Source organism: Dermacentor silvarum, chromosome 2 (genome assembly GCF_013339745.2).
Source record: "Dermacentor silvarum isolate Dsil-2018 chromosome 2, BIME_Dsil_1.4, whole genome shotgun sequence".
In the NCBI taxonomy this organism is placed as follows: domain Eukaryota; kingdom Metazoa; phylum Arthropoda; class Arachnida; order Ixodida; family Ixodidae; genus Dermacentor; species Dermacentor silvarum.
Window position 1 is genome coordinate 91,286,219 of NC_051155.1, and position 72,089 is coordinate 91,358,307.

Below are 72,089 nucleotides of genomic sequence, written 5' to 3' on the forward strand. Positions count from 1 at the left end.
ACACTTTTCTATTGTTTTTCAGTGTATCCAATATCACTTTTTACACGAACATGATCATCGGGCTGGCAGGAACTGTTTATACAGCTTGGTAAGTGTGACATTCGACACTTGCAATGATGGTTAGGTAATCAACGAAAAAAAAATAGCGAAGCGCTATAATAATCACTTATGAAAGTCCTTCCTTCCGAGCTACTCAGAATAATTGACTGATGCAGAATGACTCCATTTGGTGTTATGAAAGAAAGGTGGCTTTTATGACATTACAGTATGAGTTGTTTGTCTCATTTATAACCCCATGCTTCGTTTTCTAAGGAACGCTATTGGAAACTTGAATTGGTTGCTTCGCACCTTAAGTTTCGGACAGAAACACGATAATTTCACTGTAGTATTCTGACAACCTTGTGAAGTCACTTAAGGACGCTGAAAAACGGAGCCGGATTATAACCTCGCGGCTCACAGCGAATAGAGTTGTTTGGTGCACCAATTTTCCGCAAACGCGAAAAGTTAAGCCGAACGAACACATGACAACAGCGTGCACACGCGTACGCTGGATAAGCGCTGGCGTATTGTGCGTGCACTGTGCTCGGCGATTCAAACGCTATATTGGGATCGAACTGCGGCGGGCGCTCTTTGCGCCACTGGAGGGCACTGGGGTGCTATAACGTAAATATATTCCAAAGTTCTCTATTCTATTTCTGCAATCAGCGCACCCCGATTGTTGAAAAATGTTGTTTGGGACACCCCCACTTCGCTTGTCTGTGGCAGAACGTCAGGAAAACCACGAGAGCTCCTCATCTGATATGACGTGTACACACACATTATGCACGATTATATCGAACAAAAAGAAATTATTATTTACGATTCTATGCCTTTTTATCGCCATCCTTCCGCAATTGGTCAAACGTTTTGGGGCTGCGCTCATTTCTCCTGTCTCTCACGCGACGTCACCAAACCGCGAAAACTCACCGCATCAAAGTGACCTGTACGCATTACAGATGTGTTAATATGCCGAACAGAAGTGTTTTTTAGATGCGAGAGCATCTTATTCTCGGGGCAGTGTCCATTCTGCGGAGTCCGCACCCATACTGCGCATGTGCAACTCTCCCTCATTCTCCTCTCCTACGCAGGTGTGCGCTCTCCTCCTCCCCTCTCCCCCTCTCCGCCACAGGTGCGGCGCAGCAAATGATTACATATAACTCTCTCTCTCACTCTCTCCCTCTCTCTCTAAGGGTACGCCGGTAGGCGGCGCAAGTGTCGCGGCGCAGTACTGGCGGAAAAAAAGCAGGGAAAAGATGGATACGACCTGATACCTTAAAATCATAGGCAGCGGTAGAAGATAAATTTTTGAAAAAGAAAGATAATGAGAGGTATACAAAAATGCTAGATAAAGAACATGTGTAGTATACCTGATTAAATCAAGCAGGCTAGGTGACTATTTGTCGCCACCCCGTTTCAAAGGGGATGCCAATAAATCATCATCATCATCAGTATAAAGCGCGCGTTCGCTGTGCTTCCGTCACCAATTCCTAGCGCACCGTCGCTAGGAATCACGCACGATCTCTAAAAAAAGACTCAACAACCTCGTACAAACATCTCCTCTCTTCTCAATACATTCTCTCACTCTAACTTCCATTGCGTTGTGTTGCCAAGTGAAACGAAACGGAAACTCGATGCGCACTCCCCGCGATTCTTTCGCATCCACCATGGTTGCCCGTAGGGTGAGATGATGTGATTTTTTTCGAATAGCCGACGCCTGCCACGTTCCGAATTGGATAGAAGATGGCTGTCCGCCGATCGCTATGGAACTCACTACCCGGAGCTGCTGAAAAGAACTGATTTATTTGCGTATTTGCGTCTCGCATCTCTATGACGTCGTCGAGCCCTTCCCGCACGTACACGAAATCCCTCTGCAAAATTTTTCTGCGCTGGGGATCCGATTTAGCTGCGTTGTTACGCTTCCGTTGATCGTCGCCGTGATTTTCTACCAGGCACCGAAAGCGGAGCAAGAAGAAGCCGGCCAATCGCAGACGCCGGCGCCACCCTCAATTCACCAGGTTATCTACTTTCACAGCACTAGCCCGGCCCAACTTAACCATCTCCGCTTCTGCGTGCTCCTCGCCTCTGGTTACTGAATTGGATAGGAAAAATTGGCTGTGGTTTAGCTCTGGTTAAACCTAGTCGCGTAGCGATAGCTAGAGACCCCCGGCTGCACTTTGGCTTCGCTTGTAGTTAGAGATGTTCTTATTAAACTTAGTGGTTTCCCACTAGACTAAGAAAGCAGGGACGTTGTGGTCAACCAGTGGGTAAAACTGCGGCCTCAACTATGCCTGCGGCGACGCGAGCTCCCCCATTCTATACTCCGGTTATCACAGCTGCGGAGCGCGGGTTGTGACCCGAGGGTTGTGACTCCAGCGCTCAACGGCTGGAGCGGTGGCCGTGCGGCGACCTCGACGAGGGCAGTAGCCGGAGAATCGAGTCCCGTGGGGTGATGTCACAGAGGGCGTGGCGAGCGCGCCAGCTGGGGCGGTTGCCAGGCAATGGCGGACGCGCGCCTGTAGGAGCGGTGGCCGCGCGGCCATCGCGACGAGCCAAGTTGCTGGAGAATCCAGGCCCGTGGTGTGACGTCACAAGAGGGCGCGGTGAGCGCCCAATAACTGGGCGCCTCGATGCCAGCGCCGCCGTTCAGGTTAGAGACAACCCCGCTGGCGCCGCCATATTGAATCACACGAGCTGAGACTCAGCTACGCTTACGTTCATAAATAGTGTTACTCGCGGCGCACTTCCAAGTGCTTTGCCTTGATGAGGATGTTTTTTCGGTATCGCATCTGTACATCTTTATAACCAATAGCCGTTAACTTGTCGAAGGTCGAAGACGTAAATGTATGGCGCCGGGAACATGCCCCAAGTTGCCTAATTCAATCACATTTAATATGCCGTGTGTATGTTTGAATATGCGCTATTTTTTTGCGCTTCGATGCTTGGTATATAAGGTTTGCGACCGCCCATGTGTGGAAGTTTTTCTTTTTCGCTGTTGTATTTTGGTTTACACGTCACGCCTTCTTTACCGTAGCCAGCCACTCGCACACGGCGGTTAGCTTCCCTTGCGTTGCGCGTGCTCTTCGCGTTCGTTGCATTTATTTGACGATATCTACGCGCAATTTTGCTTTTTTTTTGCCCACAAAACTGTGTGCTGACAGGATTAAGCTGGTGTAAAAATAACTGCGATGTGAAAATAAGGTCTAGTTAGTGCTGTAGAGAAAAATGTAACGTAACTTGTCTGTTTCAATCTTGCGTAGTACACACAAGAAACCAAACGATGCACAAAATAAATTTACTTAGTAATGTCTACTACAGTCAGTCATGAAAGAGATATGTACATGAAAAATTATATGTACTGTGTGGCTCTTGAAGGTTATGTTGAAAGACGAGATAAAAAAATTAGCAAGGTAGGCTCGACACACAAAGTTCGGGATAGGAAGAGTTTTTTAATTTATTCATTACATGGGGGGGGGGTTTCAAGTGAGTACATCAACCTTATTTTACATAATATAAATCGAAAACAAGAATACAAACAAGAAAACGCAACCGCGGGTAATATTAATCAAGATATCCAGCCAGAATACATCAGCTACCATCGAATATGTCGCATCAGCCACATACATCGATGGCGAGTACAGAACATTTTATAAATAACCAATATAACACTGATAACTACATTGAAAAATAAACAACACTGCATACATATCGCGTACAAAAACCGTAATGAAACTAAGACAGTCAAATACAGATTAGCAATGTTTTTCACTTCGAAAATATAGTCCATGATGATGTAGGGCTGTTGACTTTAACAGACGGCGCCCATCCTGTCGATTTCCTCGTACTGGTCCTCTTCAAAGTGTTCTAAGTACAAGTAAAACAACAAAGTGGTTATTGATATGAAAAGTTGCCTTGTAAATACAGAACCCATTACAGTGCTTAAAAATAAATTTTCGCAGAAGTAATGCTGTATTTCCTCGCTTCACACGTTTCGAAGAAATGCACAGGCTACAACAGACACCATGCCAGAAAGCGCCGAAACAATTTGGTCCCATGATGCCCCTTAACTCTACTACACCTGGGCATACCGTGCACAGGCATTTAAATGCCGTCACAGTACTCACTACGATCGGGAATGAGCACGAATGACCGTCGGCTTACGAGCACCACGCTAAATATATATTCGGCTAAAAAATCGGCTATAACGTAACAACCTGAGATCCGCAGATATCTGCTGAGAAATCAGAGAAAATCACAATGCTTCGCTTGCCACGTACACAACAGCCGCTCTCCCCAGAAGAAGCACTGCGTTCTCAAATAACCAGTAGCGAAAAGAGAAACTGAGGGGAACAAAAGAAACAAGAGACCCACGATGTGTGCTTCCCGTAAAAAAGTAAAATAGGTGGTTTACATGACGATTTGTAGCTAATGTAAGACTATTTCGCGGCGAGGCATTTTCGTCAGTCCTTAAAGTAAGCGTACTAAAACGTCAAAAGCCTATGCGACGCGCGCTCGCAAACCATAGGCTACTCAGAAAGCATCGGTGCAGTGCTTAGTTCGTGAGCGAACGTAGGTACGTGAGCGAGGATCAGATAATACTTTCTTATATAGATGAAAAACACGGTGCTATAGTCTAAACTTTCTTGACACTTACCCCACAAATGTAGGAGCTATCCGTTGCCTTCCAGTGATACCGCTTTACTTGGGCTTCCCATCTCTTCCTTCGCTCTGGGTCCCGGGGGAAGCGTAAAAACGAAGCCCTTTAGGCGTCGATCCGGTGCACTTGGGAACACAACAGCCCGTCATGTCGACTCGATGCACTTGACAAGCTTGTCATTCATGCGGCTGAACACTGTCCAGCAAGTAGAAGCGTCAGCGAAGCATCCGCGCGCACTCTGTCACGAACTATAGGCACCGGCACCAAGCAATCGCAACCGCTCGCTGTGATTCAAGATGGCGTCGCAGCGAGAAAGCGGCGGCGCGGGGGCGGTCAAGTATGGCACCACCCTGAACGGCGGCGCTGGCATCGAGGCATCCTACGAATGGCAGAAGCGGTGGCCGCGCGGTGACCGCGACGAGCCGAATTGCTGGAGAATCGAGGCCGTGGTGTGATATTACAGTGCAGCCACGGCTCAAAGTGCGGCGACGGTGAAGAGGCGAAAACCTGGCGTAATATAGTTCTCGCTACAAAAATCTGTCTAGTAAGGCAATGCTATTCGCTTTGAAAGCAAACAAAAGTGACCACCTCAGAATGAGGAGAGCGTTTTATTGGCCTGCTCAAAGAACGCTGTGACTCACCGCCCCACGCTTGCGTTGGCGGTTACGTAAATTTGACGACAGGAGATTAGAATAGTTTTACCTTATAGGGCCCCTCGTTGCTCGTGCGTGCTACAGTTCGCCAAGGTACGCCATCCCGGGCTCCAAAGTTATGCTGGAAAGCCACTCCCCGTACGCGTAGCAGCCGCGCTTGTGAAACAGTGCCAGCAGCGGTTTTAAAGCGAAGCTCTCTTTGCGAACCCAGCTGCGCCTCTCTTGCTGACTGTGCCTGCCGCTGTACTTATCGCACGTTGTCGCTGATTGTTCGGCTGCTAAAGCCCCTCAATATTCCAAAAGTAGCGCTATTCTTAGATGTTGCCGCCACCGCGCTCGCCCCTGCGTTTCCTTCTCGCCGCCTCCTGTCACCCCAGCCTCCTCCGCTCCTCCATTGGCCATTCCGTGTCACGTCGAAGAACGCGTTGCGCTTTTGTATATTTTTTTCCAGAGTGCTCCTATCGCCATGTACGACCCACTGAAATCAAAGTGCTCTACGCGCGATCGCTGGTTTCCGCGGATTCCTCTGGTAGCGTGTTAGTGGTCGTCTGCTACGGAGGGTCGACATAGGCGGCGCCATTGTCGAGGTCGCGCCATAGAGTAACATACGGATTACTTGTATGTTACTCTATGGTCGCGCTAACCGCGCCAAGCGCTACCGTGAAACGGAGGAGGAGGGAAGTGGTTGGCGCTACTCTTAGATGTTGAGGAGGTTTTATCGACTGCGGGAGTGCGGCATCATCTAGGAGCAATGGCTCACACTACTTCGCCCGAAGCTATGGAAAGTTGGAGGGGAAGCCGGTCAGTGCATGCAGGTCGCTGACCGCTGGGGGAGAGGACGCGGAGATCATGGGAGAGCCGCAATGATACGGGAAGCGTATTTACAATTGCTAGTAGGTACAGCGTTTGACCGCTGGCGCCACGCTGCGCCGCTCGCGCGTACCATGTTTGTAGCCGCCGCCGTCGGAACGGAGGAGGCGTTGACGGAGAAAACGCTGGGCTGGTGGTGACTAGCCTGCTGTTGGGATCGGTGGTATTATAAACGCATCACTGTATTGATGATCCAAATATAATCTCACTATCAGGGAGGGAGCAGTCTACCTGACTTGAGCAGTATTTTTTTATTTGGGGTGTTGCTACGCTGCGCTCCGCAACACCCCAACGACCGCCGCTTCGCGTCGGCGCCCGGCACCACGGCTGCCGCCGTGGCGCCGGGGTTCAAGCGACCGCGCTGGCAAACAGTGAGAGAAAAAAAAGGGAAAAGCATGATATTTTAAAAAATGTAGCCAGAGCGGGTTTCGAACCCGCGTACGCAAGATTCGAAGCGAGCGCCGTAACCACTCAGCCATACAGGCACGCTTCCATTGGTTGCATTCGTGGCAAACCATATCATTGCGTTCGAGCGCCCTCGGTGAACGGAACCACCTAGAAACACGGTACGTGCGAGCGGCGCAGCGTGGCGCCAGCGGTCAAAACGCTGTACCTACTAGCAAATGTAGTGTTGCATACGGGGAAAGAGGGCCCCGGAGGATTTCATCTCACGTTGATCATGAGTTGCGCCCGTCTGCAGCCGCTGTGAACAGTTGTTTTTTCATTCATTTTCATTTCCGTTAATTTATCATTTCTTTAATTCAATTAGTAAGTACAAGTAATTCCCCCTTGTCGTCCTTGGTATCAGTGTTTGTTGGCTTCTTATGACATTTATGTATATATATATATATATATATATATATATATAATATTACTAAGTGAGTTTAGTTTATTCAGGTGTTGTTTAGCTTCTTTCGTCTATATTAGTAATTCGAGCGTGTGACAAGATGCTCTGAGACATGTGCTTGTTTTTTAGACGAGGCCTTGTTACCCTGCCAATGCATTCAGTTCCGAGCATGCGTATTCGTAGCCCTCTTTCGCCATTTGTGCTTTGTTTTCACGCATTAGCAGTTAGATAAAAAAATAATTTTCTATCTCGGTTGTAATTGTTATTTTGAGGCGTTCGTACAATTCTGATTAATGTGCGAACTTTCTTACTGGATGGAAAATTTTTCACCCTACCTTTCTCCTATCTTCTGCAAGGGTGGATTTCGTGCTGTCGTTTGGGCGGACGTCATTCAAGCGTCGGTGATGTTCTTTTCGCCCCTGCTCATCATCGGGAAGGTTGCCTACGACTCCCGGCGCGTGCATCCACCACTGAGGCCTCTGAGCGATTTTAAACGTTACAGAATACGCGTTTCGGTGAGAATTATTTACGTATTTAATAATACTGTCAGCCTTTTCACAGACATTTACAAGCGCTCGATGCAGTTACGGTGGATCGATCGTAACATGAACTTGAGTACAAGCAGACAAGGTACCGAGAGATCGCATGTAGCGATAAAGTTATCGGAGATAAGCCCACGGTATTTTGGTATTAACACTACGGCAACAAAATTGCTCAGGAAAGCAATGATATACACAATACTGCATAATAACATCAGAGCTCTTGCTGTGATAAAACAAAGAAGAGTTTACCTTCACGCGATCAAATTTTGTGCGACCTCTTATGAGAAAGAGAAAAAGAACTCCCCAGTCGTTCCTCCACATTATTTCATGTAATTTTGGACTATAGCACAGTATGAACTAACTATTCCACTATATGGCTATATATGGAACTAACTATATATGGCAAATTAAAGTTAGCAAAGAGTCCATAAATATGTCATGCCGCTTTATAAACAGGTGAGAATAAAGCAGGTGATATAAAATGGTCTCCATTCGCGCCGTGCACGTGGTGGGACAGCAAGGCTCTAACGACAACTAGAACGATTGCCCATTGTGACGTAGCTTGAAATTATTCGCGTAGCGAGATTCGCATTCACTTTACCTAATTATTAACCTAAGAGGTTTCGACGGTTTGCGCCGCTACTTGGTGCACCTTCGAAGAGTGGACCAGAGAGAAGAGAAATTCGCCGCGCCTCGAATGAAGCTGCTCTTCAGGAGTCGTCATTATACCTCGCCTTCCCATATCCCTGTCACAACACAAATCAATTGCTAGACGGGTCTTATTTTACGTACGAAATTGCAGCTACGTCACTCCCTGTTTCGAATGCTACAGTGAGGCTGCGTTGCCGCGGCAGCTTGCGCAACAGTAACCTTTACTGGGAAACGCATTAGCGAAGCGGTACTTGCTTCGCATTGCATGAAGGCGCAGGAGCGCCTTCGCAACAATTATGTGGTTCAGATGCTGGTTTTGAGCTTGTTCTTTATTGAAACATATGCTGTTCTGTATGTTGCATGCGTGATTCCAAATGATGCGTGCACTGTTCACCTGGCCGAGTGCTTATAGTCTCTGCCTTACGGGGATTGTAGTCTTTGCATTGGGGGGTATGAGCCATTGATGGCGATTGTTTACTGTCGACGTTACGCCACGATGAAATCCCGGGATCCTAGCCACAGACAGCTTCGCTGTAAGATAACTAAATTTTATATGCCTAGTTTTTCATATCCCCTTCTCTAACGTGAGTTCACAAGTGAACACTGGTACTTTCACTGCCGTGTTAGAAGTATCTTCGAAGACTTTATTAAACAAGGAGCGTTGGTTGGCAAGGAGGTGAAATGCTTGCCAGCAATAAAGTGAGCGGGCGTTATGCCACCTGGAATATTCGTGCAAGTGTGGAAGTCCACACTTCCACGAATTTTCGGAGCACGAGTCTTATAGAGCCTTGCACATGCTCCCACAATTTATTTTGTCATTAAAACTATGCGTTCCCGAATGCAGCTTTCCTTCCTCGAAGAAGGCAAAGCAAATATCAGGCCTGGAGGTTTGTCGTTGTAGGAGTAGATGTCAGTTGATTGTAAGGATATTCAACAACTGGGATTCATTGTCACCACAAGCTTCTTGAACGTCAGAATACACGATTCCGAGTACAGTTTGAATCGTCGTCAAGGTTTATGGTTCTTTTGGACACGGCCAGTAATCATCAGAGCATACGCGTTCCTGCTGTCTTTTAAAAATAATGTTCCAGCCAATTCTATGCATTTATGCATGCAATGTGCTCTAATTTCGAAGACGTTCTGCAATACCTGGAGTGGTTACGGCTGCCCCAGGCTTAGCCCAATTCTCTGGCATACAGTGCAGTTCTGCACACGGCCCTTCACCTGCTCTAGGACGTTTCAGACCCGGACGCTTTCCGGGAGGTAAACTAACACACTCTTCCATAGATGTGCGAAAATTTGCGCTGAATGAAAGTTATAAAGAGGTTGAAAAGTTCGTGTTTTTTTTCATACTTACTTTGACACTTATTCACATGGTCATGGATGTGTACTACACTTGTGGCTGAAGAAGTTCGTAATTCGGATATATCTTTTTATACTCGATGGTACGTACTTATGTAGTGGTGCACAATGCATTGGCGTGGTCTCTACTTTTCTATACTTTCCCACTTGTTGTCACGCAGTATACATTTGCCTTGCATTCACCTTTGTGAACTTGGCTTGCCAACCTGAAGTTTAAACATTACGACTTATCAGCTTGGCTCAGGTATCCTGCTCTAGTGTTTTTTTTCTGTCGTTATGTAGTTCTTTTTCTCGGAGTGTTTGTCTTTTTATTCCATGTCGAAGCAGAGGAGTAGAGAGTGTCTGCACGAGGCACCAGCATCTCCTTTCATATATCCTCCTAAGACCGCTAGTACAATACATTAGAGATTTCCTTCAACATTTTTCTGAAATTCACTCGGAAGTGATCACGCAAAATATTCATTCTACGTATGAAGTACGGTGCGTGTGTGATTCCAGAGAAGTGGTTTGCTCATATTCTTGTCATCGGCTTTCGAGAAAATTCACGCTAAATTGATCTAGACCTCTGTGTCGCCCTAGACGACCGAAAGCAACATTGAGGTGTGTTTCGAAATCACTGAGATATCGTTAAAATACCGCACGTGGCAGCAACATGGCAATTTACTTACACGTAGTTCCATCTTCATCTCTGCGTCTGAGCAATGAAATGAAATTTTTACTATAGTAAACATGAGGAGATGATGGAGATTATTTTTTCCGGGTACATGGAGACGCAGCTTTCGGCATTTCACCATGGTATTTCAATTATAGAAATCCTTTTTCAAGTTCATAACGTAACAGTAGACAATAAATACCACCTTCAAGAGCAATTATATCCCATAGGTGTGCTCGGGTCTCAAGAGGATATTTAGTAAAAAATAAGCCTCGTTCATTCCTCAGTGGCAACATAAGAACAATCCTGGCACCTTGAGCACCAGAAAAGTTTTGATAAACAGCTATCGACTTACAGGTGTCGACCAGCGTCAATAAATGGCTAAAGTTTTGCAGGTCGTACAACAAATCACTAAAGGGCGTTACTCGTTCCAACCTAACCTAACAACACACCGTTCAGGTCTTCTTTGTAGAAGTGTTGCGAAAAGTCTTGGATATTGGAGAAAGCTTGGGATATCAAACCTTAGAATTCAAGCTACAGCTGTGAGCAGCTATGACGAGCCGTCAGCGTCTCGACGACGACGACGATGTTGCGCCTCGGCTGCTCCGCACGTTCGAGCTGAGCGCGAGAGTAGAACGGCCACAAGACGGCAAGAACGGCGGCAAGAGCAACAGCGTCTGTGATAGTGCATAAATAAATGTGGGCAACCAAACACCATCCCGTCTTCCCACAAGTGGTGACCCTGGACTTCCGACGGCAACGCGCCACCTGCTCGTTCCTTCGCCAACGCACCGAGTGTCCACGGTAAACACCTTCAGCCTCGTTCATTCCGGCTGATAATGGACACCACACCCAACAGCTACGTCACACCGAATCCCACGGTACCCGAACCTGTCCTCGCTACTCTCAAGCTACCGGAATTTTGGCAGTCGGACTCAGAACTCTCTTTTCTGAGCGACGAGCCTCTCTTCCGACGACATCGAGTAGCATCGCAAACAGCAAGGTACGACTACGTCATGGGCGCTTTACCACCTGCTGTCATCGCCATCGTAAGGGACATTCTGCGCTCTCCGCCTCCTGACACACCCTACGACACTCTTAAAAAGAACTTATACGCCGGACAAACGAGTCGGAACAGCGTAGGCTGCAGCAGCTACTCACGGCGGAGGAGCTCCGTGACCGAAAGCCCACGGAGCTTCTGCGTCGCAGGCGGCATCTGATTGGGGACCAGTCTGCTGCATTGGACGCATCCATTTTACGGGAACTCTTCCTACAGCGACTGCCACAGCAGGTGCAGATGATCTTGAGCGTGTCCTCCACAGAAACCCTCGACTCACTGGCACAAATGGCCGACAAGATTATGGATGTCGGCACCGCGGCCATATCTGGAATTGAGAGACAACGTGACGCTTCCCTCTTTGCGCCGGTCCGTGACGACCGCTTGGACCGTCTCCTTCAAGCTAACGAGGAGCTCAACCGCAAAGTGGACCAGCTGGTCGCTGAACTCAGCTCGCTCAAAGCAGACCACCGAGGCAGTGCGTCACGACAGCGACACCGAAGTAGCGACTGGTCACCAAGTCTGCCTCGCACCGTCTGCTGGTACCACCACGCGCTCGTCAGTGCAATCAGCCATGCCAGTTTGGGGGAAACGCACGGGCCACGCACTGACGGCGGCCAGTGTTTCAGGCCCGCCATACAGCCGCCTATTCCACGTCACTGATCGCGTCACGAAAGTCCGGTACCTCATCGACACAGGTGCTGAAGTGTGTGTCGTTCCTCCTACGCTGGAGGACCGCCGACGACGTCAGACCACGCCGCCTGTCACTGCTGTCAATGGTTCAACCATAAGGACCTTCGGACACAGGTCCATTACGCATGAAATTGGCTTGAAACGCACGTTTCGATGGAGTTTCTTAGTCGCTGACGTGTGTGTACCAATCATCGGTGCAGATTCTCTTTGGCATTTTAAGCTTGTGGAAGACCTACGACATAGCAGTCTCCTGGATTCTGAGACCGACCTAACAGTTCAAGGGGTGACATCAAGTTTACCACCTTTGCGTCTCGTGCAAGCCCATGCCAAAGTCTCTCCGCCATGGCCTACACTTCTGGAAGACTTGACCGATCTCTTCCGTGCTCCATCTCTTGAAGACCCGGTACGCCACCATGTCACTCACCACATTGTGACACTAGGAGCGCCGGTGTTTGCACGTGCTCGTCGTCTCGCTCCTGACCGTTACAAGATCGCAAGGCAGGAATTCGAGCATATGCTTGAGCTCGGATACGTCCGCCCCTCTTCTGGTGCCTGGTCATCACCGCTACACATGGTCCCCAAGTCACCAGGTGGCTGGAGACCATGAGGTGACTATCGCGCCTTCAACAAAGTGACGGTACCGGACCGGTACCCGATACCACACATCCAGGACTTCAAGGCATTGCTGCACGGTTGCACCGTATTCAGCAAGATCGACTTAGTGAAGGCATACCACCAAATACCTGTCGAGCCTTCTGACGTACCGAAGACTGCCATAATAACACCTTTTGGCATGTTTGAATACATACCTATGCCGTTTAGTATACGAAACGCCGCGCAAACCTTTCAACGGTTCGTGGACCAGGTTCTTCGTGGTTTGACGTGCTGCTTCTCGTACATCGACGACATCCTCGTCTTCAGCACCTCAGAAGCGGATCACGAACTTCACCTGCGTCAGGTTTTCACGCGGCTCCGCAAGTACGGACTAGTCGTCAACGGACCGAAGAGCGAGTTCGGAGTTTATTCACTGGATTTCCTTGCCCATCGCGTGGATTCCCGTGGGATCTCTCAACCAGCCGCGCGCGTGGAAGCTATATTACAGTTTCCACGACCAACAACTACGACGAAACTGCGTGAATTCCTCGGGCTTGCCAACTATTACCGGCCGTTTATTCCCCACTGCGCTGCTATCTTGCACCCCTTCCATGTACTTCTGTCCGGTCAAACGAAGCCGAACGCTTCCATCTCCTGGACAGGCGACGGCGAGACAGCTTTCAGTTTCATCAAGGAAGCGCTCGCCAACGCAACACTCCTCGCGCACCCAAAGTGCGATACCAGCACGTCACTAACCGTGGATGCCTCGGACGTCGCCATTGTAGCGGTCCTGCAATAGTTGGTCGATGGAGTTTGGCAGCCGATCGCTTTCTTCTCACGGAAGCTCTCCAGACCGAGCGCCGCTACAGCACATTCGGTCGCGAACTGCTGGCGGCCTATTTGGCTGTCAAGCATTTTCGCCACTTCCTCGAAGATCGGCAATTCCATATCCTCACCGACCACAAGCCGCTCACGTGTCTTTCGACCGCTACCAACTCTTCCCACACTCCACGTGAGATCCGCCAACTTGCCTATATATCAGAGTTTACCAGCAATATCCGACACATCAGTGGCAAAGACAATCCTGTTGCTGACGCACTATCCCAAATAGAAATCAACGCAACGGTGTATGAGTGCCCGCCAGTCGATTTTTCAGCCATAGCTACTGCACGACGCGAGGACAGTGACCTTCATGTTCTACGACTCCAACATAGCTCCCTCAAGTTCGACGATGTCCAACTTCCAGGCTGCGCTATTCCACTCATTTGCGACACCTCTACCGGACGTCCCCGCCCGTATGTTCCAGCACCATTTCGCCGCAGCATCTTCAACGCCTTGCATTCCCTGTCGCACCCCGGCATAAGTGCGACTCACGCCTCGTCACAGAGCGATATCTATGGCCACGAATGAACATCGACGTCCGCCGCTAAACACGTGCTTGCCTTAAATGCCAGTAAACCCAAGTCTAGCGCAACACAGTGAGCCCACTGGGTACCTTTACGCCTCCCGACTCGCGGTTCCCTCACGTGCACCTGGACCTCGTAGGCCCTTTGCCCCCATCGAACAACAGCCGGTATATGTTAATGTGCGTTGATCGGTTCACGCGGTGGCCTGAGGCCCTACCGCTCACCGACATCACGGCAGAGTCAGTTGCCCGCGGACTCATCACCGTGTGGATAAGCCGTTAGAGAGTTCCCAAGACCATCACAACAGATAGAGGTCGTCAATTTGACTCCGCGCTCTTCCGCACTTTATCCCGGAAGCTTAGTGTCAACCATATCAAGACGATGGTCTACCACCCGATGTACCCACCCGATGGTCTACCTCTCAATGCCATGAGAGACGTGTCTCCCATTCTGCCGCGTCAACACTCACGCCCATCTTTCACCAGTCGTGCTCTCCGCGATTGCCCACACGTATTCGTACGGCACGATGCAGTTAGACCACCACTGCAGCGGCCTTACGACGGGCCTTTTAAAGTCGTCAAGCGTTGCCCGGAGCATTTCGTCCTGCTTCTTAATGGACGCGAAGAGTCTCCGTTGACCGCGTAAAGCCGGCCTTCCTCGACACCGACTACGTTCCCGAAGACGAAAGGCCATCCACAAACACCAGATGAACGCGCTTCGCAACAGCAGAACGTATACTAGCCACTCATAGAGATCGCTCCTTCGCACACTGGCTACCTCGCTAGAGGGGGGGCCCTATGGCGAGCCGTCAGCGTCTCGACGACGACGACGATGTTGCGCCTCGGCTGCTCCACACGTTCGAGCTGAACGCGAGAGTAGAACGGCGACAAGACGGCAAGAACGGCGGCAAGAGCAACAGCGTCTGTGATAGTGCATAAGTAAATGTGGGCAACTAAACGCCATCACGTCTTCCCACACAGCTATATACAAGTAGTGGTGGCATGGAGCAGAGGTAAGAACACCACGGTTTTAACCTGAAAGTCAAACGCTAATCGTAAGGCGAATCATCGCCCAGTCCACTACACTTTTCAGGCTTGGACTGGCGGAGGACAACAGCAAAAAAAAAGTGCCGGGAGCCAGTGGGGCTATGATAGTACAGGTGCAACCACATTAGGGAGACCCACTAAGCTTCAACAAAGGCGCTCCCTCACCATTGGAGGAATGTGGCCTCCCTGGTGAAGTATTCGGCCAGAACCACCTTCATGACTTTTGAAGCTAACCCGTGGACCTATGCCCTGAGCACCTGCAGAGCACCTGACCAAGTCGGCGGTCAGACCTGCAACGCGATCGAGCTGGCTAAGAATCTCTGGATTCGGACCGGCCGGCACTCGAAACTAAACCTGGCAAAGTTTAACACGGAAAGCCTCTCGAGTGAGGCAGGGCTTCTCATGCATTCACAGGGATATTGTTAACCTTAGTGAGGAAGAACTGGCGAGGATTTTACAGTGCTGACTAACGGTCGCGGCCTCTGCTACAGAGGTCTTCTATATTGTCACGAGCGGCGATCCTGTGGTCGGTGCTTGGACGATGACGACGACGACGGGTGGTTTTTCTGGTGTGCACGCGCTCCCCTGAACGATTGCTGCAGCGTTGTGCGCCTTACCCTGTAAATATATCCATTCTATATATATTCTCCCCGTAACATCTTTGGTGGACGTGCGGGGTACGCTCGCTACAACACCGGGAACTGGATCTTCGCAGCGGACGGCGCGTTGCTGCCACCACAATGATCGATCAAGCGACCCAGTGTGACCAAGACCCGTCACCGGTCATTCTCTTGCACCCTCGTGATCCCGGGACATTCAACGGCACCAGCGGCGTGGACGTCGATGCATGGCTGGCAATGTATGAGCGCGTCAGCCGCACTAACAAGTGGGACCCGACCATAATGCTGGCGAATCTCATCTTCTATTTGCGGGGCACTGCGCTACTCTGGTTCGAGACGCATGAGGCAGATCTGACGAGTTGGGACGTCTGTAAGCAGAAATTACGCGATCTATTTGGGAGACCTATCGCACGACAACTAGCGGCCAAGCAGGAGCTCGCAGTTCGTGCTCAGACGTCTACGGAGCCGTACATCTCGTATATTCAGGACGTGTTGTCTCTGTGCAACAAGGTCGACAAGGACATGCCTGAAGTGGACAAAGTGGGCCACGTACTGAAAGGCATAGCCGACGACGCATTCAATCTGCTACTGTGTAAGAACTGCTCAACGGTGGAGTCGGTCATCGCTGAATGTCGTCGTTTTGAGCTGGCCAAAAGTCAACGTATCACTCACCGCTTCGACCGACTTCCTAATACGGCTGCCACGTCCTCCTGCGAAGGTTTAGCCACGCTTCGGCAAGCGCAAGCTCCGGAAAACGTCACCAGGATCGTCCGTCGAGAACTCGAGGCCATGGCACCCATTACACCTCATGACGGTATGCAAAGCAACAACCTGGCTCCGATTTCGCTAATTCAGGCCGTGGTTCGCCAAGAGGTCGCGAATATGGGCATTTTACCCACCTTTGATAACGGTCATACTGCTACCAACCCGGTCGCCCCTGTCGTCGCTGCTGCAAGACCGAACACTACCTTCAGGCCACGTTATCAAAATCCAGCCGATTGGCGCACACCTGATGACCGGCCCATCTGCTTCACGTGCTCTCGGATTGGACACATCGCCCGCCATTGCCGCAGCCGCTGGCCCACGTCCTATCGCCCAAACACTTACAATCGCCCGGACCATGCACCATATGCCCCGTCGTTCCGTCCTGAGGCCTCAAGTGCTGAACGTCCTCCTAGGGAAAACCGGATCAGCCGCTCACCATCGCCCCAGCGCCGTCAGTCCCGCTCGCCCCAACCTCGCCGCTCTCGGTCTCCCTTTGGCCGCCTCTCGGAAAACTAGCCAGTGCAGCCCCCGGAGGTGACGCTGCATTTACGACCCGGCCTGAAAATCCTCTGATTGTCCCTTATACCCGATACAACCTTCTTGAAGTTCTGGTTGATGGTGTGGCAGTTACCGCTCTTGTTGATACCGGCGCACAAACTTCTGTAATGAGCTCGAGCCTCCGGCGCCGCCTCCAGAAAGTCCTGACGCCCGCGACTTCACCTACCGTCCGAGTAGCCGACGGGAGTACACCTGCCGTACTTGGAATGTGCACTGCACGCATCACTATTTCTGGTCGCCACACATCTGTTCTTTTTGCTGTTCTAGAACAGTGCCCCCATGACCTCATCTTGGGAATCGACTTTCTGTCCACTCACGCTGCCCTTATCGACTGCTCCGCGGGCCTTCTCCGGCTAGAACTTCCTTCGTGCCCCGACAACGTTGATGCCGGCCCACCCCGGCTACGCTCCGTCGAGTTTCTTCGACTGCCTCCGCAAGCCGCAATATACGTCCAGCTGTCAGCCTTTCCGCCCCTACCCGACGGCGACTACGTTGCCTGCCCTATTCCTGAGGTCGCCATGACACGCAACGTCGCGCTACCCTATACGGTGGTGACAGTTAGAAACAACGGCACCGCCTTTCCCATCCTCAATTTTGGCTACTCGACGCAAGTTCTTCCTCGCGGCATATCACTCGCTCATCTGACCCCATTGGCCGGCCACACGGTTTCTTCCTTGACCACAGAACCTCCACCGGATTTTTCACCGCCGTCATCGCAGTCAGGTTCGTCCTGCGACCACTTCGCCCGCATGATATCGGGAGACCTCGCTCCGGCACAGTCCGCTGCCCTTCGCCGCGTGCTGGTTTCCTACCAGGATATCTTTGACTTTGGCGACCGTCCTTTGGGCCAGACTTCCGTCGTCACCCACCGCATTCATACCGGCGATGCGAGTCCTATTCACCGACGGCCTTACCGTGTGTCAGCTCCGGAGCGTGCTGTCATCCAACAGGAAGTGGAGAAAATGCTGGGCAAAGGCATAATTGAAGCCTCATGCAGTCCTTGGGCCTCTCCCGTCGTACTCGTGAAAAAGAAGGACAATAGCTGGAGATTCTGTGTAGACTACCGCCACCTTAACCAGATTACCAAGAAGGATGTGTATCCTCTCCCGCGTATTGATGACGCGCTGGACTGCTTGCATGGCGCCAGATATTTCTCTTCCATCGACCTGCGCTCAGGATACTGGCAAATCGCTGTGGACGACCAAGACCGCGAGAAGACCGCCTTCGTGACTCCTGATGGCCTCTATCAATTTAAAGTGATGCCTTTTGGCCTATGTAACGCCCCTGCTACTTTCGAGCGCATGATGGACTCTCTTCTTCGAGGCATCAAGTGGTCCATATGCCTTTGCTACCTGGACGATGTTATCGTTTTTTCGACTACGTTTGAGAGCCATCTCACTCGCCTGTCCACCGTCCTTGATGTTTTTCGCCGCGCTCGTCTTCAGCTTAACTCGTCGAAATGTCGCTTTGGGCACCGTCAAATCTGCGTTCTCGGCCACCTTGTTGACGCTGCAGGCGTGCAGCCAGACCCTGACAAAGTCCGCGCGGTTAGTCAGTTCCCTACTCCACGGTCGGCCAAGGATGTCCACAGTTTTCTTGGCCTGTGTTCATACTTCCGTCGTTTTGTCCAGAACTTCGCGGAAGTGGCCCGCCCTCTAACTGGCCTACTCAAGAAGGACGTCGTTTTCACTTGGGGTCGTGACCAAGCGGACGCCTTTTCATCGCTCGTTGCCATCCTAACGAACTCACCTGTTCTAGCACATTTCGACCCGTCAGCCAGCACGGACGTTCGTACCGACGCCAGTGGCCGCGGTATAGGCGCCGTCCTTGCACAACAGCAGCACGGCCTCCACCGCGTGGTCGCCTATGCAAGCCGCCTTCTGTCGCCATCGGAGCAAAATTACTCTATCACAGAACGCGAGTGCTTAGCACTCGTCTGGGCCATCGCAAAATTCCGTCCGTACCTGTATGGCAGGCACTTTTCAGTTATTACAGACCACCATGCGCTTTGCTGGCTCTCCTCGCTCAAGGATCCCACTGGTCGCCTTGGCCGTTGGGCACTCCGCTTGCAAGAGTACTCATTTTCTGTTTTCTACAAATCTGGACGGCTTCACCAAGACGCTGACTGCTTGTCACGATACCCGGTCGATCCCCCTGATACACTGGAAGATGAATCTGACACCTTTGTTCTGGCCATTACAGACTTCGCCCACATAGCTGATGAACAGCGCCGCGACTCATCTTTGCGGCCTATTATAGACGGTCTCAACTCGCCACACCCTGACCCTTCCCTACGGATGTTTGCGCTCCACAATGACACCTTACACCGCTACAACGCCCGGCCTGACGGCGCTGAGCTCTTGCTTGTTGTCCCCGCGCATCTTCGCTCTACTGTTTTGCGCCAGCTTCACGATGCACCGACGGCCGGACACCTAGGCGTGTCACGCACGTATGATCGCATCCGTAGGCGCTTCTTTTGGCCTGGTCTCTACCGTTCTGTGCGACAGTACGTTGCGGCTTGTGACCACTGCCAGCGACGCAAGACTCCTGCCCTACTGCCTGCTGGCAGCCTTCAGCCCCTCGACATCCCTGATGAACCATTTTTCCGGGTGGGACTCGATCTTCTAGGGCCTTTTCCCATGTCAACCACTGGCAATAGATGGGTTGCAGTCGCTACTGACTACGCAACGCGGTACGCTGTTACACGAGCACTTCCCACCAGCTGTGCTACTGATGTAGCCGATTTCCTTCTTCACGACGTCATCCTGCGCCACGGTGCTCCTCGTCAGTTAATCACGGACCGCGGCCGCTGCTTCCTGTCTAAAGTGGTCGACGACATTCTTCGTTCTTGCAAGACCAATCACAAGTTCACCACTGCGTACCATCCACAGACAAACGGCCTTACTGAACGCCTCAACCGTACTCTCACAGATATGCTTGCTATGTACGTGTCTGAGGACCACCGAGACTGGGACATTAACTTGCCTTTTGTGACCTTCGCCTACAACTCTTCTCGTCACGACACAGCTGGCTATTCACCTTTTTATCTACTGTTTGGCTACGACCCACCATTACCTATGGACACCATACTTCATGCTCACGCAGACACATCCTCTGCCTATGCTCGTGATGCTCTTGCCCGTGCTGACATCGCCCGTCAGGTTGCCCGCGATCGCTTGTCGGCTTCACAGGTCAAACAAAAATGTCTCTATGACCGCCGACACCGGGAGGTGAACTTCCCTCCAGGATCGCTCGTCTTGCTGTGGTTCCCGTCACGTCGCGTTGGCCTATGCGAAAAACTTCTCTCCCGTTATGCTGGCCCTTACCGCGTCGTACGTAAAGTCACTAATGTGACCTATGAAATCGCTCCGCTAAATCCTACGTCGGCCTCTGCAACAATCGCGAGTGACATAGTCCATGTCTCGCGTCTAAAACCGTACCACTCTCAGCCCGGGCCCTAATTGCACCGGGACGGTGCTTCTGCCGCCGGCGGGTAATGTCACGAGCGGCGATCCTGTGGTCGGTGCTTGGACGATGACGACGACGACGGGTGGTTTTTCTGGTGTGCACGCGCTCCCCTGAACGATTGCTGCAGCGTTGTGCGCCTTACCCTGTAAATATATCCATTCTATATATATTCTCCCCGTAACAATATAAAGGACCTCTGCTACAGAGGTCTTTTATACAAAGGAGAGTTCTGGGTAGGATTTCTAGTCGATAAGGACATAGCGACCAACATTGAAGAATTCTACAGCATTATTTAGAGGGTAGCAGTCGTCGTAATAAAGCTGAATAGGAGATATAGACATATGGTAGTACAAGCATACACTCCAACGTCCACTCATGAAGATGAAGCATTTGCTTTCCCGAATTAGTTTCGAGATCTTGCATTAGGAATGAGAAAGGTACAAACACAGTACACTGCGCTCATGGGTGACTTCATTGCAAAAGTGGGGAAAAAGACGCTGGTGAACAAGCAACTGGCAACTATGGCATCGCTTCTCGGGAATGTATAAGAGAGGTGTTGCTATAATTCGCGGAAAGAAATAGACTCCAAATAATAACTACCTTCTTCAGGAAGCGAAGTAACAGCAATTGGACCTGCAAAATCCCTAATGGAGAAACAAGAAATGAAATCTTTCATACTCTCTGCCGATCCCAGCACAGTGCCAGATGTAGAATTGTTATGTAGGGTAAAGGGTAGTGATTATTGGTTAGTCAGGTCTAGTATTGATCTAAATCTGAAGAAAGAAAGAGCAAAATTAGTTCAGAAGAAACAGGCCAATCTATAAGCAGCAAGGTTAAAAGACTCAGGCTGGTGCTCGAAAACAAATGTGCATGTTTAGAACAGGCAGATGAAGATAACATAGTGATAATGAATGAAACTCTAACCAGGACGATTTCAGAAGCTGGAATTGAAGTGGGAGGTAAGGCACCAAGGCAACCAGTAGGAAAGCTCTCCCAAGTAGCCAATGGCCTAATAAAGAAACGACAAAGCATGAAAGTGTCTAACTCAAGAGGTCGGGTAGAATTCGCCGTACTGTCTAAGCTGATAAACAAAAATGAAGTAAGCGATATTCGAAATTCTAACGCCTGAAAGATTTACGTAGCAGTAAAAGATGGCGGTTGCATGAAATGATTCAGAAGTAAACTTGGCATAGGACAAGGCAAGATGTGCGCACTGAAAGATAAGCAAGGCAATGTAAAAGAAGCGGAAGGAGTCCATACTGACCAGTACAGTACCCAGAGCAGCCACGCAACCTTCCAGGGCAGTTGTGATGAACAGGATACAGAGGCTCCTCTATAACTAGCGATGAAGTTATAAGGCAAGACCATAGAGGCTTGGGCTAGTCGGTACATACTCGATAGTGAAACAGCGCAAAAAACACGACAAAACATCGCGGATTAGGAGAGTAGGCGGAGGCGCGCTGGGTTGACCTCCTCTGGCAGTTGCTACGGGTTCTGTGTGCGGAATGGACGTAGCAAGTTCGTCTCGTGATTATATTGTCCCTGCGCGCCGTATGCTGTATGTGCGAGTGAAAGCGGGTGATGAGCCGACGATGGCGGCTCAATCTCGCGCTCGCAATAGAGGAAAGCGTGGAGGAAGTGCGCCGTCTTCCTACTGGACTCGCTCCGCGACAGCCGACCGGAGCAGACGTGTTGCGGATGGGCTACTGCTCCACCCCGATAAGCTGCGAGTCGTCCTTCTCCGCCAACGCCGGTTGCTATCGCACCTCCGGCTGCCTTGGTCGCCTCATGCCGAACGGCCCGACGGGTTCGCCGCCGCCTGCGTGTAGATACTCCTACGCTTCCTGGCCCGCCGCTCCTCAGCCCAGCCGCTAAACCGGTTTCGAGTCGGACTCTGCCTGCGCGGCCCTGCCGCGTCAGGCTCTCCGACTGTCAACCGCCGCCCCGACTACTGAAATGGCCGCCGGAAATTCGCCCGATGATGCGGGCCCTTCCAGCGATCACCAACTGACACCATCGATGGTGAACCTCCCTGATGAAGACTCCGATATGGATTCGCGTGAATATTCCTCCCAAGATCCAGGCCTCCTGACATCGTCGTCCGATCCTGCTGCGAGCTCCCCTTCCCACGGGCCTGCGTGGGAATACTCTCTCAGCAAGCATCGGGCGAAGAAGCTCCGCAGGGCCACCCGGGAAGCTCAGATCTCCTCATCATTGGGTGCAGCTAATTCCGTGAGTGGCACTCCGTCCAATGTCAACGTCCCGTCCCCAGACATAACCCGAAAGCCCGGTGCTCGTCGCCCTAGACTTCCACCCCTTCCAAAGGGAGATCTGAAGGTAGTTATCCGGCCGACAAGAGGCCTAGCCCTCAAACAATACCCTAACCACGCTATCTCGGCAGCAATTGTCATGTCCTGCCAGACCCCCACCCCTGTGGAGGGGAAATACGTCGTGCGCCCCCACAAGGGCTCAAACATCCTGATAGTCAGCACCCCGCACGAGGAAACTGCTGACGAGATCTGCCAACTTACCCACCTGAAGCTGGCCAACCAAGCCCACCCGATGAGAGCGTACGTGCCGTTCTCACCGCAAACCATCAGAGGTGTCATACACGGACTGGACCCCAACAACACAAGAGAAACCCTCATGAAAGGACTGTGGGTGCGGGACACCCGCATCAAGATCCTGGACGCCCGCATCTTGGGCACATCTACAACGGCACTGCTCACCATAGACGGGCCCCACCTGCCCAGGCTGGTCTATCACGGTGGGTGTGAATACCTAGCCACCAGTTTAGGCCGGCCCGGCAGTTCTGCCAGATGTGTATGCAGTCGGGACATCGTCCGGACGTGTGCCCAAACCCCAACAAACCGGTTTGCCGCCAGTGCGGCATGCAGAACCCACCCCCCACCCTTGTCTGTGAGCCGAAATGCGGACTCTGCGGTGGTCAGCACGAAACCGGCACCAAGGAATGCCCCAAGAGACTGAAACAAGCAAGGATGCTTCAGCCGCCACCCGCCCGCAACAACGCAGAGAAGAGGCCGTCTCGATTGGACGGCCTCCCCAAGATCTACAATAATCGCTGGTTCTACTCCGAGGACAGTGACTCAGTGAGCCGCAGCCAGTCCAGGAGCCGGTCTGGGTCCGGAACCCGAGCCCGGCAACAACAGGCACAACCACCACAAATTCGGACACCGCCCACACCGATGCCGAGGAAGAAGAAGCAGCAGCAACCCGCCCAAGACACAACGAAGCAGGTGAGCTGGGAAGGCAAGGGCAAGGACTCCCCTGCTCCTAAAACAGACCCCCGAATCCCTAAATTACAAGCTATTATAAAAGCGCAAAATGCTAAGATAGCAGAACAAGACGCGAAGCTCACAGCGCTTATGGCCAAACTTGAACAAGTAATTAAACACAACACCGCGCCGCCACCAGCCACACCTCCACAGCAACCCAATGAAGTAGTGACACACCAAACGCTACAGCGAACACTACAGGACATAGAGAAGACACTAGTCAGCTCTCTCATCGAAAATGTCGCCCAACTATTCAGCGCGCTTCAAGCAAAAATCGAGAACATAGCTGCCAACCTCACGCAGGTAACTGCTACACAGAACCAACACTCCAACTCCATACAGGCGCTCCAAACTCAACGCCGAAAACGCGCCTCGTCATGCGAACAAGGCCCCTCCCGCAATCGCAGCCGTGCCAATTCCATCGGGAGCGAATCAAGCCCGCCAGCCCACCTAGTCACCCAATATGGCCCCAAACCATAAGCCAAACACTACTGAACACATCGAAGTATGGCAGTGGAACAGCAGAGGTTTCAGAAGAAAACAGGGTCTCCTGAAGCAATACCTCTGCACCACCCCCGTAAGACCTGACATTATCTTCCTGCAAGAGATAGGGGCCGACAGAACCCCTACGCTAGCCGGCTACTACACGATCCACCAACCCCACATGGCGAAGGTTGCAATCCTCGTCGCAAAAGACATCACTGTTATCGAGCACTCGTTGTCAGAACCGGAGGTTGAGCACTTAACCATAGAGATCGTACCCAACAAACGGGGCCGAAAGAGCACGTTCGTGGTTAACACGTACAAGCCACCAAGGCCGGCGAAGGCCGATTTCGCCAACCTCCTTTCCGAAGCCAGTCGACTGGCGCAAGCAAACCAGCTTATTGTAGTCGGGGACTTCAATTCGCCTCACCGGGACTGGGGGTATCAGTCAAACTCAGCAAGAGGAGTGACAGTCGCGCGAGCAATAGAATCCCTACGAATGGAACTCCTTACCGACCCTCTATATCCGACCAGGGAAGGCAACAGTGTCACCCGTGACTCATGCCCCGACCTCACCCTGATCAAGAACGTCGCCGAGGCCACGTGGACGAACCTAGGAGAAACCCTGGGCAGCGACCACTGTATACTCAGCACGTCCATATCATCTAGCAAAATTAGAAGACATCTGGGTGCCGCCCATATCACTGACTGGCCCAAATTCCGCAATGCACCCGTCCCGTCCGGTCCAATCCAGTCGATACACGTCTGGAGCGAGGACATCAGACAGGCATACAAGACAGCCACAGAAACAATACACCGCACACCGGAAGCCCCAGAGGTAGACCGCCACCTTCTCAAGCTATGGGAAAAGCGCAGCCGGCTCGTGGGAAGATGGAAAAGGCAACGGCTAAACAGATCCCTCCGCCAGCGGATTGCACAGCTCACAGAGGGCGCTCAGACATACGCCACCAACCTAGCACAGCAAAACTGGCAACAGTTTTGTGAGTCACTGCGGGGAACGCTGGGAACCTCCCGTACGTGGGCAATCCTGCGGAACCTCATCGACCCCTCTAAATCAAAATCTGAATCTACACGCACCCTGAAGCGCATTGCTCACCTCTTTCCGGGAGACAACGTAGCCCTACTTCTTGCTCTAAGGGACAAATACATCGGCACCAGCACCGCGCCACCCTGCTCTGCGACCTATCAGGGTGAGGAAAATCCGGCACTCGACGCTCCCATCTCCGAAGCCGAGGTGTACGCCGCAGTACGATCGTGCACCCGAAATACTACGGCTGGAGCGGACAAAATTAACAACGCCATGATCCGCAACCTGAGCAAGGCACAGATCAGGGACCTCACCAAGTACCTGAACGACTCGCTCTGGGAGAAGAATGAAATTCCCTCCGAGTGGAAACACTCGGAGATCATAGTAATCCCGAAACCGGGCAAGAAGCCGGCAGTGGAAGCTCTACGACCTATATCTCTCACATCGTGCCTGGGCAAGCTCTACGAGCGAGTCGTCCAGACGCGCCTTCAACACTACATAGAAGATAACGACCTTTTTCATCCATCCATGATTGGCTTCCGGTCGGGCCTGTCGACACAAGACGCCTTCCTTCTCCTGAAGGAGAAAGTACTCTCTAACATCCCGAGGGGTGGCGAACACCTCATTATGGCGCTGGATCTAAAAAGCGCGTTTGATAACGTGTCCCACGAGGCAATACTCTCCGAGCTCAGCAATCTCAACTGTGGCGAGCGCACCTTCCAATATGTCAAGACTTTTCTGTCCAACCGAACGGCAACAATAGGAATGGGTGACACGAGATCGGACCCTCAAGACATGCCCAACAAGGGCACACCACAGGGATCGATCATCTCCCCGCTCCTATTCAACGTCGCCATGATCGGCGTCGCAAGGGCTCTGCAGCAGGTTCCGAACATCGGATACACACTGTATGCGGACGACATTATGATCTGGACAAACACCGGCTCTCTAGCCGAGAAGGAAGACACACTCCAAGCGGCAGCAATCTGCGTCGAAACAGAGGCCATTCGATGCGGACTCCACTGCTCCCCCGACAAATCCGAAGTGATCCGCATACAGGGACATCACTACAAATCGCCAGGCAACCTAAACATCCTCCTACATGGGGTCCCAATCCGGGAGGTACCACTCATCCGGATCCTGGGCCTCTGGCTGCAGAGCGACGGAAAGGCCAACCACACACTCCAACTGCTCAAGACTACAACACAGCAGATCTCTAAGATGATCCGCCGGGTGGCCAGAAACAGAAAAGGCATGCGGGAGGAGGACACGATCCGTTTGGTGCAGGCACTGGTCATCAGCCGCCTTTCCTACGGGCTCCCTTACCTCACCCTGCTCCGAGCACACTTCAACAAAGTCAATGCGATGATACGCGTAGCCTACAAGAACGCCCTCGGTCTCCCACCGTACACATCCAACGTCAGCTTGGAAGCTTTGGGACTAAATAACACGTTCGAGGAAATTCAGGAGGCGGTCCTCCTGACCCAGAGAGAACGCCTCCTGTCCACAGCGACAGGCCGACACATCCTAAAGCGCATCGGCTACCCGGCGGACCTTGACGCCATCCAGTCGACCACAAACATTCCGACATCGTACCGGGCCAGAGTACACGTGGCCCCGCTCCCAAAAATTATGTCACAATCCCACAACGAAGGCAGAAGAAACGCTCGAGTGGACTACCTCAAACGCACAGTGGGACGGAGCCCGAGGACGGTGTACGTGGACGCCGCCCTATATAAGGATGCATCGAACGCAGCAGCAGCCGTGGTGGTGGACTCTTCTTACGAAGAAGTCTCCAGCATCTCCATCCCGCACTGCACCGTCACAGAAGCGGAAGCTGCGGCGATCGTGCTGGCCGTTCAGTACGGGGACGCGACCAACCGAGAACTTCAAGTAATAACCGACTCCCAAGCGGCGTGTCGGCTCCTTCTTGCAGGCAGAATACCTCAGAAATTAGCTAGGTTCACGACTAATCCATTGGCTAGAAATTCATCGCTCAAACATCAGATCACGTGGGCTCCGGGGCACTCGGGGCTGGAGGGTAACGAGACCGCGGACAGGCTAGCTCGAGGTCACACAAACCGAGCGGCCACAATCCTCGATCCCACTACTACCCTCCCCGTACCCGCGGCTTACGGCGCGCGACTTCAACACTTGCGCAAAAAACGTCAGCTTTACCCCCCACCACACAAGGGGCTAAATGCACAGGAAGCACGGGACTGGAGACAGCTCCAGACCAACACCTTCCCCAACTTACACAATAACAGCATTATCTTCTCAGAACACTACAAAGACGCATGCCCATGGTGCAACGAACGACCCACCGCCTACCACGTCACGTGGGGGTGTACAGGCCCCAAACCGCCAGACATACAAACACAACAACCGGAGGAGCAGTGGGAGGCCACTCTGTCCAGCCCCGACCTAGCAACCCAGCGCGGACTGGTAATCCAGGCGAGAGCGGCAGCCAAGGCCACTGGGGTCTTGAAATGAAGACTCCACTCGATGTACATTTTCCTCCGTATTTATTTTCTGTGTGAATAAACGTTTTCTACTACTACTACTCTTCCTACTGGGGGGAGGGGGGGAGTTTTGCTCCAGCGGCAGCTTCGTTTGGCGCTACCGTGGGAGCCCTATCTTGAAGAGGGGAGGGGGGGTTCCACTCTGGCGGCGGCTGCTACATATGGCGCTGCCGCGCGAGCGCGATTTTAAAAGTGATATGCGGTGTGGCCAATCTAGGCATCTAAAGGCGCATCCAGGGCCGATGGCTTCGTGTGCGCTCTAGAACCTATATACGCTTGCGTTCGGTGCGTTGGATACCCGCGTTCACGAAATGAAACGCTACTAACTTTTTTTCTATCTATACCATTGTATAACATACTGTGGTGCCCGGACCCGCGGCCATAGCGCACGGCAATGAAGACACAGTAGCCGCTGTGAGGGACGTAGGCATACTGACCGCACAGGTAGGTCATGCACTATGCTTTTTACTATACGTCGCTCTGCTTTTTATTGTACATCACACGCCCACCACACTTCCTCCCCCCTTAACAAAACAGATTAACAGCATATAAGCAATTACAGTTGAAGGAGAAAACCGAAACTCCGGACGGCGTTCCCTAGTGCTCCGACGAAGTCGAGGTGTGGAAATAGGCGGGGAGCAATCGGTGCGTGTTGATGTGGGGTCACTGGTCTCCAGTTGATCAAGCTCGCGGGATTGTAGTGGTTGACCTTCCAAGCTTGTAGCTGCTTCGGGTAAACCACAGTCAGTTGTACCTCCGGTCCCTGAGGATAAAGTCGAATGTGGTTCCGAGCGTGCGGTAGGGGGGCTGGAGCACTGACGGTTGTGCTGATCGGGCATCGACTGTAGTCTTACATGCATGGTCGAGATGCCGGGTTCATTGTCACCCATTATCCAATTCTAGCTCCACCTGTGAATTGTGCTGCCTGGTGACTACAACGGAAATCCATCTCGGACCTGACCGAAAATTCCTGGTGAATACTTGGTCTCCTGGTTGTGCTGGCACCCTCAGTTTCCCTCTTTGATCGTACTCCATCTTCTGAGCAAGTTGTTTTTGGGGGACTGTTTTCCTTAGGCAACATCCGTGTGACCTCGTGGGGTGTCGACCTATATGATAACAGTATTCGTGCAATTTTTGCACGAAGGTCCCCTGGGCCAACTTTCTGTAGTGTTACTTTCATAGTTTGAACGACTCTCTCCGCCGCACCATTACAAGCAGAGTGATAGGGCGGTACTAGCATCCTCTTCACGCCGTTCTTCTTCAAGAATGTCTCGTACGCTTCACTCGCGAATGCAGGTACATTGTCCGATACCACCATGTCTGGAAGTCCCTGATTCGCAAACATGACCCGTATGCACGCAATTGTACATTCCGCTGAGGGTGATAAAACAGGAAAAACTTCTATCCATTTGGAGAATGCATCAACTGCAATTAAAAACAGGAATTCCGGTAAGGTCCTGCATAATCCACGTGGATCCTTGACCAGGCCCTGTCTGGTATCGGCCACGGCATCATAGGCAGCTCAATGGTCTCTGTTGTTTTTCGCAGGCGAAGCACTCTTCAGCCGTGGTTACGATGTCGCTGTCTAACGACCGCCACCACACATGACTTCGGGCGATGGCTTTCATTTTTGTGACCCCAGGATGGCTCTCGTGCATAACTTGAGGACTTTCCCTTGGAGGCTGGAGGGTACCACAACACGGTTTCCCCAGAGCACATAGTTCTGATGCACACTCAACTCATTAAATCGGGACGCGTATGCCCTCCCCCCCCCCTCTGATGTCAAGTCTTTAACATGACCAGACCATAAATCCTGTGGCACTCTTGACAACACCGGATCTGTTGCAGTGGATTCTGCAACCACCTTTGATGAAATGACACGGCGATAGACACCCTCAAGCATGAATACCTCCGCAGGCGCCCCTGGAGAGCATTCAGTTGTTGGCAGGGGAGTCTACTCATGCCATTTGCATGGGCTATCAGGCTTCCAGGCCTTTAGCTCAAACTGTAGCTCTACCCTGCCAGCAGCAAAGCCCAGCGAAGAAGCCTCGGGGAGCATGCTTCCGGAATCATGCCTTCCAGCACCTAACAGGCCCAACAGGGGTTTGTTGTCGGTAGCCGCTGCAAATTTCCGTCCCCAGAGATACTGCCTGAACTTTGTGACACGAAACACGAGACCAAGGGTGCTATGCAGGATGCGCCGCGTTTCTCGTTCGCACGAGTTTTACCCGAGTTTGCTCGATTGCAGTCAGTGAACGGAGATAGCAAGGAACGTGCAATAACAGCAGGCAAAAAGAAACGTCGAGATAAAGCCGCGTATGACAACATGAGCGCACCCTGCGCGGCACAGTGCTTCCGCGCTTCAAGCACAGAGGACTGCATAACAAAATGCGCCAGCGCCGCGTATTGTTATCAACGTATTATCGTAATTTAGCAATACCGTCGCTGTCCCGCTGTCTATCTGTACACTTGCCGTGAGTAAAGCCCCCATATTTATAAAAGTAGCGCCATTCTTAGATCTTGCCGCCACCGCGCTCACCCCGGCGCTTCCTCCTCGCCCTCTCTTAGCCGCCTCCTGTCGCCCCAGCCTCCTCCGCTCCCCCATTGGCCAATCCGTGTCACGTGGAAGTTCGCGTCGCGCTTTTGTATATTTTTTTCTTTCCAGCGCGCCCCGACTGCCATTCTCGGGCCTGTGCGACGAAAGTGCTGTACGCACAAACGGATCAAACGTGTTAGGGACAAGAACTTCGTTGTGATGGCATGCTGCTGCGCCTTAAGTTGCCGCAACCGACAAGGCGAGGGCAAAAGGCTTTTTTTGTTTACCATCCGGCGTGCGCAAACGCTTGCTGCACACTCGATATTTGCGCCGTCTCGCATCGTCGCGTTGCTACTTCCAAAACGGCATTATTAAGACCAGTTACTGACTGACGAAGCAAAATCGTGCCTCAAAAACGTCTCCGCAGGGCGCGATCGAAGTTTTCCTCGGATTTCCTCTGGTAGCGCGTTAGCTGTCGTCTGCCACGGCAGGCCCGACGCAGGCGGCGCCACTGTCAATATCGCGCCTCGATCGCGCTGGTCGCGCCGAGCGCGATAGTGGAACGGAGGAGGAGGGAAGTGGATGGCGCTACTTTTTATATATAGGGGTTTTAGCCGTGAGCCGCTTGCCACGCCTTTCTCGGGCGCGTCAAGGGCGTGCCTCCTCTTTCGAGCATCATCTTTCCATCCTCCGTAGAATGCGAACAGGGCACATGCGGCACATACTTGTACCTACACGTTCCCTCAGTCGAATACATTGAAATACAACAAATTAAAATAACAAACATTTTATTTCTTAAAGTATCTGTTTGTTTCTTTTGAATGCTAAAAAATTGGGATGACAAACGGATATTCAGTGAATTATTAAATTTTGCACTTTCTTGCGGCGAGTGGTGATAGTGAGGCGAAAGGTTACAAGCGGAAACAAACTAGAGGGTCGAACGCACGAGGCAGTTCATACGGTGAGCATTCTCCAGGGGCTCGATAAAGTCCACGCGATAATGACACAAAGTCTCACATGACAATGAACTGTCTATTCCCTGTCTATTAGGGGAATGGCAACGCAGCGTTGTGGCATGGCTGTTCCTCGCAGGTGCTTTCACTGAGGCGGCTATTAAGGCCGCTGCTTTACCAACTGAAACGACACTCTAGCCATAGAGACGGGAGCAACGGCTGTCGCTGCAAAATTGCTGTGCGGTATTCTAGGGTCCGTAGTGACGCAGCACAGTGAAAATTCACCAGTGTATCTGCGTGCGCGAAGTCCCCGCGATGCATTGCGAAGAAGCGCGTGTTGCCCAGCGACACAATTCATCGCTTGTCACCGCTTGCCCAGTGAAGGTGCCTCCGTGCGCATGTACGCAGAAATTGAGTGTGTTGTTTACTCCAATGTGCTTGCCGATTGCCTCTACTGCTGAGCTAACAGCGATTGCAGATGGATATTGTAACGACAGCGCAGCAATCGCATTTTGGCGAGTGAGGGCTCTTGTGTGCCGTTAGGAAATTAGACTTCGAACGCCGGAAGGTTTTGCAATTGTTCAGTGTGCCGTGCTTGTGATGAAGAAATGCCATCGCACTGGGTGTGTTTGCGCTGACCGTGTTTGCGACACTGCGGCTCCGATACATCACTGATGACAGAGCAGCCATCTCAAATGACAGCTGCGATACGTTGTCGTTGGAAAACACTACGCACTGCTGAGGATCGTCGTCCACCACGGTACATCGACGCCTTGCAAGCAGCTACAGTGAAGTGCCGATAATTATTGGCTGTACGCTACGTCGCCACAAAGCAGGCAATGAACCATGTTATGGGACCATAACAGCCTAAGAGGATATATGCATAAGCCAGAGAAAGTCGACGTTTTTAACACGAAGGTGTTTTATGCCGGGGTCCACCAAGACTTCACTGACGTATTTCCGTCACGGAAATACGTCACACGAACATACACGAACATAATACAAAGAAAGAAACCAGAAGAAAAAGTTCCACAAACATGCAAAATTTGGAAATCGAACCCACGACCTCTCGGTCCGCGACGATAGATCGCCGAGCGTTTAACCCATTGCGCCACAAACGCATTTGCAGAGAGCTACACAGACGCGCCTTATATATCTAACACTCCTCCGTGTACCCGCGCTCTTGCTCGGGGCGGTGCCGCCGCCTACGAGCAGAAAAGAGAAGTACTGCATTATGACACTAACGCGCACCGACAGTGAACGCTTCGGTGGTCTCAGCACTACGACGCCTCGATGCCAGCATTCGAAGGGACGCTGGCATCAAGAAGCACTACCAACGCCACCTAGGTGGCGTTCACCGTACTCAGCACAGCGGAGCGTGGCCTCCGCAATTAGCTCTGAAAATGTTTCTGAAGTTGATCGCGGAGGCTGCAATTACGACGCGCTGTACGCGCTGATTTGACTCGGTGACGATTCAGTTACGTGCTTTGTCTTGCGCGTTGTATTAGTGTGTCAGTTACGTGCTTCGTATTTCGCGTTGTGCTAGCGTGTGCAGCGTAGTGCAGCTTCCATATGCACGACGGTTGCTCATGGTCATCGACGTTGGTAGTCGTGATGGATGAGACGTGCCACCAGGCGTCAGCGTGGGTGCATCAACGCCTAAGGGCGCTTTAGCCACAAAACACCAATAGACATTATATATCAATGTGCAATAAACATTACACTACTTCTGTGAAGACACGTTTCACTTTCGTGTTCTATACCGATTCCTATATAAGAGGGATCAACCACATTTTATTTATACATAGTGGTGCTCAGTACATCACCGATGACAGTGCGTTGTGCGTATTTTATTGCGCCGGCCAAGATTGTTAATGCCTCTCACTTCCGCACCACGTCGCTGTTGCCGAAAATTCAGTTGGGCGTGGCCCAACCGTGGTGGGCGCGCACAAGAGTTATATGCCTCGCGGGGGGCGTGACCTATGGTTTGGACTAACAGGCGAACTCGGGCCAAACTCGTACATCGCGAAACCCCCGTCGAGTTGAACTCGTGAACATGGCGGTGGCAGCAGCAGCCTGTGTCATCACATCCAGTGGCAGTAAGCTTCAATATGACCGCCTGGACCCGTTCACCTACATGACTGAGGTAGAGTTTCAGCGTCGTTTTTGCCTTTCCAAAACGTCAGTTCGCTGGCTGTGTGACGAGTTAGCCGAAGGCCCTCGTCTACGGAGACAGCGTGGCGGGCAAATTATGCTTTCCGAGCACAGAGTGGTGTGACTAGGCTGCGGCTGATAAGTCCGTGCGATCGCTTCAGCTCTCTCCTGTTTCAAGCACTGCTGGTCCACTGCGACCCAGCCCCAGGCCAGGTCCGCCGTCGTCCTCGGAGTACTGGGGAACCTGCGAGCGCATGGGGTTCAACCCGGACCAACCAACCTGCGCAGGCGAAGTAGTCACATTATATTCGAAGACTCAGAATGGATGCCGGGCTGCCTTCCGGGGCAACAGGTGCCGAAATCAGTTTTCGCAGTTACACAGTACCGCTGCACTGCACGGGCAGAAAGGCGAAGGAAGTTACTTCGCCAACACGGACCACCTCGGCCGTCCGAACGACAACCTCTCCAGGCGGTAAATGATTTGGCTCTCGTATTGCGTGAGCAAAAGCGTAGACATATGGCGGTTGTAGGAGAGGACCGGCGACTTGCTCCCTCTATCGGAGCACGCCATCGCCGACTGGAGGAGTTACCTCGGTAAGGTTGCCAGAGACAAGCTGCTGGCGCGACCTCCACTCGGTGGCCCCGGGTAGATAGCGCAAATTGACGAGTGCCTTCTTCGCGGCGCGCACAAATACAATCGAGGCCGCCTAATGACGGGTGACCACTTTCCGCCGAGCCGCCAAAATTACGGCGGTGTTAGAGATGGTGGCCCATTGGACTTCGGCATGTTCTGCGCTACCAGAGGGGTGCTGCGACTTTCAAGGTCGACCGACGAAAGGCGGCGACGATAGGCGCCATTATTGCAGCCAATGTTCAACCGGGGACCATTATTCATAGTGACGAATTGGCCGCATACAAATGTATCCCAAATTTAGTGAATGCTAACGGGGCTATGCCTCAATCTACATTGGGGGATACTATACCACAGCGTGAACTTTGTGGACCCCATCGCGGGCGTTCACGCGCTAAAAATAGAAAGTTATTTTCAAAAAGTGAAGCGCCACCTCCTCAGCGATGGGTACAGGGTAACTGCACCGATGCTGGAGTCCCACCTGGGATGAATGTGGTGGCACTCAACGGCCACGTGCGCTGCAAAGACCCTTTCTTGCGTTTGTTAGAAGCCACGGATCGCTCGGGCTAACCAATATAAATACTCTTTCCTGTGGTTTTTAGAAGCCACCGCTCGAAGCTTGCCAGTATGAAGGTGCATCTCAAAGTAAGAGAAAATAAAGCGTAGTTTTCTGACCCTTGTATGAGTGCTTTCGGGCATTCCTGAGTGCTTACACGGTAAGCGCGCTGCAAACCACTTATGCGCTAGCTGACGCTCACTTCGTCTTGCAGCTGGGTCAGCTGGGGGAGGCACCATACTCGCCGCCTTTCTTTAGCGCGAGCAACGAGCGATCTATTAAAAGCCAAGTGTGAAAACCAAGCGCACACCAATCGGTGCTCAGAAATGCTAGCGTAAGCACGTAGCGAGCCGCGCCAATTGAATCCAAAGAAACAAAGAGGGCGAGCGCCACTCGTGGTATAACGCGAAACGTAATAAACTACAAATTAGTCTAATGCACATTCAGTGTACGTCGTGTAAACTTTAAAATGCTAACAACCCACGCTAATGTGACTAATATTATTGTACTAAACGCATTTATTTTATGACTTCATTGTGCCTGTAATGCACTCGGTGGAACGACAAACAAGTGAAAGAAGGAACGACCATGCACCGACCGTATGATCACGTGAGCCCCAGTTTGTCGGCCGCCCACATGGCAACGCCCAAGGGATGATAGCCACCCAGAGTAAATCTAGATAAACCAATGAAACTGGAGGCGTGCCGACGGACAAACTTTGCCTTGTTACCATCAGTTCTTTCATCTTGGGGCGTCGCCAGAGCTCGTGAAGATCCCGAGTTTCGCCAAACTCGGCGCATCCTGCATAGCAGCCCAAGTGCCTCTTTATCCAATTGAATAATTCTTTGCAGCAGCCGTGAGGCTTCTTGATGCCAAGGCTATCGGCCGCTCTTCTCCAGTAGGCTCTCTCTGTGCCATGGCACAGAGAGAGCCTACTGGAGAAGAGCGGCGATAGGCCGATAGCAGGACTGCCCCCTGGCCATGAGGGGAATCATCAGTGATCAACACCGTGGGTTTGGAGGGATCATAATGGGCCAAGACACGGGCGGATGCGAGCAGCTCCTTGCTTTTCATGAATGCACATTGCTGAACTGTCGTCCAGCGTCACTTTGTTCCAGTGGTAAGCAAGCTGTTTAATGGCTGCAGTACATCTGATAGTTTGGGAAGAAACTTTCTATAGAAATTCACCAAACCCAAATAGCTTTGCAACTCTTTCAAATCTCGAGGTTTGGGAGCTTTCCTTACTGCTTCAGTCTTGGCGGGATCTGGATGTAGCCCAGCAGCACTTATTAAGTGGCCCAAGTACTGGAGCTCAGGTAACAAAAACTTGCATTTTGCACGTTTCAGTTTCAAGCCCACCTCTTGCAAGCGCGCTTGTACCTTTCAGACGTTTGAACAATGTTCGTCGTCATTAGCGCATGTTACCAAGATGTCATCGAAGTAAACTGCGACATGATCAAGACCTCCCAGGAGGTTTTCCATATCCCATTGAAATATGGCTGGAGCGGAAGCAACCCCTAATGGCAGTCTCGTGTATTGAAATAAGCCCTTGGGGGTATCGACAGTAACGAACTCCTGTGACGGTTCTGCCAGCTCGCTCGGCTGGTAGGCGTCCTTTAGGTCTAGCTTTGTGAACCTTACTTCGTCCCTGGGGCTTTGTGAACAATTCCTCTATGCGTGGCACCGGATACGTTTCCACAAGTATTATGGGATTTACAGTCAACTTGAAATGGCCGCATATATGCCCAACTGCCCATCTTGTTTTAGCACTGGAATGACAGGTGCTGCCCATCTGGCAGTCTTCACTGGTTGTACCACGCCTTGGTGGAGCAGTCTCCTGTAGCGATTCCTCAAACTTGTCTTTCAATGCAAAGGGCATCTGCCGAGGCTTAAAGAATCTGGGTTTGGCGTCTGGCGGCACCAAGATGCGAGCCTTAACCCCACGGAACGTGCCTAAACCATCTGAAAACACCTCTTGAAAACGGTTCACAGCTTCTTCTGCAGACGACACGGACAAGATGGATTCCGGCTTGCTGATTCCCAACTGGAATTCCTTCATCCAGCTTCTACCAAACAATGCTGGGCACAGCCCCTTTACCACGAACAGAGGTAGCCGTCTCTCCTCCTCCCCACGCTTTACAGCGACCGCAAACTTCCCGGAGACTGGTCGCATGTCTCTGCAAAAACTCTTCAGCTGTACGTCGGATCGTTCTGTCGAGAACCGAGGGGTCGCAGCGGAGCGCCAGAACAAGAGGACCAGCTCAGCAGGCTTTCAGAACGGACTAGCGCGTGCCGTGCTTGCGCCGCTGGCACGCGCCGCCCAACTTTATTATTGCGATAGCAATTATATGGACACTCCAAAGCAGATTTCTGCCGTCGGCGTCGCCGTCGCCGTTGCCGTCGCCGTCGCCGTGAGGTTCCGTATGACGTCAATGGAGATGAAATCGTCGCCGCGCGCCGCCGAACGCTGTATGTGCGAGTGAAAGGGCGCGAGGGACGCGCGCTTTCACGGGTAGTGAACGCACGGCGGAGAACAAACGCGCGTTCTGCTCTGTGCTCCCTTAAGGGCTGCAGAAGTAGGCGTCTCTTTCCTCCTCTACAATCCCCATATATGTAGAGCAAACACGCCTACTTCTGACGCACGAAAGGCCGTGGGGGGGGGGGGGGGGGGAGGGAAGGGGGGGGATGTTTAGCTGCGGCACCAAGTACCTATTTATATCAGAGGCTCCGGCAACAGTCACCAACGCCGCACGCATTTTGTGCGAACGTGGGCAAAATGCCGACGGCGTCCACAACAGTTCTGCGTGTTGCCGGTGCTGCTGCATGTCCAAGTTTATACAGCTGATAAAGCTACTATCATTACTCCGTATAGCTCTCTACAAATTTGCTATCGCAATTGATGCTTCGCCTTTCAGGTGAAACTGCGACAATTTTTCTCGTCAGTCGCAGCCGGCCCCAAGGCGCCGGCCGAGAACGCTGACCTTAGCGTTCGCGCTTAGCAGCGTCGGTGGGCGCTACAGTTCCAAGGCGGCCGATGGGAACAATTTCGTGCACTTTGTTTCACTTATGGTTGTGACGCTGACGCCCGTATCAAGTTCCATCTCTAGTGGCACGCCGTTAATGATAACCGCAATGCGCATAGGCGCCGGCCCGGCCTCCTGAAGTGCCCAAAGGTCGTACGATTCCGGCGTTTCACTCGCTCCGGGTGCCCCAAGCACTTCAACCACGGTGTTCACGCGCCTCGAATCTGCGTGCCGCGCCTGTCTGTTTACTAACTCGCAATCACTTTTGCACACTCTTGCCAGATGCCCTTGCTGCCTGCATTTGTAGCAAACTGAGTTCACGTGTTGGCACTGGCGCGCTTGATGGGTACCGTCGCAGCGGAAACACCCGCGTTCGCGACGGCGAGGTTGCACTACGTTTGTTGCCACCATGGCAGTTTCGACTGTCAATTGGGCTGACTCCGACTGTGGCGTTGAGTGAGCGCTTAGCGTACGGGAATCTTTGCGAGCAGCCTCGATGGCCCGTACCGTGCTCATTGCGGTTTCCAGGTTTAAATCGGCTGATTCCAGTAGCCGCGTTTCCAATGGCACGTCGTCAGTGCCACTGACGATTTGTTCTCGTAACATGCGGTCTCGTAATGACCCACATTTGCAGTCGTCGGCCAGTCGCTTTAACGATGCCAAGTACTCGTTCACCGCCTCTGCGTCCCGCATATGTCGTGAGAAGAACTTGAAACTTGCTACCACTTCCGACACCTTTGGCGCGCTGGTTGTTGAGGGCTTCAAAAATTTCCGCTAAATTCGGTGCGGCAGGTTTCTCAGGGTCCAGTAGGCTTCGCAGCAAGGAATACTTCGCGGCCCAGCAACACGTTAGAAATACGGCCGGCTTCTTACCGTTTGGCACATCGTTAACCGTCAGTAATAGTCCCACCCGCTCTCGGTAGTCGTTCCAGTCCACAGTATCCGCGTTGAACTCGTCTATCTTTCCGGTGACCGGCATGCTTGTTCTTGCGTCACCGTCATCGTTTACTTGAAGCATTGAGGGGCATAGGCACACTGAACACACAGGTCATGCGCTCTGCATTTTATTGTACATCGCGCGCCCTCTGGTGGTGTCAGTTACCACAGATACTTACTGTTTCTTTGTAAGTGGGGCGCAAATTTTTTTACAAATATGCTTGTAACATATTTTTCCGCCATGCTGCATGCAATGTCTGGATGTTTGTGGCCAGTCAAGTTGTCCTGAGCAACTTTTTTTCTCATTTTTACCCAAAAATCCTGTGCACATTGTGAAAATAAACTATTATTACTATTTATGAAATACAGATTAACGATACCACGCTTTACCAACTTTGAGTGTGAGGAATTGTGCGCCTGGAGTGATTTGTTAGTCCAGCGATGAAACACGCAACATACATGTTGGTCAATAAATGTTAGTCGAAGATAGGGAAACGGTAACCCGCTGTTAACCGTTGATCCGTGGGTCGATATGCCGTAGATGATCTATGGGATGATATGCAAAATTTTGGCTTCCTGGTCAAGGCTGTCGTGCACATTCTCCTGAATAATTATGATAACGAACGCGTACCTGGAAATACCTGACATAATACCTGACCTTCTATATGAAATCCCCTGAGTATAAAATGTTTAATTACCATATTTGTCAACGCTGCTGAGTATGTACCTTTATAAACACCAAAGGAGCGTTAAGAAGACTAAAGGGTGTCGCTTTGGTGCCACCACTGTGGGAGTCCGGTGTCAGCTCGCTCTCATAAGATGCACGAATGTAAGCCATCCTAGCTTGCAATGGTTTTTCAATGCTAGTCGATGCTTGATAATACAGAGCAATCTATGCAGCATTTGAACACGAAAGAAAATGCGCTTTGGTCCATTTTTTTTCTGTGGGACAATTCACAATTCACGCCACTACGGCGTCACATCTTTCTGGAGCATGGCACCCTCTGTACTGTCCTGTGACTCACCAGACGTGGCAGTGCTGGCACTGACTCTTGTAACCAATAAACATTTCTCAAGAACTAGGCACAGAAGAAAAAGACTGCACGCAAACGATCGTTTTGTTACGTTTCCGTCTTATCTCGGTTGTACTTCAGCACTTTTTGGTACAGGCGAGCATGACCTCGAAGGGACCGCAGAGCATCACCTACGATGTTACCGTCGCAGCGCATGAATACTTCTCTGCGCTGGCGTGTGCGTGGTAGCTCTACCTGTAATTCCTCTGGTCATATAGAAGCATACAAACTGTGCTTAATTGTGACTTTCACGACAGAGAATTTGTCGCTTGGAGCTGCACTAACCTTGGCAAACGTTCAACATTATTTACCGCGTCAAGTTAACATCAAGTTTGCCTTCCATTTCACTGAAAATCACGCGAAAGAAATAACAGTTCAATGGCAAATACCTGTGTGAACATAAAGACATAACGGCCCTCACACTACTGACCCCAGGCATGGTTGAAGAAGGTGGCTAAGCAGCTTACAAAGGAATACGCTAAGGAGTTCAACCTGACCTAGCTGCCACATACGTCTGCCCTGCCGAGACCACTGTTGGCACTACGCAACGCCGGCTACTGTAATAACTTGTGGGCATGGCAGCTACCGAAATAGTGTCGTCTATACAGCCTAAGCGCTGGGTGTGATTAGAACGTGGAAGCTACTGCAGCGGAATAAATTGTGTGCTGGTACTAGGAGGATCTCCCAGAGCGGATTAAGGTAGCCAGCTTCACGAGACTGTCCAACGTGCCGTCGTATGATTGTATACCGTCCACGAACATTTTCATTTAATAACTGCAGACAAATCAAGAAAGTAGGCTATCCGAATAAACTCTAGAAATTGAGGCAACCCTTCTATAACATGCAACCACAGACAGACAGATGTATTATCTATAAAAAATACAAAACATAAACGAGACCAAAACGCAGAAGTTATGTATATGCATCCGCATTAAGTAAAACAAATCTGTTGTTAAAAAGATGGTTCAGTACGTTCTTTCTACTTCGGTTCCAGAGTGTCCTTATTATGCCTCATGTCCAGCTTTGATCAATTTTCGTGTCCGCCGTTGTAGCTTGACTGCGTCCAACGCGGGTGCCATTTAACTTGATATATATATATATATATATATATATATATATATATATTATTTATTTATTTATTTATTTCGGTGAAGATATCACGTCGAACGCCAACACAGAAACACATTTACTGTAACCTAATGAGAATGCTACTGCTTAATTTTATCACTCAGGACGAATTTCGACATCACAGACGACGAGAACATCTGGAGTGGACTTGCAGCTGCAATACCCCTCTTCGTCTCCCGCATGGCGTTTGAGCAGATGGCTGTACAACGATTCATGGCTGCTAAATCACTTAAGCACGCCAAAAGGTACATATATAGCCCATTTTTAATTGGTGCTGCCCTAATGTAACAATATATTTCATCGTGGTTTTACATACCAGCTTCCTGCTGTCTTTGTGCGTGCTTCTTTCTTTCCAGAATAGCTGTGTTGAGTCCGCTGTGTGCTCTTTCATTTTTCCTTTTCGCACCATGTGCCGGAGTCGCCATCATTTATTGGTACAGAGGCTGCAACCCGCTTCTACGAGGTTCCATCAAAAGCTACGATCAGGTGATTACCATCATGTCATTATTATCCCAGATCAGTTCATTAGTATTTGAAAGAATGGCCACAAGGCCCAAGCTTCTACAAGGAAGCTAACAATAAAATGTTACGAGATGGGGACCAGCACAGTATTAAAGAATTGGGCGCTAAGCGCTCGCCTCGTTGTTCGTTGATTGTACAAGTGGCGCTGGTTGTCTTGCGAGGTCATGAGGCGAGCGTAGGTGATGCGACGTGCATGGACGGCTAGGGTTAAGTCATCACGTGCATGTTCATTCACTGGTGCTGTGCCGAATGAAATTAGAGTGAACCGCAGGCTGTGTATTTTCTCGGCCGTACAGCAGGAAAAAGGGCGAATATCTACCAGTGTTGCGGCTAGACGACTTGTAGTCGAAGGGGATATACGGTAGGGCAACGTCCCTATCGGAGTGGTCTGGCGAAGCATACTTTTTAAGCATGCATTAGAACGTTGCGTAAGACCATCCATTTGCCGATAGAATGCTGTGAGCTACCGTGCGTTCAACAAATATTCATAATGTCGGCGATGACTTTTGAGAGGAATGTGAGGAATGCAGCACCACCGACAGCAAGCAGTTGGTGCAGGGCTCCAATTTGTAAAACAGCATACAGTAGCAAATCAGCGACATCTGTGGCGAAGCTTGATGGAAGCGCCCGCGGGATGGCATAGTGCGTGGCATAATAGCCAGAGATATCCGCGTACTTATAGCCGTAAGTTGATGAAGGGAAGGGGCCGAGTAAGTCATAGCCAACGAGAAAATCTGGTTTAGACAGGAGTCGCAGGTGGTCGGCAGTGTTTTGCGGCGTTGACATTTCTCGCAAGCAGCACCGTATCTTCGGACGGGGCGAGCAAGGCCAGATCAGAAGAAGTGTCAGCTCATGCGATCGTAAGTACGAGAGACACTGTGACGTCCAGCAATCAGTACGTCGTGAAGTTTGTTAAGAACGATCAGGCCTGGCCATTAGGGCCAATTGGTCATGCGCTGTTATACAAAGGAGGCAACCTTGAAACTGGGCATGAACGCGTACCGTTTGCGCAACGGCGCGTAATTTAAAACAATTGTGCAGAAAAGCTGAGCGGAAGTGTTTGAGAACGACGAGGCGGAGGGCAGGGGATCATTTTGGCGGTAAATATACCATCCTACAGAATGAACAAGCGAATGGACGCATCGGAAGGCAAATATTCGAGACCATCAATTATAGCACACAAGAAGACGTCACGACGCTTTTCGACGGCGACGCTGAGCAACTGGGAAACGGAATAACCACGCTTCCAAATCAGTGTCAGTGATTGCCAGTGGTTCATTTACACGCTGACGAAACAAGCAGTGTGTGCAGGGTGTTAGTGGCGGGATTTTTGAACAACCACATAGGAACAATTTTGTAAGCGCAAAGCGGAGCGACCCAGTCGGCCTGTAAGATTCAAATACGAAAGCCAGCACAGGGCACGGACGACCTGCCGTATACATTCGGAAGCAACGTGAAACGTACGCGGACAAGCACAAGACATTCTGGTTCTGGATTCCATTCGTTGCGCTGAGCACAGTGCAGGTGTCAGGAGGCGGCTGGCGTGTACGCCATAGCTCAGTGGTGTCCACAATGGTATTGAGCTAAGAAGACGCCAATCACGGACCAGTACCATCTGCATGGATCTCTGCAGGAGCAGATAGGCCGCATTGGACCAAGATAGCTGGTGTGGTGAGGATTGTGAGTTGGGAGAATGCGGCAGCTTCAGTGAGAAAATAACAATGCTCAATACCAATGTGGACACGACTGTGTAAAATGCACGTGTTTCTTTAGTTCCTTACGTGGCTGTGCAATCAGCGAATTCAACAATTCGAACTAGTGACTAGCAGCCCTGTTTTCTATTTCCGATGAAAATCGCTGAAGCTTGAATGCAACCGACTCACTGCACCACAAAAATTCTGCGTAGCTCATTAAGAAGCAACATTCTTTGAGTCTCTTTGATGAGATAGCTGCTATGAACAACCTCGTGAACAGCGATGATATTAGGCGAAACAAAATATAACGCCGACATTCTTCTCCACTGCACGTCTGCCGTGAGCTAAAATGGAGGAATAGGAGTTATAATCAGTGGAACAGCGCTTTCTAGTTACCTACTTTGACGACTGGGCCGAGGGCCAACGCTTATCTACGCTGTTGGGTCTTGCGTTGGCTGACGGTTCCATCCCTCGGCTATCAACCACCTGGCTGTAGCGATTCGTGTCCGAGCGGTCATTGTGAGTTTACGTAGCTGGTGAGGTACCATGGTGCCGGGTGATCAAGAGGTCTGGAGCGACGTCCAAGAATAACAAAAAAGGGTTTATTTACAGCATTTACATTTTGAAAGATTCAATGCATGAGCGCGAACGAGAACCCTCAGAGCACTGAAGGTCCGCTTTTTAACACGAAAGTGTTTTATGCCGGGGTCCACCAAGACTTCACTGACGTATTTCCGTCACGGAAATACGTCACACGAACATACACGAACCTAATACAAAGAAAGAAACCAGAAGAAAAAGTTCCACAAACATGCAAAATTTGGAAATCGAACCCATGACCTCTCGGTCAGCGACGATAGATCGCCGAGCGTTTAACCCATTGCGCCACAAACGCATTTGCAGAGAGCTACACAGACGCGCCTTATATATCTAACACTCCTCCGTGTACCCGCGCTCTTGCTCGGGGCGGTGCCGCCGCCTACGAGCAGAAAAGAGAAGTACTGCATTATGACACTAACGCGCACCGACAGTGAACGCTTCGGTGGTCTCAGCACTACGACGCCTCGATGCCAGCATTCGAAGGGACGCTGGCATCAAGAAGCACTACCAACGCCACCTAGGTGGCGTTCACCGTACTCAGCACAGCGGAGCGTGGCCTCCGCAATTAGCTCTGAAAATGTTTCTGAAGTTGATCGCGGAGGCTGCAATTACGACGCGCTGTACGCGCTGATTTGACTCGGTGACGATTCAGTTACGTGCTTTGTCTTGCGCGTTGTATTAGTGTGTCAGTTACGTGCTTCGTCTTTCGCGTTGTGCTAGCGTGTGCAGCGTAGTGCAGCTTCCATATGCACGACGGTTGCTCATGGTCATCGACGCTGGTAGTCGTGATGGAGGAGACGTGCCACCAGGCGTCAGCGTGGGTGCATCAACGCCTAAGGGCGCTTTAGCCACAAAACACCAATAGACATTATATATCAATGTGCAATAAACATTACACTACTTCTGTGAAGACACGTTTCACTTTCGTGTTCTATACCGATTCCTATATAAGAGGGATCAACCACATTTTTAATCCCTTCCTTTCCCCCCTTTTTCTCACAGGGGAATTGACTGTTGTTGATCTCATCCAATCACAATCCCAGAAACGTTCGCAAAATCCCGCCCCTGACGTTGCACCGTTCCGCCGGATTACGCCTCCAAGGTTGCGCAACCGACCCCACATACGGGCAACCGGTTGGCGACTTGGGAACCTCAACTTTAATCCGTCCCCACGGAAAATTTTGCCATTGGCCCCTACCAAGAATGATAGGGTTTTCATGAAGATCAGCTTGACAAAGAGATGGGCCTTCATGCTAAATAGCGTTTCCACGAAGGACGGCGTTGTCGTCGTCTCAAGTGAGCTCTTTTGTATGACTGTCACAGTACATACCGTGACGGAAAAGAGCGACGATGTCGTTAAACGATGCACGAGACTGATGACTCAGAATTCGTCTCGCCCATCAGCTTTGAGTTATCGGACAGCCGAAGATAGAAAACATAATCGCATGTTCATTAGTCTCAAGAGACGCTGGTCAAGTCGCCAGCTCTCTGGCCTTGCAAGGCACCGAAGGGCATGAAGGGCATTTCGTTGCCGCAGGTGTGTCGGTGCAGCATTCTTATTTTTGTTGAAAACAGCCGCCGAACAAAAAACGGAGAAGAACGTACCTAATGAATAATGTTAGAAATTCCAAATAGGCTCTTTTAGTTCCGACGTTATAAGCACGTAATTGAACGAATGGGTCTTCATGCGACATGCTAATTTGATACAAAAGTAACTTCTATGAAACACGCATTAGACTGATTAGGATGCATCCATTACTGCGCGAGATGGCCGCACCATAAACGGCCACATTCGATGCCAGAGTCTCGGAGACCGTGGGGGCCAGCTTGGCGGCACCAAGTTCTTGCATTCCCCAATAATTTGCGCTCGTAGAACTTCACCTCTTTGACTGATAAACATTATTGGCATACTTTTGAGCATACTAGACGGGGACAGGAAACTAGACACAGACAGCGATAGTGTGTGTTCACTTTCTTTTCCCCGTCTAATACGCAGAAAAATGCCTCAATAATGCAAAACGAACTAGCTCAACGATGAACCTTGGTGATAAATATTATCGAGCGTGAAATGAAGAGGCGGGCATGGGGAGACGCAAATAAGCACCGAAAACACTCAATTCGGGCTATTTTTCTGCACGAAGTGTTACATCTGCTTTTATATATTTGTCAATCTAAGAAAACAATACTTTATCCAGAGAAAGAGGCGCAAAGCTTTCTTGTCATTTCCACGCGAACATGACACCACCTGACTCACGCACTCTATCTATTCCTTTCTGATATTAAAGCGCTACATGTCGCCCAAAGCCACGGCTTTCAGTCGTTGCATGCTGGCCTTGTGCTTTGCCTGTCCACCGCTTAGAAAACTGCATCCCAGAGACCTTTAGGAAAATCCAAAATTTGGAAATGAAACTTCAAAATGGTATGATCCGAGAAGGATCGTGTCTGTGTTGTTCTTACTCGAATGATATGTAAATGTCTCGCTGCGTGTCGGGTTCTAAACGCAGTTATGAATCTGATTCAACACTTGAGACAATGTTCTACGGGATATTGTTTCGTGGATAATTCATGGTATTATACGCTGGCTGTCACTGTTAGTGTGATGCATTTTGCCTCTTACAAGCGAAATTGCGGTAGGTGTAGGTATGTTCCTGTCTAGCTTCGTCTGACGCCTCTTCAATAAAAAAGTTATCGCAGTTTCACCTGAAAGGTGAAGCATCAATTGCGATAGCAAATTTGTAGAGAGCTATACGGAGTAATGATAGTAGCGTTATCAGGTGTATAACCTTGGACATGCAGCAGCACCGGCAACACGCAGAACTGTTGTCGACGCCGTCGGCTTTTTGCCCGCGTTCGCACAAAATGCGTACGGCGTTGGTGACTGTTGCCGGAGCCTCTGATATAAACAGGCACTTGATGCCGCAGCTAAACGTCGCCTCCCTTCCCTCCCCCCCCCCCTCCCCTGCCACGGCCTTTCGCGCGTCGGAAGAAGGCGCGTTTGTTCTACATATATGTTGATTGTAAAGGAGGAAAGAGACGCCTACTTCTGCAGCCCTTAAGAGAGCACGGCGCAGAACGCGCGTTTTTTCTTCGCCGTGCGTTCACTCCCCGTGAAAGCGCGCGTCCCTCGCGCCCTTTCACTCGCACATACAGCGTTCGGCGCGCGGCGACGATTTCACCTCCACTGACGTCATACGGAACCTCACGGCAACGGCGACGACGACGGCGACGACGATGGCGACGACGACGGCGACGCTGACGGCAGAAATCTGCTTTGGAGTGTCCATATGATTGCTATCGCAATAAAAGTAAACTATTATGCGTGTCCGACGGTCGCATTTCCACCACGGTCTCTCAGTGCAACAGCTCAATGCCTGCTTTTATTTATTCTTCACTTTTTTTCAAGAAAATTTACAAATTAACAAGTCTGAATAGAGATAAAAAATCATGTGGTTGATCCCTCTTATATAGGAATCGGTATAGAACACGAAAGTGAAACGTGTCTTCACAGAAGTAGTGTAATGTTTATTGCACATTGATATATAATGTCTATTGGTGTTTTGTGGCTAAAGCGCCCTTAGGCGTTGATGCACCCACGCTGACGCCTGGTGGCACGTCTCCTCCATCACGACTACCAACGTCGATGACCATGAGCAACCGTCGTGCATATGGAAGCTGCACTACGCTGCACACGCTAGCACAACGCGAAAGACGAAGCACGTAACTGACACACTAATACAACGCGCAAGACAAAGCACGTAACTGAATCGTCACCGAGTCAAATCAGCGCGTACAGCGCGTCGTAATTGCAGCCTCCGCGATCAACTTCAGAAACATTTTCAGAGCTAATTGCGGAGACCACGCTCCGCTGTGCTGAGTACGGTGAACGCCACCTAGGTGGCGTTGGTAGTGCTTCTTGATGCCAGCGTCCCTTCGAATGCTGGCATCGAGGCGTCGTAGTGCTGAGACCACCGAAGCGTTCACTGTCGGTGCGCGTTAGTGTCATAATGCAGTACTTCTCTTTTCTGCTCGTAGGCGGCGGCACCGCCCCGAGCAAGAGCGCGAGTACACGGAGGAGTGTTAGATATATAAGGCGCGTCTGTGTAGCTCGCTGCAAATGCGTTTGTGGCGCAATGGGTTAAACGCTCGGCGATCTATCGTCGCGGACCGAGAGGTCGTGGGTTCGATTTCCAAATTTTGCATGTTTGTGGAACTTTTTCTTCTGGTTTCTTTCTTTGTATTATGTTCGTGTATGTTCGTGTGACGTATTTCCGTGACGGAAATACGTCAGTGAAGTCTTGGTGGACCCCGGCATAAAACACTTTCGTGTTAAAAAAATGCATGAATATTATTAGAAATTCAAAGTGCGGTCTTGTCAACACAAGATCCCGTGAATTGACACTCTCGGTGGAATAGAGTTTATTTTTAGCGGTCATCGGCAGGAAAATTGTTTATCCTATTTTTCTTTAATATTTCTACAATGTAGTTCTTATATTTGACGCGTTTAAAGATACCAACGTGCTCTTTTAATAGCTCGATTCCAGAAAAAATGGGGCGTCGATCACCATAATTTGTTCGAAAACGCGGAGTACAAATTACAGTGCCTCTTCACGCACGCCAGTTAGGCTAGATACACATGCCTGGCACAAGGAAATGTGAGAGGCACAATTTTACCCCTATGCGTCCCTTTTGGAAGCTAGTGCTTTGAGAAGCTGAGTAACATTTATCAGCCTTCGGAATCGGTTCAGCTTATTGCGTGCACCACACTCGCGATCGTCTCTGTCGTAATGCAGCGGGTTGTAGCCTGTTATTGCGGCAGCAATATAGGCGGACCTCACACACTTTGTATGTATCCGTCTGACGAGAACCATAGCCCAATGCCGAGGGTAATGCGGTCTACAATTGTGGGCCGATCCCGCAGGCAGCGCAGTCTACCGCAGCGCCTCCAGGCGCGATCTGTCACGAGCGAAGTAGGTGAGGAGCAGGCACGTGATGCACGTGCGAGACCAACACCACCTAGATAGTACAATGCCTGTTCAAACCGAGCCATGACGTCACGCTACCTGGCCCGACTGTCATAGAATCTAATGGGGATGCCCCCGAGTAAGCAGCGGTGATTTCGACGTCACTGCTTTCGTCATGCCAGGCTTGGCAATGGAAATTTCGGCCCAGGTAGCATGACGTCATGGATCAGAATGAAGATGCCTTGGGCTATATAGGTGGTGTTGGCGAGACAGTTCAAATAGCGATTTTGGCACCACGGAAGCATGCGTGCGATGGTGACCCAATGGCTAGAGCATCAGTGTCGCGGCTGGCACCGTTCGTCGTCGACGCGAAGTCGATCGACGGCGTATACAAGCCGGTTGGTCGTTCCGTACTCGAGCGAACACAGTGAAAGAGTCAGAGTCGGGAGAAAAAAAAAGAAACAAGATATTTATCGACTGACAACGACACACAAATTAATAACATAAACTAATAATAAAAAACATAAGGAAATTAACACACCTGAACATAATATAGTTCAATGATGACGACAAAGAAATATGACGAGCAATTAACAGTGGATATAAAAATGAAACAGATCGCGGATCAAATATACAATAATATACTTTACAATAGTTCACTAAAACAAAGTTCAAAAGAAAACAAATGATGTCATACGCGTGGCCGGGCAGCAGCAGCAAGTCCATAAACGCAAAGCTTTCCCGAAGAATACCGGTGAGCCAATCTTGTTGAGGTGGATGCGATGGCTGGGCTGGGTTTCGCGGGAGTCTAGATCTGATGAGTTCTTTCAAGCAGGTTGAGCTTCGTTGCAGACGTCGGTTTGTCGTCTCGTACGCCAACTAGTTACGCGGAGCTCCGACGTGGCTAGGCGGCCCAGGCGATACTGGACGGCACTAGCCCCCCGACTGCTTCTCAGCAGATTACAGGTTCAGCTTCTAGACTGAATACCAGGGCCTAAAACCTGCGCCTTAATAGCCTCTCCTTTCCCTAGTTCGCTATGTCAGGGAACTGCAGGTATGCAGAGTTCATCTCATTATTTCATGACTCCTTCCAAAAGTCTTGGCCGCGCCCCTTTTAATCAGGGGCGAGGGAACGGCTGATCCCCCCCCCCCCCTTAGGTGGCGTAGGTTGCCCGTAGGTGGCGGAGATGGCTTAGGTGAAGTCCCGGGCACGCCCATAATAGGTGTGTCACTGTCACTGGCGGCCGCATTTCGATGGAGGCGAAATTAAAAAATGCCCGTGTGCTTGCGTTGTAGTGCACGTTAAAGAACCTCAGGTGGTCGAAATTCATCCGGAGCCGTCCACTACGGCGTGCCTCATAATCAACACTGGTTTTGGCACGTAAAACCCCGGAAAGAACAACTCAAGCTGGCGAGAGCTTCTTTGAAGAGCGGCACATAGCCAATGCATTCGCCGCATGGCACCGCTCGCTAAATCCTTTCGTTCTGTTGCATCTTCTGTTGTTTCTAGGGTTGTAAGTGCATTCGACACATTTTGCTACATATTTTGAAGTCTTGCAGGGAAGAATAAGCAAGTCTTAGTACACCATCCTACACGCTTTCGAGTGAGGGTGCCTCAATCATACCAAAATAGCAAACACACACATTACTCACGCCACCCTATACGCCTTATAATAACAAGTGCCCAGGCTCCCTCACTTGCAAACACTGCGGGGCCTATCTATCAAGTAAACACATCTTTTGGAATGCCCTGCGAAGTCCACCATCAGAAAGATGCAGGTGGCACTCTACCTCCCAAACTACACCACAACCAGAACCTGGCAGCTAGGACGAGTGTCACGAGAGTTTGAAAACTATGGTGGCAGCTTCTGGCGCAGCACGTCAAGAGCGTGATGGGCCAGAAGGCATGGGTCTAACAGGAGGCCCGGAATGGGGCCTTAGTTCCTTTGTAACGTTATGTTATTTCTTTCTCTCTCTCTTGCTAAAGCGTTGGCATGAACGACGCTCATTTAAAATCGGCACATACCCTGTAACATACTCCGATGACGAAGCAAGCGTAAGCCTGTGTTACAGATTACGTACATGTAAACACCAACTTTCATGGCGTCATCTTCTTATGCAGTGTACGGCAAAAGTACGCAAAAGCCTTCACCTGATAGCGATTATGTTTCCCCTATAAAATTTCCTCCTCACAGAAGTTCTTCAGAGATATGCCTTTCACCTGATGCATGAACGGATTACACTGCAACACATTGAGTTTGAACTCCCGCACCGTTTCATGTAACTACATCGTTGAAGTTAAAAGCGTAGTCGGAAATTCATCCGCAATGAATTATAGCTTATTTCGGAACCATTATTGGTCTGCTTTCGGAGTAATAAAGAAGCCATGTGTTGAGCTACGGACTTTTAAAGTTTCAAGAAAGTGAGCAGTGGTGAACTGATTATCGCCTGTATGTTACAGTGCGTGTACGATAGTCATCTTGGTTTGCTTTTTATGGCCAAGATTTCGTAACAAAGTGGATTAGCTCTGCACGTAAAGAGTTAACTGTCTTAATTGGGTGCTGCCGTCAAAAGAGAGCCCTGAGTTTAACCTGAGAAAATAACAAAACAGGCTGTGAATTCGTGTCACTATAGGGGAATATTTGAAATTACTAATACCCATTGAATATTAAGCACTAACTCTTCGTATTTCTATTCAAAAAGCAGCCATTCGTTGTTTTCTAATATTTGAAACTAACCAACTATTTCACAACGGCCAGGTGAAGTAAGGTTTTTGTTTTATATCTGTTCAATGGAGAATCACGAATTATCAGACGTTACACAATGACAAAAGTTTTAGAAAAAATTATGCGTGGCCCTGCTATCGCAATCAGAGACCAGCGGAGCTGAGGAAAGCATAGTAAAGCAGTGGCATACCACATACTTAGTCTAACTTTTGCTAGGCTTCCCCCATCTCCGCTGGTCTCTGGTGTTTGCGATAGCAGAGCCACGCATAATGTTTTTGACATGCCGGTGCAGATTGAGCATTAGCACCGTTAGTCCCAAGTCGTTGCATGTTGCGGAAGTTCCTGAGCACCCGCAACCCAGGATCTTCTAGTCTCCTCTGTTTCCAGGCGCTCAGTATTTTTTTAATTTCGAAAGCTTGCCCTTAGGAATAATACAAAGCATATCAAAAATACACGAACAGACTTGACTCATGCAAAAAAATCTAGAAGTGAACGACGATATGGTCCATGAATCCAACGTTCAAGGTCGGGTGGGCGGCCAGGCCGAAGGCCTGTTGCCCGTAGTTGGAGGAGACGGCTTACGTGACGTCCTGGGCACGCCCATAACAGGTGTGTCACTGTCACATTTTGAATTGTAGTGTCACAAAATGGCACGATTTATTTATTTATTTATTTATTTATTTATTTATTTATTTATTTATTTATTTATTTATTTATTTATTTATTTATTTATTTATTTATTTATTTATTTATTTATTTATTTATACTGTCGATCCCATCAGGGATCATAACAGAAGGGCATGTACATAGTTGTCTTACAATATAACGATAACTGTGGGCGGGCATTGGTTGACGCGGTGTGAAAGCAGGGTGCGTTCGAGGCCGTGCGACGACGTCGGCGTACGTGAGAGGAGCAGCTACCGGATGCGACCGAGGGGGCACTGACACAGCGTCGGCAATTTCTGCTTCGATCGCCTGCCGAATAGCGGGTGACAGGTAAGGAGCAGGACGGGGCTGGGGCTGTTGCTGAGCAAACTGCACCAGTGAGAGCTGCCGAGCTACTTCCTCGCGTATGAACGCCTGGAGCTGTGGCAGCAGTGTTGACTGGTCCGAGTGGACGGCCAGGCCTGCGTGGCTGTCGACGTTAGTAACCAGGCGACGAGTCAAGGCCCACTGTTTCCGGAGTTCATCGTAGCTCTGACACAGTTTGATGAGTTCCGCTACGCTGGTCGGGTTTTTTGCAAGCAGCATCTGAAAGACGTCATCGTCAATGCCTTTCATGACGATTTGATTCTGTCAGATTCGGGCATCAAGGCACTGACGCGCTTCGAGAGGTCGAGAACGTCCTCAATGTAGCTTGTGAACGACTCGCCCGGCTTCAGGGCGCGCTGGCGCAAACGCTGCTCAGCGCGCAACTGGCGCACGGCGGGGCGTCCGAACACATCTATGAGGGCGGCCTTGAATGCAGACCAGGTGGGAAAATCTTTCTCGTGGTTTTTAAACCACAGATGAGCCACATTTGAAAGGTAGAAGAGGACATGTTTCAGTTTAGCGGTGTCATCCCATCGGTTGTGGACGCTTACCCTATCATAAATCGATAGCCAGACCTCCACATCACTGTCGTCGGTGCCGCTGAAGACCACCGGATCCATCAGGTAAGGCACCCCAGAGCCGATGACGGGTGGAGGGGGCGTGGACGGAGGGGCCGTGGACGGCGGGGCCGTGGACGGCGGGGCCGTAGATGGCTGGGCCGTGGACGGTGGGGGCGTGGTGGCGTCTTCGGGCATAGTTGGACGAAGCGTACGGGTGCGGAGTTCCAGGATGGAAGCTTGGCAGGTCGTATCCAGCACCTTCCACCAATTGAAAAAGAATGCTTAGCCATCGTATGGCCCTTAGCAAGTTCCGCCGTTACTTGTACGGCCGCCCGTTTGACGTCGTCACAGATCATTACGCCCTTTGTTGGCTATCAAATTTGAAAGACCCATGGGGCCGCTTTGCCCGATGGGCTCTTCGACTTCAAGAGTTCGACATCAACGTCGTCTACCGCTCTGGCCGCAAGCACTCGGATGCTGATGCTCTGTCACGGTCTCCTCTGCCTACCGATCTTAGTTGCCTGTCAACACTAACACCCATCGTCTCGCCTCTCACCATCGACAGAATTGCTTCAGAGCAGCGCCACGATCCCTGGATAGCGGCCCTCCTCGGCCTACTTTCTGACACGCCCACGCCGCCAGCCTCTCGCGCACTCCACCTCCAAGCTGTTCACTTCACGATTGGCGACGACCTTCTGCACCGACGGAACTACGCATCTGACGGCTGTTATGATCGGCTTGGAACTGCACGACCCACCTCACCCGGTCGAGATTATATCACGGCCGTAAATGCCTACTCGTCATACCGCGCAGCCGGCGCTCCACTATCTGCGCATATTTTCACGTTGACCCGCAGTGCGCCCACGCTGGAGTCGTCAAAACATATGAACGACTTCGTCAGCGCTACTACTGGCGAAGAATGTTTACATACGTCCGCAAATTCGTTCGCTCCTGTACGTACTGCCAACGTCGGAAATCTGCGCCTTGCCGTTCAGCTGGAGCTTTGCAGCCCCTTCCCTGTCCCGCCCGACCATTTGATCGAGTGGGCATTGATCTTTATGGTCCGCTTCCTATGACACCCGCCGGTAACCGCTGGATCATCGTCGCCGTCGACCATCTTACGCGATATGCTGAAACTGCGGCACTACCTACCGTCACTGCGCGCGACGTCGCCTCCTTCCTGCTCCGCTGTTTCATCCTCCGTCACGGCCCACCTCGTGAACTTCTCAGCGACAGAGGGCGCGTCTTTTTGTCTGAGGTTGTCCAAGCTCTTCTGGCTCAGTGCCACGTTATTCATAGGACAACCACCACCTATCACCCCCAGACGAATGGTCTCACGGAACGGTTCAACCGGACCCTGGGTGACATGCTGGCCATGTACGTCGCATCTGACCACACAGATTGGGACCTTATCCTACCATTTCTTACGTTCGCCTATAACACTGCAACCCAGACTACCACTGGCTTTTCTACCTACTTTTTGCTCTACGGCCGTCACCCATCCCACACCGTGGACACCCTACTACCCTACCAGCCCGATGCTTCTGAGTGTGTGCCCGTTTCGACTGCAGCACGTCATGCCGAGGAGTGTCGCAAGTTAGCGCGCCACTTCCCCACCGCTGAGCAACAGCGCCAGAAAAGGCTCCATGACGCTCACTGTGAGCAACCTGTCTTCTCTCCCGGCGACCTCGTCTGGCTGTCAGTACGTACCTGCGCATGCTCCTGGCCTCTCTTCAAAACTTCTTCCCCGCTTCGATGGACCTTATCGCATTGTCCAGCGCACGTCTGCGGTGAATTACCTAATCGAACCACTGACACCACCCTCTGACCTCCGTTGTCGTGGACGGGACATTGTTCACGTCGATCGACTTAAGCTTTACCGTGAGCCGCTCGTGATCACTTCTGTTTGAGCCGCCAGGATGGCTGCTTTTTCTCCCGGGGGTGATTGTGATGAAGAAGACGTGCAACATGCTCTGCAGATGATGCATACAACCAACAGTAGCAGCATCGTGATCGCTCCGCAAAAGACGACGCCGAAGTCACCGCAAAGAGCGCTGCCCGACGTAACTGTTTAGCCGCCCGTTCTGTGCCAGTATATCCGAAGGATCTACATCTACGCCTGTATCAATAAACCTCATTTCATAACAATTAACGCAATATTTAGTTTACATACACTTCGGCATTGACAATTAGCAAAGACAACCAGTATGGTTGGCAGAAATAATAAAGCAATAAATCGTATTAAAATGAACGAGAGTAATGAAAAAGGGATACAATTGACAAAGGTGAATGAAATCGTAGCATTGATTAGAACATATACATTGCATATGCTTAGGAATAACAAGAGGCAATGAAATAAGCTAACAATTATAAGCGGTAAAGAATGGTAGGCAGTAATAGCAAAATAATACAAGGCAAAAAACTTTATAATAAACAACTGGTAAAGAGGTAAAAAGTTACCATAAATAAACAATGGAGCTCAGCAATGACAAAGTACAAAGTATTAATATTAGGTTTACACAAGTAGTGATATCTATAAACAAATTGGGATATACAGTGCAATAGAATAAAATGGCACAGAAATGCACAGTTATGTTTAGCACAGGTAGGTTAGTTCACTTCGTACCATTAAAATCACCTGCGATTATTAATCTGGACCCTGATGCATATTGCTTCGTGTATTCATGCAACCGGCGCAGTGTTTCGAGGCCGGAAGAAGGACTGCGATAAACGGAGCCCACGACTGCAGTGCGAGACGCAAAACACAGCTTACACAAGATAGCCTCAACGTCCGCAACATCGGGTAACACTGAAAACAGGATCCCCTTCTTTACTAGAATGGCCACGCCTCCGTCTGTGTCGTCCAGTCATTTCGGATGATGACGTAGTTGGAAGGGGCTATCTCAGGATCTTTAATATCAGCTGTTAGCCAAGTCTCTGTTAGTGTTAGAAAGTCTGGTTCGTATGTAAGACGGAATGCTTCAAGGGAATCAGATTTTTTTCAATATGCTGCGAGCATTTATGTTCAAAAAGGATAAGTGGGATATCATGTTCGGCGGGAACGCAGGCTTCGAGGGTTTTTTGGATCAGGATTGACGGGACCAGATTTCAAAGGGGCTATACTATTATTTTCCTCATCCCAGTAGAACATATCGCCATTTATTCGCAGTTTATCATAAATTAGATTCACTTTGTCACCGGGTTTTGCAGAATTCCATAATTTTCTTCTTAAATCTCTTACGCGAAGTGAAAAATCTTCGGAAATCGAAAAACCGGATCCCTTTAGTTTGAAAGAACTTCTCAAGATTTTCCCAATGAAATCACCGACATAACAATTAACACTCGCAAGAACATTCTCGCCGTAGATGTCGTGCATGCAACCGCGTTTGGCATCTTGCGTACAGTAACCGACCTGAACGGAATCAAAGTGCGCTCCCACATTCCTGTCCACAAGGATACAGCAACAGGCGTCATCTATCACGTAGATGTAGCAATACCGAATGAAGACTTGCCTATCTTAATCAAGACAGCGACTCCTGATAGTACCATCATCCAGGTATCTCGGATTGGCAATTCATGGTGTGTGAAGATAGTCTTCGAGGGCGACACCATACCATCTAATGTCAAGGTCGGCCATTTCCGCCACCCCGTAAAGCCGTTCATTCCGAAACCTCTGCAGTGCCACAAGTGCCTTCGGTTGGGTCACGTCAGAGGTGTTTGTAATCACGCTGCAGTATGTGCACGCTGCTCTGGGTTCCACACCACGGAATCCTGCCAAGCAACTAAATTTAAGTGCCGAACTTGCAAGGGATCTCATGAAGCCACATCGAGAACTTGCCTCTGAATCAAGAAGGGGTGGAGTATTCTTAAGGAAATGGTAAGGGAAGGCTCTACGCACCGGGAAGCAGCAGTTTCTGTGAAAAAACGGCGCTCCCGCCGCCACCGCAGACGTTCCCTAAAGAACGCGAAAAACCCCCCACAGCGCCAACCTAGTCCAGCAGCGTCATCATCTCGAATTGAGAAACTGCTGTCCTTGCGCGAGATCAGACGCAACGTATTGAATGACAAAGAAGCCCAGAAAATTTATTATGACGTTGCCTGGCCTGCACTGCCAAATGCACGCCCACCTGCTGAGCTTGAGCGACGTACGTCTCCTTCATCGAACGTACCTCTTCCTTCCGACAAGTTGCCTGAACAGGATGTGCAGGTGGTTTTTTGGCTGAAGTCATTAATAGCTGCGATTCGCACACTTTTGGGAAATGCACAAACTTCGACTGCTCGATGCGCTTGACAAGTACTGGATGCTCTCGCTCCTGTACTTGAAAGCTTACATTAGAAACATGGCTCGCCCACTTCTGCAGAGGCGACCTTTTCAACAACACGTCAAGAATGCCTCAATTTTTCAGTGGAATGCGAGAGGCCTGTTATCACGTATTTCTGATTTTCGCCAATTTGTATATGTAAATTGGTTTCCGGTGCTAGTCATCTGTGAACCAAACGTGAACAATATCCTGAGATTATCAGGATACGAAGCTTTCACCTCCGCCACTTGTGACGAAATCAGCAAGGTCCTCGTTTATGTTCGCAAAGAGCTCACCTACGTGGCCCAGGCCGTGCCTCCTCATGACGACAACCAATATGTGTGCCTTAGCATAAAGAAGAAGAGTCTCTCCTTCACGCTCGTCGCAGGCTACATTTCCCCATCAAGCCGTTTAGACTACACAAGGCTTGAAAATGTTTTGACACGTCGACCTCCAGTCCTTGGATCATCACAGGAGATTTTAATGTCTATCACCCACTTTGGGGAAGTACAAGAACCAATTCAAGAGGTCAGACTCTTGTATCTTTTGCCTCGGACCATGGCCTCTGCCTTTTGAACGACGGCAGTCCAACATTCTTGAAAGGGTCGTCGTATAGCAGCTGCCTAGACTTTACTTTGGTGTCGCGATGCCTTACTTCGAGCGTCTACTTGTTTACTGACTTGGAAACGCGCGGAAGTGACCATATTCCTACTTACGTTGCCATCAAAGGTCTAAGCAATGATGGTTTTGATGGCTAAGCAATTGATTGGCCCGCATTTCAAGCCTTGGTGAACGCCGAATGCCAGAGAGGCCTTGCACGTAGCATAGAGCTTGTGATTGCGGACGCGATTCATGCTGCAACGCGCTGTTTCTCATGGTCACCAGCTCGCACTGACTTCGACATTGAATTAGAAAGGCTTCGTGCAGTACGTCGGCGTGCCGAGAAGAAATACAGACGCACAAAGTCGATTCTAGACTTTAGGGAGGCCAGGCGCACGCAGAAGGAAATACGTCGTCACATGGGCAAATTAGACAACGAACGATGGCATTCATTCTGTAACTCGTTGGACCCCCGCAAAGCACTCTCTCGCGTATGGTGAACTCTCCAGGGCCTTCGCTCTTGTGCTCAGCAATGCCACCCCTTTAAGGCACTGGCGCTCCACCAAGGCTGTCGAGAAGTGGATGTTGGAGAAGGCTTTTGTGCGGAAATTGGAAGCGACAGAATGCTACAAAAGGATCTTGAATTGTACGAAGTTCCCCTCATGCAAGTTTCGGCAATGGACGGACTTTTCTGCATGGAAGAAATTGAGGCTGCTTTAGCCATTTGCAGGCGTTCCTCAGCGCCCGGACCCGGCAACGTAACATATGCTGCTCTCCGCCACCTTGATCATGAAGCACGAGAGATCCTGCTGCATCATCTCAATGTCTCGTGGAGTGACGGTGTTGTTCCCCCTGAGTGGAAGCGTAGCCGTCTTGTACCAATCTTAAAGCTCGGAAAGTCTCCCCTTGAACTGAAATTCTATCGGCCTATTGCTCTCGCCAGCTGCGTTGGCAAGTTGATGGAAAGAAAAATGCACACACTTAGAGAGGGAGATTTAAAAAAAAGGAAAACACGCAAACACACACACACACACACACACACACACACAAAGGAACTCAGGAGCGTCACAGTCGTTCAAACATTGCATTTTCTTTATCTTTCTGTCTCCCCTTACCCTTTCCCAGTGTAGGGTAGCAAACTGGATATTTACCTTCCGGTTAACCTCCCTGCCTCTCGCATCTCATTTATCTCTCTTGATGGAAAGGATGATCCTCACGCACCTCGAGTGGTTTCTTGAACATTCCAATGTTCATCCAGACGCGATGACAGGTTTGCGACGTGGCCATTCGTCGGTTGACAACGTCATTGATCTGGTGTCGTCGATTCAACAACAAAAATCATCCAAACGCATCTCAGTAGCGCTATATTTAGACGTGAAGGGTGCTTATGATAATGTCTCCCATGAAGCAATTCTTGACGCGCTCGTGGCTGCTGAAATCGGAGGCCGCACTTTTCGGTGGATTTGTAGCTACCTGACCCAAAGGAGCTTCTTTGTAGTCACTGAAGATGGTCAAACTACCGACCACTATACCAACCGTGGGGTTCCACAAGGTGGCGTTTTGAGCCCATTTTTGTTCAACCTGGCTCTGATTGGGCTGGCGGAATCCTTGCCACAGCCTGTCAGTCTATCAATTTACGCAGATCTGGGCTTCCGGAGTAACTCACCCGCAAGTTCGCTCAAGGTTACAAAAGGCTGCAACGATGACGTCTACTTATCTTCAAAGACAAGGTCTCGACGTTTCAACAGAAAAATGCGCGTTAGTCGCCTTCACGCGAAAATCGATGGCCGAATATCCTGTGTCTATTAATGGCCAGCCTATTTTGTACAAAAAAAAAACATCGGTTGTTAGGGATCACTGTTGACCGCGACCTCTCCTGGAGCCCCCATGTATCCTACCTAAGGAAAGGACTCCTCTCGATCAGTCACCTCTTCAAAGCCATCGCCGGAAAAGCATGGGGACCGTCGGTGCGTTCTGTGCTGCAACAGCACCCCGGTGTTGTCAAGCGCCCGGAGGACTAACCTCAGAGTGCTTGAGAGCATTCAAGCTCAAGCACTTAGAACTTGTCTTGGCCTACCACGATGCGATTCAACAGCTGCAACAATTGCCATCGCCAGGGAACATCCCATCAGAACGTACGTCGCCACAGACACCCTTCGAAATCATCTTCGACACCTTTCCCGACTAGAGTCTCAATTCCTTGCTTCTCTCTCGGAAAGTAGACCAGATGCAACTTTTTCAGGCATTGTAACCTCCTATCGATCTTCTCTTCCATCGGACTTCACGCCTGCCGCAATACCACCTTGTCTTTTGTGGTGTCTCCGGCAGCCACAAGTGCGGCTCTCTATTCCAGGAGTTACAAAGAAGTCCGACTAGCCAACTTGTGCCCTGAATCAAGCTGCTCTACATATGCTGCATGATTCCTACTCTGATCGAATTCACATTTATACACATGGCTCTCCGACTCTGACCAGCTCTACTGCTGCGGTAGTTATTCCGTCGGCATCATTCTGCAAGAAATTCAAAATCAGCCACGTCATAACATCGACAGGGTCTGAACTTGCCGCCCTCTGTAGCGCAGTGCTTTATGTGCACGAACAATCACCAAATAATTGGGCTATATTCTGTGACTCAAAGGCAGCCCTACAGTCACTTTTATCAGCTCTGCGCCGCAGCCCACATGAACAATTGGTAGCAGAGATGCGAGTACGCTACCATCAAGCGGTGGTCAGAGGCCACGACATTGTATTTCAGCGGCTACCTGGGCACTGCAACATCACTGGAAATGAATGTGCCGACAAAGCTGCCCGTGAAACACATGACGAATATGAAAGAATTCCAATACCACTGTCAAGAACGGATGCAGCGCGGCTCCTCAGCAGCCTTGCCCATACTATAACTCTAAGAAAATGGCATACACCACAGTTTAACAACCGGCGCATATATGCCATGGACCCACAGATCCAATTACGACTTTTACCCGGTTTTAAACGACATGAAGAAAGCTTACTGTGCCGCCTGCGATTAGGAGTATCTTTTACGAAATCCTATTCACTCTTAATTGGTATGGCGGACAGTGCCAACTGCAGCACATGTAGTGTTGAGGAAGCCACCAGACATCTCTTATGTGACTGCCCTAGATACGAAGAAGAGAGGATTGCCCTTCGGACTGCTTTGGGACACTTAGACAACAGACCTTTTACGGAGGAGAAGATCTTGGGCCCGTGGCCTCGTGCGTCTTCTATGTACAGGGCTACAAATGCGCTGCTGCGCTTTTAGGGGCGAAGCTCCTTATAGCGGCACCCGTTCCGTCCCCGTCGTCGTAGTAGTAGTGTGTAACCAGTAGTGTGTAACCAGTCTGAGAAAAATGAGAGAAAAAATTCCGAAGTTGTGTCCGTAGCGCGGAATCGAACCAGGGACCCCTCGCTTCCGAGCGCGCGGCGTTAGCCCACTACGCCACGAAGCGGACATGGACACACGCACCACGATGGCAATAAATACCCAACCATAGCCTCCTCAAAAAAAAAGTATAGAGGAGGCTATGACCCAACCATAGCCTCCTCTATAAGTATAGAGGAGGCTATGAGCCAACATTAACGAAAGGCCGCGTTTCTAGCGCGTTTCTAACGCGTTTGTGCTAGCGCATTACGGCCCGTGTAGGAAGCTGGTGTAAGACGCTGTGGCCTCTCCGCCTTAGCTTCAACGCGTTTCGAACGCGCTGCCCAAAGCGGTGGCAAGTCAAGTTCAAGTCGAGGAGCGTTTATGAATACGGGGGGTATACTCTCTCAGCCGTCATGTGATGGCGTCGGCAAACGCGGTGCACGTTCCAGCATGTGTAACTGGCTGCGTAAGACGCTGTGGCCGCTCCCCCTTACTAGAGAGTACTGCAAGTTTCTAACGCGTTTGTGCTAGCGTCCCCTTAAGCGGGAGATCCGATGATTCCCTCCGGAGCTTCGCCCACTCATCATCATTCACCCCGTGGATATGCTGTGATTTTTTTTGAAGTGCACAAGCCTGCATGACCACCTGTGACGAAACTTAGCGATGAACTGTGAACTTCTCTCTTCCTTCTCCTCTTTCAATCCCTTCTCCCCCTTCCCCAGTGCAGGGTAGCCTACCGGGCTCAGCCTGGTTAACCTCCCTGCCTTTCCCTTATGACTTTTTTCTCTCTCTCAAGATTTTAGTTTTGTCCCTAAAATCGAGAAGTTTAAGAATTATTGGTCTGGGCTTAGTGGTATCTGGCCTTCCTAATCAATGAACACGTTCGATACTTTCAGATTCAAGTTTGATGACTTTTTGACAATTTTTTCGTTTACAGCAAGTTCTAGCGCGTCTTCGTGTTCTTTGTCCTCATCTGGCGCACCATACAAAATTAAGTTTGATCGTCTTGAGCGATTTTCCAGGTCGGCCAGCCTCAGTTCTAGGGTCGTAACGACTTTCTGTAGATTTGTGACCGTTTCCGAGCAACACGAAATCTTTTTGTCTATGTTTGTAAGTTGTTCGAGTTTCTTGTCTATTGCGGTTAGTCTTACTTCCTTTATTTCTTTCAAATCCTTCAAAACTTGGTGCAGTTGCTGGGAAATTTCAGGTGTATCAGGACCAGGGTTTGTTTCTACATCACCTGCTAATAGCAATAGGTTGACGAGATACACTATGTCAAAAATTAGTTCTCACAGCAGCCCAAGGCACAGCAGCACAATTAAAGCAACCTCGTTGGAACGCATGCAATATTCAATGCGTTTTCTTACCTGCGCGATGAACACAAACGGGTTATCCATGTGTCTTTGTGGTCAACTGCCGTGCCCTATGGCCCACGCAAGTGTGTTGTCCCTTCTTATGGAATGAAGCGCTTGATGCGCCACCAACGTCGAGTTGAAGACCGAACTGGCGCTCATGTGGTCGACGAAGTGCGCTTATAAAATAGGCCGTTGCTATGAAATGTCAGCAGGAATGTCTCGGCGGTGCAGCGCGGTCTGGAACCGAATGCGCAGTATGCACGTTTTCCATCTGCAGGCTTCGTGGCCCACCGGAGTCATGGCCCGTAGCTATCAGCAGCAGGGATGCAGCGATCTGCGCGATGAACACAAACGGGTTATCCATGTGTCTTTGCAGCCAGCTGCCGTGCCCTATGGCCCACGGAAGTGTGTCGTCCCTTCTTATTGAATTAAGCGCTTTATGCGCCACCAACGTCGAGTTGAATACCGAACTGGTGCTCAGAGTGGTCGACAAAGTGCGCTGATAAAATAGGCCGTTGCTGTGCAATGTCAGCAGGAATGGCTCGGTGGTGCAGCGGTCTGGAACCGGATGCGCAGTATGCACGTTTTCCATCTGTAGTCTTCGTGTCCCACCGGAGTCATGGCCCGTTGCTATCAGCAGCAGGGATGCAGCGATCTGCGCGATGAACACAAACGGGTTATCCATGTGTTTTGCAGCCAGCTGCCGTGCCCTATGGCCCACAGAAGTGTGTCGTCCCTTATTATGGAATGAAGCGCTTGATGCGCCACCAACGTCGAGTTGAAGACCGAACTGGTGCTCGGAGTGGTCGACAAAGTGCGCTGATAAAATAGGCCGTTGCTGTGCAATGTCAGCAGGAATGGCTCGGTGGTGCAGCGGTCTGGAACCGGATGCGCAGTATGCACGTTTTCCATCTGTAGGCTTCGTGTCCCACTGGAGTCGTGGCCCGTTGCTATCAGCAGCAGGGATGCAGCGATCTGCGCGATGAACACAAACGGGTTATCCATGAAGTGTGTCGTCCCTTCTTATGGAATGAAGCGTTGATGCGCCACCAACGTCGAGTTGAAGACCGAACTGGTGCTCGGAGTGGTCGACAAAGTGCGCTGATAAAATAGGCCTTGCTGTGCAATGCCAGTAGGAATGGCTCGGTGGTGCAGCGGTCTGGAACCGGATGCGCAGTATGCACGTTTTCCATCTGTAGGCTTCGTGTCCCACCGGAGTCGTGGCCCGTTGCTATCAGCAGCAGGGATGCAACGATCTGCGCGATGAACACAAACGGGTTATCAATGTGTCTTTGCGGCCAGCTGCCGTGCCAAATGTATGGTCTCCCTATCATAGGGACCGTGGTACTGTTGTGCCCAGAGAGCGGTCACAGACGGGGTGAGCGCGACCCCGACACGCAGCCTCTGTAACCCACTTACACATTTTCCTGAAGATGCCTGCTGACAACCTCCCAACAGGGAGGTCTGACCCACATGGTGGTATAAGAGCTCGTGTGGTACGTCTGAGGTTTTCTTTTTTCCAGAGCAGTTCTCCGCAGGCGTCTTCAGGAAAATGCGGAAGTGGGTACGTTATGTTCTCAGGGTGGGTTTCCAAATCTGCTTCAAGTAGACCCGGCAGGGCAGCTCGTGGCACCCACTGGACGCGTATCACTAAATTCGTAGTGGCAGCAATGCGGTGAATGCTATCGGGGAACAGAGAGGACCAAGATAACCTACGTATGTCGTGGATGGCTTGAGTCGAGTCCGTGCGAATGATGAGCTGAGCAGCTTGAACAAAAGGGAGCAACGCGGCCAAACCGTCCCGTATGGCGGCAAGTTCGGCAAGATAAGCTGGCGGTGCAGGATCGGCAACATACGAGCAGGTCTGGCTTGCCTCTGGAATCAATGGGCACACGAGAACTGTGTGAATCGTGTTACCATTAACACTGGCGTCAGTGTGTGCTACGATGTTCTGCGTAATATCGCGATGAATTCAACTGGCCACATTCACGAGACTCCAGATCTTCAAACCTGCTGAGCCGCCGCCAGAGGCATCGGCTGCAGTAGTAGTGATTTTATTGAAGAAAGTGACGCTTATTTCTGCTGCCCAATAGGGAGCACGGCGCAGCGTCGGGGGAAGGGGAAAAAGGAGATAAAGATGTTGAAAGGAAGGGAAGAGAAGAAGAAGCAGCAAGAGTCTCATCTGATTATGGAGGAGGCTGGTGATGGAGGCGGTGGCCTGCTAGGGACGAGCGCTGCAGTCACGGACACCGGGTGCGTTCGGCGGGAACGCGGGGAAAGGCGGTCGGCGTCGGTATCAGCTCTATGCGTCCCACTACCACCTGACCAATGCCACCTACAGACAGACAGACAGACAGACAGACAGATAGAAGAACTTTATTTTATCCTGGGGGGAGGGTGGACTAGCGACCCTCCTTAGGCGTCACCCACGTCGGTACCGGGAGTCCAAGACCCCCTGCCACCTCGCAGGCCCCCTGGATCGCCCATAGCTGGCTCCGAAGGTCGGAGCTCGTGATTCAGGTGTAGAAGTCGGTCTCGTCGATGCGATGGACCCTGGAGTTGATTTGTAAGCGGGGGCAGCGCCACATGATGTGACCAAAGGTGGCTAATTCGCCACAGAGAGAGCACTGAGGGGTGATTTCCATGTAGCTGGCCATAATGGCTGGGGACGGAAAGGTGTTCGTTTGGATTAGTCGGAAGGCTATCGCCTGGCATCTGGAAAGTTCTTTGTGCGGAGTGGGGAGGGTTCTCCTACCTAGCTTGTAGTGATTCGTGATCTCATTAAAGGTGGTCAGTGTGTCTCCGCCGGTATCATCTCCAACTCCCGCCCCACACCCGTCGGGGTGCGGGAGGCCCGGTCGAGAAGGACCCGATGCGCCGGGGCGGCACGCGAGTCCTCGCGCCCGGGCGTGAACCATTTTGTTGGGGTTGGGGATGCCGTCGACGGCCCCACTCAGATGGGCGGGAAACCACACCAACTCGTGAGAGTACACTTTGCAGTGAGTCAGAATCATGGCGGCCTTTTCCGCGATGTGATTCGAGTCGAAAGCCCTTACGGCAGACATGGAGTCGGTGAAGATGGTGAAGGTACCTTTCATTGTCATAGCGAGCGAAATGGCTACTTGCTCAGCGATGCTGGCGGACTTAGTTTGAACTGTAGCAGCATTGAGTAGCCGCCCTTCTTTGTTAACTACCGCTAGCGTGTATTTGTCTGCAGTCATCCTAGCGGCGTCTACAAAGATTGCGCCATACCCCGGCTGTCTAGCTTCTCTAGGATGGCCTTAGCCCTGGCTTTGCGTCCGCCCACATTGTGATTCGGGTGCATGTTTCTGGGTAGCTGATGAACTACGATAATTTCTCTAATTGCTTGTGGCAGTGGAGTTGCCCTTTCAAAAATAAGAGGCGAGTTGATGCCTGCCTTTTCGAGAATCGTTTTGCCTACAGTGGTGTTAGAGAGTCTGGCGACCTGTGCCATACGCTGAGCCTCGATCAGTTCGTCTATAGTGTTGTGAACACCCAGAGATAGTAATTTAGCTGTGCTAGTTCTCAAGGGGAGACCTAGCACCCGCTTGACCGTTTTCCTGACGAGTACCTCGAGTTTTTAACACGAAAGTGTTTTATGCCAGGGTCCACCAAGACTTCACTGACGTATTACCGTCACGGAAATACGTCACACGAACATACACGAACATAATACAAAGAAAGAAACCAGAAGAAAAAGTTCCACAAACATGCAAAATTTGGAAATCGAACCCACGGCCTCTCGGTCCGCGACGATAGATCGCCGAGCGTTTAACCCATTGCGCCACAAACGCATTTGCAGAGAGCTACACAGACGCGCCTTATATATCTAACACTCCTCCGTGTACCCGCGCTCTTGCTCGGGGCGGTGCCGCCGCCTACGAGCAGAAAAGAGAAGTACTGCATTATGACACTAACGCGCACCGACAGTGAACACTTCGGTGGTCTCAGCACTACGACGCCTCGATGCCAGCATTCGAAGGGACGCTGGCATCAAGAAGCACTACCAACGCGTTCTCGCAGAAGCACTACTAGGTGGCGTTCACCGTACTCAGCACAGCGGAGCGTGGCCTCCGCAATTAGCTCTGAAAATGTTTCTGAAGTTGATCGCGGAGGCTGCAATTACGACGCGCTGTACGCGCTGATTTGACTCGGTGACGATTCAGTTACGTGCTTTGTCTTGCGCGTTGTATTAGTGTGTCAGTTACGTGCTTCGTCTTTCGCGTTGTGCTAGCGTGTGCAGCGTAGTGCAGCTTCCATATGCACGACGGTTGCTCATGGTCATCGACGTTGGTAGTCGTGATGGAGGAGACGTGCCACCAGGCGTCAGCGTGGGTGCATCAACGCCTAAGGGCGCTTTAGCCACAAAACACCAATAGACATTATATATCAATGTGCAATAAACATTACACTACTTCTGTGAAGACACGTTTCACTTTCGTGTTCTATACCGATTCCTATATAAGAGGGATCAACCACATTTTTTTCTTCTCTGCCGCGCTTCAATTGTGCCTGGAGGCCACATAGTTTATGTGACTGAGAAGGAACGCATGAAAGAGACGAAGAAGATTGTCTTCTTTGATGCTGCCCTTCTTCCCTGAGACCTTTTGTATGAGGCGGATGGTGGCCGCTGTGTGTTGTTGCAGCTTCTCTATCGTGGCTGTGTTTCTCCCGTTTGCAGAGACTAGCATGCCCAGAATACGTAGTGTGTTTGCCCGAGGGATTTCCTCGCCGTCTGTCGTTCTTAGGTGTATATCCACCTCCTCCACCCGAATCCAGCCTTTAGGTCGGCGCCCCATACGTATAGGCTGGTATACCAGCAGCTCTGATTTGCTGCTGGATAACCGAAGGTTCATTAGTCTTATGTGGTATTCCATTATTTCGACCGCCTCTTGTAGTGTCTGTTCCGTTTCTCCCGTCGAGCCCTGAAGCGACCATAAAGTAATGTCGTCGGTGTAGATGGCTGAGCCTAGCTTTTTCATCATGTCAAGTTTCCTGGCAAGGGGGGACATGCCGATGTTAAATAGCAGTGGAGAGATCACTGCGCCTTGCGGCGTCCCCGTACTACCGAGCGTGTACTCCTTGGATTGAACGTCCCCTATCTTAATGGTCGCCGTCCTGTCTTTCAGGAAAGCCTTAATGAAGTTATGAAAGCGGTATCCAAGCCCCATGTGAGAAATGGATGCCAGTATATGACTGTGGTCAATTGTGTCGAAAGCCTTAGTCAGGTCCAGGGCCAATATGACCCTGGGGTCCCTGGCCGAGGCGTCCAAAACCCGAGTCTTAATGAGTAGCATGGCATCTTGCGTCGAAAGGTGCGGGCGAAAGTCTAGCATATTCGACAGGAAGATGTCACTCTGTTCGATGAATCTCGAGACCCGGTCGTTGATTACATGTTCAAAGATTTTTCCGACGCATGATTTTAGTGAGATAGGTCTGTAGTTTTCCAGTGTGGATTACTTGCCTGGTTTGGGTATGAGGATTACCGAAGCCTGTTTCCATTCCTTGGGGTAAGTGCCCGCGCGCCAGTGTTTGTTGAACATGTCGGTGAGAAAGTCTACCGAATCATCGTCCAGGTTTCTCAGCATGCGATTGTTAAGCCCGTCCGCCCCAGGGGCCGACGTACTGTTGAGCTTGTGGAGTGCGTGCCTCACCTCCCATGATGTGATATCGCCATCTATTTCATGTACCTCCCCTCCTTCGTAAGCGGACTGCTCGGGCTCGTCTCTCCCGACTACTATTCGCAGGTAGCATTGTGCGAGTTCGTCCATGAGTTCATATTTGTCCCTCCCCTCGAGTTCCCTGTGAATAAGGCGCTCAATGGCTGACCGTTGTGCACTGCGGGTGTTTCCTGCCTTGAGGAAATGTTTAAGCAGATTCCATTTACCCCCTACCCTCATCTGTCCGTCGACTTTGTCGCACACCTCAATCCATTGTTTCCTCTCCAGCTCTCGCGCGTACTGGGCTATCTGCGTATTAAGCCGCGCAATACGTTTCCTGAGCGTTCGGTTCAGTTTGTTCTTTTCCCATCGCTGTTTGATGGAGCGCTTAGCTTCCATAAGATGTGCAAGGTGGCTGTCCATAACCTCAATATCGGCGTCTGTTTCTACTTCTTTGGTGGCGGCAGCGACGTCAGAGAGGAGTTTATCCCTCCAGTCGTCATAGCCACCCTCGCAAAGAAGATCCTTCCTGCTGACTCTGAATTTGTTCCAGTGTACTATTCTGTGAGTTCTCGTACCTTTGCAACTAGCGTATAGGCACGTCTCCACAATGTAATGGTCTGAGCCTAGGTCTTCCCCCCTATTCGTCCATGTTTTGTTGCCTGTGTAGTTGATAAAAGTGAGATCGGGTGAAGAGGGTTTGGTCACCGAGTTACCCATGCGAGTGGGGAAATGTGGATCTGTAAGCAGAGTGAAGCCATGATCGTGAAGGGATTTCACGACCGATTCTCCCTTCGGTGTGTTCGCCCCATAGCCCCATGTGGTATGTGGTGCGTTAAAGTCTCCTGCTACAAGTAGGGGAATCCCCGCCTTAGCCGCTATACTGGCTGCCTTGGCTATGAGCGCGTAGAAGCGTTCTCCCTTCTTCTTGGGCGAGCTATATACATTGAGTATAAGGAAGCCCGTTCTAAAGTGTCTACCCGGTAGGAGTTCCACGCACATGTATTCCGCGTTCGATCGTTTATCCAAAATTCCATGGTCTATGGTGGTTATGCCGCGCTTGACACAGGTCGCCACACCTCTGCCATTCTCCCCTTTGCGAACCGAGACTTCGTATCCGTTAATAGTTACGTCCTCTATTATGGTTTCTTGCAGGAGTATCACCTGCGGTTTCTCTTCCTGAGTGCGCAGGTATTGAGCCAGTATTGCTTTTTTGCGTCTGTATCCGCGGCAATTCCACTGCCACACGCGCAGATCCCTGTGTTTTTTATCGTCCCCCGCCATTTTTGCTGAACGGTTTTGACTGGCCATCCGGCTTCCCGCTGGCCATGAGTATGTTGGGTTGTGAGTTCGTGCGTTGCAGCAAGCCCTGTTTTTTCTCCAATTCACAGATTCTTTGATTCTGCTCCGTTCCCTGTTTCTTAAGATCGACAATATCCGTGCTGATTCTGGTTATTGCCTCTGATATCCTGGCTAGTGTCTGGCTAATCTGCTGTTGGAATGCCTCGAAGCCATCCGGCTGCGGGGTCTCTCCTATCGCCCTTCTTTTGCGGCCCACCATGCTGGCCTGATCCCGCTCCTGTCGTGGCGCGGAGACAGCCGCCCGTATTTCCGCCATCTCTTTTCTCATCTCACCCACGAGCTCTCTAAGCTGAGCATTTTCTTCCTTAATCTTTTCCAGCTCCTCACCCTCTCTTTTTTTCTCTTGCAAACTGCCCCCGCTTACCTGCGATTTGGGTGCCGCACTCTCTTCTTTTTGAAGCTGGTGCTGCCTGGCTCTCGTAGTCTCTGGTGGCGGGGGTCTGTCGGCCCATGTTGCCGTGGCAGGCAGGATCGGACTACCGCCCACTGTGAAGGGCTGAACCCAGCCTTGCTGCGTCATCGCTGCACCGCTGGGCATGAGTTGAGGGAAGTCCATGGAGTTTGACTTGAAGGTGCGCGCCTCGGCGCGCTCTCTTCTTCTTTGTCTGATGATGAACGGCGTTTGGTATCGCTGCTTACATACTTTGTCGCCGGTGGGGTGGCCTTTAATTCCGCAGAGCTTGCATCTTGCTTGACATTCGTGGCCGTCCGCGGGGTTTGTAATTCCGCAGCCGCGGCATACCTTGAGCGTAGGCGTCGGGCAGACATCGACACGATGTCCAATGCGGGCGCAGTTGTAGCAAACCTCGATCTGCTTCTTGTACAGGTAGCATCTGTACAGGGTCTGGCCAACTCGCTCGAAGTCCGGCACTTCGTCCCCATCGAAGAGGACAATCACCGAACTCGTTTCCTTGATGCGATTGGCTTGTCGCGCCGAGGGATTTCTCCGGTTTACTATGAGGGCGTTGAGATCCACCTCGCTGATTCCCGGCTCTACGTTGCGTAGCACTCCCTTGACGAACCCGTCTCCGGCAACAGTATACACGTTGACTTCGTGTTCTTTGCCGTTGACCAAAATTGACTTGATTCTCAGTAGCTTCTTTGCGTTGGATTCCTTTTCCGTACAGACGACCACGATGTTCTGAACAACGTTCGGGCACACCACGTCGGTCTCCGCTTCCATACTGGAAATCCCCGCCGCTCTGAAGATAGCCGTAGAAACGCCGTAATGGCTGGCTTTTCTCAAGTCGAGACCGTTGCGCGGCCTCACAATGATCTTTTGATGCTCTTCCGGTAGCCCCGGCATTCTAGAAGCTGCGAAAACCTTCCTTCTCAGCGCCGGTATGCGCCGACCACTTTTGGCACCAACGCGGCCACCATCTTGAGCTATCCGAGGGCGATTCAGAAACTCGAACGCGTCCGCCTTTTTTCTGCCCGTAGATTTCCTTTGAACGAGGTTCCAAGCACCATCGTTCGCGTCGTCCTCCCGAAAATCTTCGCCGTCGATTTCGATCGGCTGCATGCTTTCTCTAAGTGGCGCCGAGACGCTCCTTGCCGTGTTAAGCTTAGCTGCTCCGCCGCCACCGGCGACGGGCGTACTCGTCCTCAAGCCTAACCCGGAGTGCGAACTTCCGAGTCGAAAAGGATCGAAAAATTGTCAAAAACTCATTCAAATCCGTCAGTCCGCACCTCCCCGTGATCGGAGAATCTTGCTGGGTCCATAGAGATGAAAATCCGGGTGAAAATCGGCACATGCGAGATTGAGAAAGGCGAAAAAGCTGGAGCGACGCGCTGGTCCTCCGCTATGCATCTCCTACCAAGCGTTCCTCCAATGCCACCTAGGAAAAAAAAGGTTCAGGCCCACTCACTCTTCCGGCCGTGAGCTGTGGCGTCAGTTAGTCTTGACCGTCGTGTTCGACCGCACAGACGAGCCTACGCCTGCTCACGCCATTGGAACAGCTGCATTACTAAGCTTCACGAACCCTTTCAAGTTCTGCCGGTGCTGTTCTTGGTGAGTGAAGAAGACTGTGTCCGTCTGTGTGTGTGCGTGAACTGTGGCATGGATGTGTGATGCGCTTTATGCACGGGATATTCACGTAGTGTACGGCTGCAAACTCGCACGATGGGGCGATGCTGCGTGCCCAACTGTCGCGGCAACTATGACAACGGACCGAAGGTTCGCGTGTTCTCCTTTCCAAAGGACGACCGAAGGGCAAAATAGGAGCGTGCCTTTCGTCGAGACGACATCGACATCCGTTCTCTCCGTGATCCGAAGGTATGTGCACATCCATGCTACATCCTTCTGAGTCATTCCTAAGGGCACCATCTCATACATGTCGCGTTCCTGCCCCAAAATAGTGATCTTGTGTGCACTTCTGAGTTAGCGTAAGCCTTGGCATTCGAAAATTTTTAGCTGAGCGTTGCTGACGCTCACCAGCGCGATGATGTAGCGTCCCGAGACAGTGATGGGAACTGCATGGATTTCGCGTTGTCTTGTG